Genomic DNA, 71,161 nt, shown 5'->3' on the forward strand with positions numbered 1-71,161 from the left:
TGATATATTTACAGGATGAAGAATAAACATAGTGAAGAAGATTAAAGAAGAAATGTAGAATGGAGGAAGAAGATAAAGACAAATTGAAGAAGTAGAACAAGCGGTGGCGTTTTTAATTAGATATGACAATAGGTTTGCTCAGATTTTGCATTTTATAATTCAATTAGTTTTGTTTCTAATTGTTAAATTAAACATCTTACAATATGGGCTGTTGATTTAATAAGAGTTATTATTATTTTAAATATATATATGGGTTGTTCGTTCTTTTATAAATGTGGGTTACTGAATATATATTAATTGATTAGTTCCCTCAAAAAAAGAATATTAACTAATTAGTGATACATTTTATTAATTTTAATTCTTATTTATTATAGCTAATTTTATCTACTACAGCTATATATGGTTTACAAATGATAACTGTAATGCTGATATAAAATGGCATATATTAAATAAAATTTAACAGTTTTTTGGATATACATAATTTTAAAACATATATAATTAAAATTGAAAAAAAATATAAAAAATAGTGTGATGAGGAATTAATATAGAGAACATATTATTTTGATCATGAATCATGGATGCAAATAAAATAGATAAATTGAATTTTATTATCAAAGTATATGCCCCTAATTTTAATAAACTTTATTTTTGGGAAAAGTATATTACAATACAAATCATTATTAATTTAATTATCCTGTGGGTGCACCTGTTTTGTAGAAGAGCGAAAATTTTGAAATTTGTTATGTAATTATCCATTTTGATGACTTACTTAATTACAATAATAATAAATCAACATAGAGTTACATATAAAGTTGAGCCATATACTCATCGAATCGTGAATGTAGTTGAAGGGGAATTAGTGAGGGTTGGTGGTCCGTGGATTTAATCTTGTAATTAATGTCTTTCCATTAATATAGATATAGGTAATTCTCTCACTCAATCTCTTGTATCTGGTTGGTTTTTAGAGTGAGAGAAACTCCAACTTGTCTCAAAAAATTAATCTTCCATTTTTTCCTTCAAGTGTGGACCTGGCATGTCTCATACTAGTTTATTTTCTATTTCAAATAACTTCCCCAATAATTGGCATCCTACTTAATTTTTCTCAAACTTTCTGCCAAAGTTACACCTTTGTAAATGGGGTGTTTCATATTTTCCCCCCTTAATGTTGAATTTGTTATGAATTTTTTACGTTCGAATTTGCACTCTGCCATTCCTACAAAATCAGTTGACTCCTCTGATTTTATGCCCCATTCTTACCACTTTTTCTCCCGAATTTTAACAAAGAATACACTACAATACCTAGTTTAAAAATGCCAAGTTTCATTCAATTTGGACATCATTTTCTATGGGTTTGACTTTGAGTCACCCAAAGCAGGCACCCTGAAACTGCCAGGCCAGAAAATCGAAAGCCCAAGTTTTTTTTTTTTTTTTGAGAAAGATTAACAATTAAACAAAGAAATTTAAAAATCGCATCACGGTAGACTCGTACCCAAAACGTTTGAGTTTAGACATTAACCACTCTACCTAATCGCTAAATCAACATACGCGCATAGAAAGCCCAAGTTTTGCCTTTTGAGCAGATGGGCTAAATGAGTGACTTAGTCTCTGAAATTTTAACCATAAGTACTTCCAGATACATACTCATGATCAGGAAAGTTTAATCTCAATCCAACTAGTATTTTTTTAATTAATATATATAAAAAGAAAGAAAAACCTAAAAACGGAACTTGAGAGCACAGAAGAAGTAAACTAAGGATCGGACCTCATTAAAACCACAATCCAACAAGTACAACCCCGTTTTGTAGTGGCTCAAAGTATCCAACTTGAACTCATTGAAACGAATCCAATTTCAATCAAAATTAAATCTGACACGGCGTGACATGAAATTCGAATTATGGGAAAATAACAATAATGTTTAAATTTATGTATTTTTTTATAACTTTCAAAATTCATGAAATAAACCACAATGGTTTTGAAAATTCGTATATTTAGGCCTCAATATATAACCCTTATTTTTACAGTATCATAATCATTACAATTAAATACTGTATTCGATATATATATATTATTTTGGTACAAATTTTATAATTTTTATAGAATCTGAAATTAAAGTAAATGTCAAGTATGTCATAATATATGTATTTGGATTTCTCATAATTTTCAAAAAAATAATGTACAAAATATCCACTGCGCATCGCCCTAGTGTTGCTGCATTAATTCATTTCTAAAACAGTAAAACATATGAGCCCCACCTTGAATGTTTACGAATCAAACTCATTACTAAACATAAAAAATAAAATTAGTAGTACCATAAAGAAAACCAATAAGAATGTTCTATTTGAAAAATATACACTGATGAGGATGACATTGATCAGTACAATGTAAAGTAAATATCTCATTTTGTATATTTACAAACAAAATGCTTTCTTGAGCACTTGTTTTATGTTGTAAGATCAGAAGAACTACCATCCAAATCTTACAACCAAAATGAATACTATATGCTAAATTGTTATCAATGTAAACAGGAGACTACAAATTCTAACATGGTTAAACACAACCACAATTAATACAACAAGCATTGGTTCAGTTCTTGCATGATCTAGCTAGCCTGTATATATCAAACAAAAACAAAACTCAATTTGGTGAGTTTGGGTTGGAACCACAAATGGCTGCAACTTTCTTTTGAAGATCCGGCTTGTTAGCGCCCACGAGTTTGTCCAGTTGTCGCCCGTCTTTCAGGAAAAAGAACATTGGAGTTGCTTTGACGTTCCATGCAGCACTCAATTCCTATAAGGAAGCGTTTACAATTGAGGATCAACTTATATACATAGATAAAAATATACAGACTAATCAATTGTTTACTAAAATATATCGAAACTTTGAGATATCCCAGCTTACAGCTAACTCATCCACATCGATTGTTATAAACACAACAGATGTATATTTATCAGCAAGTTCAGAGAAAGCCGGTGCTATAGTTCTACAAGGACCACACCAAGATGCACTGAAGTTCACCACCACCTGCTCCACAACACGATGTGCATCAGAGTACAACAACGTGGAGATGGTATAAGAAAATAGGCATCGCTAAACTTATAAACTCCTTATATAAGTTGTTTAGGAGTATATAAGCTCTTGAAATAAATAAGCTCTTAAATAACTTATAAGATGCAAGGATATGCTCTCAAGAACTTAAGTTCACCAACTCCAACTTATAAGCAACAATCAATACACAAAAATAACTCTACTATGATTTATTATTTACAACCTATACTTTTCCAATTTCACCTCTCTTCATTTTTCTTAGTCTAACTAAAATTTTGTCTTTGTGGCTTATAATTAGCTCAATTATTAAAATACTTTAACAACTTATAAGTTCTTGAGACATTACATCTTATAAAATCTTGAGATATTTTATAAGTTGTTCGAAATAAACATAGGGATGGAGTTTTCTTCAACGTAAACTTACAATTTTGCCTTCCTTTTTGGCTTCTGATGTCTCTTTTTCCCACTTCTCCATTGTAGTTATAAGATGGACATTGTTTCCACCCGCAAGTTGTGTCTTGGCATCATGATTAGCATTTCGTTTGCACGACTTCAGTAAACCCAGAGCCTAAAATAAGTATACCAGCTAAAAATCATAACAAGTTTTGCTTGATCATTGAAATCCATACATGGAGAAAGATAAATGGAGCATTTACTTTAAGTGATATGATAGATTTATAAAGCAGAGTATTTCAAACATATATAAAACTATTCAATTTAATCAGTTCATCAAAATAAATGCATTGGATCAACTTATTTTCTCTATTCATCCTATCACTCAAAGTAAATCCTCCTAAAGATTAAGTACCGATCTATTTACGACACAACTAAAACATGTTAAAGACAACAACTTATGAACACAAACATGAGGCATGATGTATGAATTACCTTAGCCCAACACTGTCCCATCCACTCGCATCTGAACCCTGGTGGAAGGACTGCACCAGTGACCTATAAGCACAATCCCTTTAGATTCTCCAAGGTAACAATGAAAGATAATGCTCAAAATCACCTTATACTCAACATATAAAAACGTAGCACAAAAGGGTTTAAATGAGAACCATTCTATTGTGACAACTACAATAAATTGTAGGTGTTGTGCTATAAATTAACTTTGCGTTGTATATCGCGAGTTCTCAATTTTCGGTTAGTGGTAGAAGTTAATTTTCTCAAGGTATAAGTTACTGCAATTCTCATAATTCTCACAATAAGAATGTTCTCATTTGAACCATGCATAGTTAGTGGTTTATGTTGATGATATGTTCAAAGCGACTGTCTACAACAAAATGACGCGAAGCAAGACTTTTAAGCAAGATTGAAGGCTGGTGTTTTTTAAGAAATTCTTGTGGACTACAACAAAAACGCTCATAGACAACATTTTAAAACCGATACGTATCTGGCGTTAACATAGAAATCTACTAAAAGAAAAGGAAAACGAGCAACTAATATAATATATATCACCTATAGGTAATCATAGTTAGTCAGTGAAAGCACGATTTGAGCAAAAAGTAGCCAAACTTAATTTAATTAGGTCTTGGATTTATGTAAATTCATCTTGTATTCCAAATCGCTTCAATTTTCAATTGATTGTCTTGAAGCCTAACAATTCCAACATGCTGAAATGGCATTATTAAGACACTTAATTTTGCAAAATGAACCCCAAATTAATAACTTGATCTCAAAATGTAGGTTTTGTTCAAAAATACAAGGATGCTTGCATTAGTTTTCCATGAAATATTCTTAAATGTTGGAGCGCAAAATTTCCATCTCATTTGATAAATTGTACATCCAAAATTCTGGTTGCTGCTTCTCTATCCACATCAAAATATGACTGTACAAACTATTCTCATAGACACAAAAATATTTGGAAATATACAAGGATCATGATCACTTTCCCGGAAAAATAAAAAAAAAATTAAGAATCATCAATGCATGATACTTCATTATGTCTAAACCAGGGTAAGATCGGACTATAACACTTGCATTCTTTCGTTGATATTGAGAATCATAATAGATTTCATCATAATTAATATTGTGCATTAATTTATTCATGAAATACAAACCTAATTAACAAATAACAGACAAATGGGAAGGATATATGAAATGAAAAGTTACCTTAGTATTTTGAAATTTTGGATAGAACAACATTAAAAAGGATGGTCGGTCAACGAGATGCCCAGATGAAAAGGGGAGGAGAAGAACTGTAGAAAATAGAAATCGAAGCCTGCAATGTAGGAAACACAAACAAGTTATTTAAAAACAACGTAATTTTGTTTGATTATTCTTTCAAAGATAACTCCGATTTTTGGAACACGGTTTTTTTTTTTAATGTTTGTTTTCCATTACCATAATGACATTTGAGTTTAATTTTGTAACCCTCCCTTTATGGAAGCATATTAATACTATGGTGTGTTGAGAATCCTTTGCGCAATTCCAAATATTTTTTAATATAAAATCTATTGAAAAAGAAAACGACAACAATACTATCACCATCTTAAAATGAAAATTAATTTTCGTTTTTTATGCACAGTACTCCTATAATTCTAAGAATAGCTCCCCAAAGTTCACGTAAAGACCATCAAAATCATTCAAAACTCAAGCCTTAACTCAAATTTTCCACAGAGACGGCACCAACTATTGAAGCCATAAATTGTAAACTCCATTAAAACATAATAAGGGATTAATGACCTGATGTTGAGAATAATAATAAAAGAAGATGAATTTGTTGAAGAACACTAGAGTTGCTGATGGGAATAATACTTAAAACGTCTATATATCTATATATTATATAAAACAACAGTTTAACGGTAATATTTTACCGCCAATTTTTTTTCTGCTATTAAAAAAATGTGGATGATTTCTATTAGTTGAGATAATCACAGATTTATAATCAATTATCTTCTCTTATTATCTTCAAATGACCCATTAGCTTCTCTACATTAATTTTTGTCTCTCTCTCAAACGCTGCCCCTTCTCACTTCTTTGAGCGACACACGATCCCATGTTTGGCCTCTATGCTCGTTGCCGGTACCAATCATCCACGGTTGGAACATCGTCGCTGCCGGTTCTCCATCTAATTTCACAAGCCACGTTATTGAGTCGAGACTCGCCCCCTCTTTCCCAAGCATCTTTTATTTCATTCATATTTTTATTTCAATTTTTTTATGTTAGAAGGCCACCGTCTGGTTGAATTTCTAATCAATCGGTAAAAGTCTTCAAATCTCAATATCCCAAAATCATTTCCTGCTAGCAAACTGTATCTCATATATGTAAATCTCTATGAAACGCGAATGAAGAAACGTCTAATATTTCAGTAGCAGTGTAGCCTTTCTTCTTCTTGCAGTTCAATTCGTGGTTTGTTGTTCTTATTTTCTGCTATTTTTTCATTTGATCTTTTGGAGATGTATTTGTAATTAGCACTTTTTTTCAACACAATAATACAATGTTATTCTAATTTCTGCCAAGGAAGCATCATGTTTCCATTGGCAAGGTAAATTTCGCAAACATACATGCTTCATCTACTACCTCTATGTACAATTGTCCTTCTTATAATAAAAACTGACTAACGATCAATTTTTGCAGGTTGTATCCAAAGTATAATTTTTTATTCCAAATTCACTTTAAGAGATGTGCGCAAAGCCAATAGCAGTGAGCGGATTTGAGGAGTGGTAGTGTAGTGTAGAGAAGATGAGAAAAATAGAATTATTTGGCGTTGAGGCAGAACATATCTACCTTCACCTTGAGGTATATCTCTTCCCTAATGTCTTAACCCACTTTTTCGTCAAGTTCTCAATTTCAATTTTAGAAAATTCCATCATTTTAGAGTAAGTTTCTCCATCCATTCCATCCATTCTTAGTTCTTTAATTGACACACTTTGCTATCTAAATCTATCTGTTGATGGAAATTTCTGCCATGATCCGAGTTTAGATTTTGGGAGTTTGTGTTGGAATTGTGTTAAAAATGAAAGTGGGGATTTTTGTCCCACATTGGTTGAGCTATCAAAGTAGGTGGAGACCCTTAGGCTATTTAAGGAGTTCCAAGGTCTTTGATACAATTGCACCAATCACTACCTTTAGTCTTGTGATTACTTCTAGTTTGAAATTCCTTGCTCTTTGTTTTAGAGGGGTGAGAGGTTTTCAAAGGCTTGTAAGAGTGTAGTGGTTGTGAGTCGAGAGGGTGAGAAATACTGTGTGATTGTAGAAATTTATCATATAGTAATTTTTCAGTGGGTCGTGGTTTTTTCTCCGGATTTGGAGTTTCCACGTTAAATTCTTGTGTTGTTAAATTGTGTCTATTTTTATTGTTATTTCTTGCTTCTACCAAGTTTGGATGGGGAACTGATTTCCCAACAATTGGTATCAGAGCCTGGCTGAGGTCTCTTGATATTCCAAGTATGCTCTGTGGTTGCAGCATTGTCTGATCTTCCACATCAGAAAGGATTTCTTGAGAAAGATCCGGGCGGGGTGTCTCTTGCGAGACGGCTGTTCATTTTGGTGGAGAAGCGGTACGTCAAGTCAACTTCAAGTCCAAATGAAGTTCGACGTGGAGAAATTCGATGGAATAATAAATTTTGGCTTGTGGCAAGTGCAAGTCAAGGATGTGCTGATACAATCTGGGTTACACAAGGCCCTGAAAGGAAGTCCGGGTGCAGTCAAAAAGCCCGGTGCAGATGATGACGCAAACAACAAGTCCGGTATGAGTGATGAAGATTGGGAGGATCTGGATCTGAAGGCGGCAAGCACAATTCGTCTCTGCTTGGCCAAGAATGTACTTGCAAATGTACATGGGATTTCGAGTGCGAAGGAGCTTTGGGAAAAGCTGGAAGCTCTGTACCAAGCAAAAGGCATCTCGAATCGGTTGTATTTGAAGGAACAATTTCATACCTTACGGATGGATGAAGGTGTGAAGATTTCAGATCACTTGAGTATTCTCAATGGCATTATCTCTGAACTGGAGAGTATTGGAGCGAAAATTGAAGATGAGGATAAGGCGTTGAGACTCATCTTGTCTCTTCCACGTTCCTATGAACACATGAAGCCAATATTAGTTTATGGGAAGGAAACTCTGGTCTTTGCTGAAGTCACGGGCAAACTTCTTTTGGAAGAAAGAAGGCTGATGAGTGAAGGACGTCCTTCATCGGAAAATTCAGCAATGGTGGCCTTTAGCAGAGGGAGGAAGAAAGACTCCAAGGGCGTTGTTTGTTGGAGGTGCGGAAAACCCGGCCATACGAAGCGAAACTGTCCAGGTGGAGCTTGTCAAGGTGGAGCGGATTCGGCAGAAAGCTCCGAACAAGCAGCTAACATCGTGTTTGATGATGTCCTTTGAGGACATGAATATCCTTATGGCATGTCCAATGGCCATGATAGAGGATGTGACGATGTTAGTTGGACCACATGTGCATGGTTTTTTGGCATGGATGCAGGTGTGTGGTGAAAAGTATGTCGATGGCTGATGACTTCTAGGAGGGCCAAAAGCTAGAAGGTTGCACCAAAAATTTCAGCAAGGTTTTTTCGACATGTGCCGAAGTAAAATTCTTAGAATGGTTTATTCTAAGTGTTCTACTCATTTGGTGGAGTAGGTTTATTCTCTTTTGAGGATGATGGTTCTTTGTGATAAGAATCATGATTGTCGGTGAAGACAATGATGTTTTTTCTTTCATTTTTAACAAGGTGGAGATTGTTGGAATTGTGTTAAAAATGAAAGTGGGGATTTTTGTCCCACATTGGTTGAGCTATCAAAGTAGGTGGAGACCCTTAGGCTATTTAAGGAGTTCCAAGGTCTTTGATACAATTGCACCAATCACTACCTTTAGTCTTGTGATTACTTCTAGTTTGAAATTCCTTGCTCTTTGTTTTAGAGGGGTGAGAGGTTTTCAAAGGCTTGTAAGAGTGTAGTGGTTGTGAGTCGAGAGGGTGAGAAATACTGTGTGATTGTAGAAATTTATCATATAGTAATTTTTCAGTGGGTCGTGGTTTTTTCTCCGGATTTGGAGTTTCCACGTTAAATTCTTGTGTTGTTAAATTGTGTCTATTTTTATTGTTATTTCTTGCTTCTACCAAGTTTGGATGGGGAACTGATTTCCCAACAGTTTGTATGATAATTTGTATGATTAATGCTTATCAATTTTGTATAAGGAGACCTAATGTGAGTATCTTTCATTTAAACTTTCATTAAGGATATGATCATGCAATGGAGATGAAGTGTTCTCTCTCATCATTTTTCTTGTTCTACTTTCTCTATGGTTTGCTGGTATTCTTGTAAGTTTTCTATATATGTGTGATTCTTTTTCTTGTAACTCTTTCAACATGAGATAGTGTAGCGTTGAATTCACGCTATCACCTCTCCTCAGACCAAGTAGATGACCAAAGCATCCGACTTTTAAATGCGTCCAGACAACGAACTTGTGTGAAGCATGTGTAGATCTCCATCAATACATTCATGCGGACGGTAGTGGTTAATGCGTCCAGGAAACTGTTGCATAAATGGGCGCACCCATGTGTAACGAGCCTGGCATAAAAGAAATTGACATAGAATCTTAGTTAGTGTTTGCAAAATATAAACCTAATTTAGATTTTAATCATTCTACAACAAAAGTATGACACTTTTAGGAAAAAAGAGTTAATTAATTGAGGTATATAAATTAACCAACTACATTAAATAACAAACACAGAACAATGTATCCCGTGTACAAATAATAGTGTATACATCTACCGTGTACAAATCTATCGTGTACAAGTCTACAGTATACAAGTCTACCATGTAAAAATCTATCGTCTAACTGTGCAATCGTGCTTACACAGAAAAAATCCAAAAAATTCACAAGAACGAATTCACAGTACACATGGAACTCAAAATATTTTGAAAATTAATTTAAAAGGGTACTAACCGGAGGGGGTGGCAGTTCTAAATATTGGTCAGTGGACGACGGTTCGCGTTGGCGTTTCTAACGACCTTGCGCCGACGGAGAATCTTCTGTAACCTCGTCGCGTCGGTGGCTTGCACCTCCTCATCTTCTTCTTTGAGCTCTTCATCTCATTTGCCTCGTAGTCACGGTCGAATTTTGCCATAGTCACGGTGGCACAAGTTTGGGGTTTGACGAAAAACAGCAGTAAAAATTTAAAATTTGAAGGTGAAGAAATGGGGGTGAATTATCTGAAAACGATGGGGAGGGGAAAGGGTTGGGTGAATTTGTGGGACCAAGGTTTTAAATTAAAGAAGGAAGACTTGTCAGTTTTTTAATCCTCCCAACCTCCTCCTTCCTTTAGAGATGGGACCCACTAAGGTCATCTTTGTCTTTTCATTAGAAAATGGCTGTGAAAACTCATAGTTTTATGGATGTAGATTTTAAACTTATTTAAGTTATGAAATGGGTTACATCAAAAACTCACCCAATTTTTAATTCGCTATAAGAAATAGGCTAGTTTGATATATTGACTCTTATATAATTATAGTAAAATTAAAGATTTATTTGTAATTATATTTTTTCTTTTTCTTTTTCTTTTTTTTATTTATTTCTAAAATATAAAATTTGACTGATTATAAATTATTTAATATGCATATCAAATTAAAGATCACGATAAAAAGCTTTAATTTAATATATTTTATGTAAGTATTTGATTTAAAATATAAAATTATATTTATTTAAAGATTAAAAATTAAAAAAATTCTCCCCCCACTTTCATCTTTTTTTAAATAAATCTATTTTTCAATTCTTTTTATTTTCATTTTTTAAGTTTTTTTTTTTGCTTTGTCATAATATCAATTTTTTATAGTGAACTCTTTTATATTTTTTTTTTCAATATTCAACTCAAATATATTCAGTTTAAAATTATTTTTTTTATTATATTTATAAATTGAGTTGGTATCAATTTTATAAAAATATAAAAATATTACCTGTGCATTCCACGGGATGCTAGTGTTAAAATAATGATGAGTATAACTTTTGAATATTGAATGAAAATACATTTCAAAAGAAAATCTTAACAAAAATTAAATTTTAAAAATAAAGTAAAGTTGTGAAATAATGAAAAAAAATCAACTAATTAAGAAACTTACTAGTTTTCGGATTAACTTTGTCATGTTCGAGCTATTTTTTGGTCAATTTTATTTGATTATCCGATTACAAATTGTTCAAATTAATTATAACTTTTTCGATCTTCAGCCCTCACTCTCTGGAATTGTTAAATCTCTATTCGTACTAACCCACAATTTCGATTTCACAAATACTCATGTGCAATTGATTGTCAAAATGACACTACTTTATTCGGGAACGACACTTGAACATTTCTGAATGACACTACTTCAATATACAAATGATACTTGAAAATCGTCAAATGTCATTTGTATGTTGAAGTAGTGTTATTGAGAAATCAATTGCACGGTTGCACCGGAGGGTCAAACATTTATATTTCGATTCATATTAATAACCAACATCCCGTATGAGTTATATATAATCATAGTTTGGTCAAGCAAGCCAAATTGGTGAATTGATGCATTTTTTTAATTTGATATTTTTTATTTACTTACACTTTGTCAATTTGAGTGTTTTTTTTACTTACTTACATTTTGTCTTTTCGCAGAGCGAGCTGTGGAAAATTAAAATCATGCTTACTGTTTTCAAGGGAGAACTTTATAATCATGTAAAAGCTTTTCACTCTTATATAAGAACCGAAAATGCAGCCATTTAGCATATACGTGTAGCTTCAATAAAACATATTATTGTTATTAATCTGAGCTATAAAAAAAAACAAGGCAAATGAAAGGGATGTTAAGCATCATCCCCCAATCCCTCTTTAGGAAATGAAAAATCTTCACTACATAACTACACCATGTCACATCTTATGGCCTTATACAAAACCAATTGAGAAATTAAACTCCTACCATATACCAACACCACCAATACTATTCCCATTTCACGGCGTCTGCACATTTGAATCCTTGGAGCGGTTGTCCTCGGACGACGGCCGGTTCTCGACGTCCGGATGCCGAACCCTCTCCATCATCCCCACCACCTCATCCATTGACGGGCGCGCCTCCGCCACCTTGGCCACGCAGCAGAAGGCGATCTGCAGCATCTGCACCAGCTCCTCCTCGACGCCGCCGTGCTTGATCAGCTCCACGTCGAACACCTCCGCCGTCCACTCCTCCCGGACCACGGACCTCACCCACCTCGGCAGATCAACCACCTCCTCGTACCCGGGGCACCTCACGGGGCTCTTCCCCGTCAGCATTTCAAGAAGCACTACACCAAAGCTGTACACATCCGATTTCTGCGTGGCCTTCCTCGCCGTCTCCATCACCTCCGGCGCTCTGTAGCCGGCGACGCGATACTTGACGTCGTTGTAGCCCGTTAGCAGCGGGCTCAAGCCCAGGTCGGAAATGCAGCCGTCAAGGCCTCCTCTTAGGAGTATGTTGGAGGACTTTATGTTGCCATGGATGAACTTCGCCCCGCCTTCTGAGTGAATGTGGGCCACCCCTCTTGCTGCTCCGATCGCCACGTTCAGCCTCGAATCCCAATCCAGTGCAGCTCCTCCTACATCTCGATTGCCTTTTAATATATAAGACTCATCATTAATTATTAAAACACGATTGATGAATGATGAATGATGAATTCGATAGAATATATATATACCGTGCAAGGCCGCAGACAAGCTGCCTGAAGGCATGTACTCGTAGACGAGAAGCTTCTCGTCTTTGGAGCAGTAGTATGCGAGCAACGGCACGACGTTGGGGTGGCGGCCGAGGCGGCCCACGACCTCCATGTACTGATCGAATTCCTTCTTGGCAACGGCGACGTCTTTGAGCCTTTTAACAGCCACCGTGGTGGATTCGTCGAGGATGGCCTTGTAGGTGGTGCCGTGAGTGCCCTTCCCGAGCACCTCCGCCGAGGCTCGGAGCAAGTCTTCGAGATCGAAGTTGAAGGAGCAGCCTTGGAAGACTGTGAGCTTGATCTTCTCCGCTCCTTGCACGCCGCTCCCGAAATCGTCCGACTTGAGATTCTCCGTCTTGACGCCGTCAGACGACGATGTCTTCACTTTGATCACTCTGGTGGAGGAGCCGTGCTTCTGATTCCTCTTCTTCACGCAGATCATGAGGAGATACGCCAGCGCTACAATTGCCAGACACGCGCAGGCAACGCTGATGGCCACGATGGATCCTGTATTCAGTTTCCTCGACTTGGCACTCTGAGGAGAAGAAGAAGAGGAGCCTTGTTGTGGAGGAGCAGCGAAAGACGAGGCTGACGGCGCTGAGGAGAGATCCGCGTTCCCGATGAAGGATGAAGCGGGGAATTTAGCTAGGGATTGGGGAATGGAGCCATTTAGGGAATTGTAGCTCACATTCAACATTTTTAGGGTTGGAATGTCGAGATTGGGGAGATTTCCGGTGAAGGAATTGAATTCGAGGTTGAGCACGGCCAGCCTCTTGAGCTCGGCGAGCGACGGCGGGATGGCGCCGGAGAGCGAGTTGGAGGAGAGATCGACGACGGCGAGGCGGGGCGAGAGGAAGAGGGGGATGGCGCCGGAGAAGTTGTTGCGCTGGAGGTAGAGGGCTTGGAGGGAAGGGAGGGAGAGGATGTCGGAGGGGAGGTCGCCGCTGAGGTGGTTTGATCGCAGGCTGAGGACTTTGAGGGCGTCTAATTTTCCGATAGGTGTTGGCCGGGATTTCTCCGAAGAGGCCGATGCCGGGGAGATGGACTCCGGCGACTCTGGTATTTGTCGTTGGAGCAAGTGATGCCTATCCATGAAGTGCAGATTGGATTTGCGGCGTTCCAGTTGAGATTACGCACGTGCGGGACCGCATCGGCGAATTCCAGAAGGGCGGCTGTGTCGGAGCTGAGATCGGAATTGATGTGTGTGGCGAGTGATAGGAGGAGGAGAATGCTGATGAGAACTTTCATTCTTCTTGTTTTTGCAGAAGCTTCAGCTGCCAAGACCATTCAAATGGAAGTCAAAATGTGAAGCAGCTAGTATGTACAACTAAAATGCACCATGCATTAAGAGAGAGAGAGAGAGAGAGAGAGATTCTGTTAAGGGAAGAACATCATGACTTCATGATTGTTCAAACAAGCAACAAAAACAAGTAAACCAATGCAGTGCAAGTGTAACTACCTCTTTCTTCTATTTTCTGTCTAGATGAATCATAATAGCCTCAGCAGAAGAGAGAGAGAGAGAGAGAGAGAGAGAGAGAGCACTCTGATGAATCAAATGGTTGGAAATGTTGATTTTTCACCTTTTGCAGATTCGAGTTTAATTCAGAGAATCATTGTTTTCGAGCTTTTTTTTATTCTAGTAGAAAAGCTAAACCACTATGTTTTCACTTTAATTTGATGTTTTTGACATTAATTAAACTATATTCTTCAATTTATATATTCTTGCATGAGATTAATTAAGTTGACCAAAAAAGTTACAAATGAAACTCTTGAGATTCATATGACTGATGATAGTCCTTCAATGTTTTGTGCTTCAACTGAATTGAAAAGAGTCGGCAAGATTATGAGGTTGCTTAGTGAGAAAGACATCAATTATTTGAGTTAAATTTATAGTAATTTAATTGCGAGGTCCCTTTATTTTGAAAAAAGTTAAAGTTGGGAAAAGTAAAACATTTGTAGTGGTGGAAAAGCAGAGGCCGCTTTATATAATGCAAATCAAATTTGTATTTAAATTCAACAGAGTTTGCAAAAATCGTTAAACAAGTAAGAGATTGAGAAATAGCTAAGAATCAAGAAGCCATACTAGGAAAAAAGAAGGAATTCATTCAGAAATAAAGTAAAAGCAAAAGCAAAAGTCCTATTACCACTTTGGTCGTGCTAAAGCTAAGATATGCTGTGCTAGAAAGTAGTTTCTCCAGTCTTCCTCATTTATCCATCAAATATATTACTATCACCTAAATAAATAAATAATTGAAGTGCCATTATTCTAAATAACAAAGATTGTGTTATTTGTCGCGTGCCCGGAAATTAATCAGATATGATGGAGAGATTTCAGCACTCAAGTAAGCCAAAAATAACTTGCAAAAGACTGATTTCTGCTTTCTCACACAATTAAAAATCCCAGAAAAGAATAAATATTAGCTTAAAGAAATCAAATCCTAAATCTAATATAGATTCTTACTCCTAATAAAAAAAAGCACCATTTCCTCCCCCCGAAATTCCCGGCACACACAAACAGACAAGTAGTAGTCAAGAAGTAGTGCTTAATCATTCAAAACAAGATTTGTATTTTGATCATTGTAATCTAGATTACTGATTTTACATAAAGTGAGACAGTCATAGAAAGTAACAAAGAAAAGGCCAAATTTGTATTTCTATATTTCTGAGTATAGAACTTACAAATCAATTGTTGCGGCGTAGCAATCTAACTCTCTCAAGATTCTCTGAATTTCTTTTAATTTTGGTTGTATTTTGCAAACATGCATGAGTATTTGTATATGAAGTGATAGAAGCATGCACCTCAATTTTATTAGCAGCTATATGGTGAAATTTTTGAAACGCTGTGCTCCAACGGTCCACTATTCTTGAAATAAAGTTTAGGGGTTGGTCATCGTATAATTAATGCCTTATTATAGAGCAAACATTATGCTATTTTTAAACGTTGGCAAAATTAATTTACTCTGCCATATTTAAGGGAAAAAAACCATTATGAGCCGAGTGTTATTCAACGTTAACAAAATGCATTTATTAACGTGAAAAATGTTGTAGCAAATTAACAATTGATTATTTCATTATTTGTTTCTTAGCTCGTGAAGATGGTATGGGTATTGATTTAAATAATAACAGAACAAAAAGCTGGATGGAATGAATATGATAATTGAGAATTTATACGTAGCGTAGCTAGCTGGGCACACGTGGCCATAAAACGTTCTCAATGAACAATTTAATGTGATCTATAGATAGGTACAGTATTGGGTACCTTATGGTAGATGTCATCCGATTTATTAGATTTTTCAATCTAAAAATTTCTAACAGTAATTTATATACGTGACCAAATTTTGGTTGGCCCAAAAGGTTTACTTTACTAATTATTAGGCATTACATTATTTTGGTGAGGTTATGAACGACGTTATATTCGATCCGTCCCAATATTCATGTCTCGTATTCCTTTTTGAACCGTCCCATGTAACTTGTCTCATTTCCCTTTTAAGCTATAATTAGGAATGAATTAATAACTTAATTAATTATACTATAAAAGACGAAAATTAACCCTAAATTCACCTCTCTCCTCAATTATTTTCACCTCTCTGAATCGACGCCTCCCCCTCCACCCATCTTCTTTCTGCCGCCTCGCCTCCACCACTGTTCCTCTCCACCACAAACGACCTCGCCCTCTTCTCGCCGCCTCCCCCTCCTCCACTATCTCTCTTGTCGTCGCCTCCCCCTCCTCCACAGTGGGCGGATTCGTGGCGGCGGCTGGCCAGAAAATGGAAGGGTTAGCATGGTCCGCCCCTTTTTCCCCAATCCCTAGATTCCTCAAATTGCGGCCCCTGGCGTCGATTCCGGCGAAGACAACTCCTTTTCAACCTTTTGAAACCCGTACACTATAATGTTCTTCTATCTTAAGCTTCGACCATTTTTTTAAAAAAAATTTATCGTTATTGGTATCGCACTATTTAGATCTACAAAATTTACGATTTGGTGTTTGTGAGCGGATTTAGTTGAAGGATTCAGTCGATAAGGAGATGGCAGGCCGTCACGTTCGGAACTCATTTGAGGTGAGGTGGCAATATTGGGAAAATAATAGAAATATCCTATCCTCGTTTTGATGATCCCAAAACACTTAGTTTATTCTTCAATAGACTAGAGTTTTTATGAACTCAAGTGTTAGAGTTCATTTTATTAGCTAGACTGAAGACTGAAGTTCTGAAGACTAAGAGATTCAAGACTGCTGACTCGCAGTGAAGGACGCGTAGGGAAACACTAATACATGCCACGTTGGATAAATCAAGACTGATACTTAAGTAAAGTATCAGACTGAAACCTCGGACTGATTGTCTGCCCCAAACTGATTCTCAGTTTAAGGTTGTTTCATTCTTTTCAAATGAAGCCACCAGGAAAGTCAACAAGGACAACTGCATTTAATACGCAGATCTGCAAAATCGCCCTTCAGAATATGGAGTTTCCTTTTATGTGTTACTTTACTCTGCAGCACCCTCTCCCACAAAAGAAAGGACGATACCTTATTCATTTTGGAGAGAACGGAGACTGAGGACCTTAAGCCCAAATTCAAATGTGAGTCACAATGGCAGAAATCTGAAGATTGACCTCCTCCAACGGATCTATTCTCAGGATGCTTGCCTATAAATAGAGCTCAAGGATCAACCTCATTCTTCACCGATTCAACGCAGAAACTTGAAACTCTGTCGAACTCAAGAGCCTAGCATTTTCACAGCACAAAGTATGAATCGAAGAAGAGAATCCCTACTGTTATAAACTATTAATCTTAACTGATAACAAATATTCTCTTAGCTTTTCTAGGCAAATACTATCTTTACCCTAAACCTAGAAATTTATTATTGAGATCATGTTCTCCGTAATCCTAGTTGGAAATTCGAACCCCTTTCAAAGAGAGAGAAAAGAGAGTTTGAGAAAGTGTTCGAGACAGTTGTCTAAACACTAGGGTGTTTAGCACCCACAAGCTAGACGTGTGGTTTACTTAGCACCAGTAAGCTAAGGAAGAGAAGTCCAACATGTGTTAGCATTGAAACGAGTGTTTCAGTTGTAAGATTTGGTGTGCACCCGTAAGCACGACCCTAATCGATTGTCAGTGTGATCTACTGACCGTTGACGTAGGAATCAGTATTCGAACCACATAAAAATCCTTGTGTCGCTTATTACTTTCAGTATTTCAGTTTCAATCTGTGTTTTACATTTGACTTACACTGAAAACTGATAACCTAAAGGATAAACCCTAAAACTGATAATCATTTCATTAAAAGTTACTCCCTCCGTCCCGACTTTTGGTATCCATTTGAGAATGGCACGGGTTTTAATAAAGTGATTGGTGTGTTGTGAGTGGAATAAGGGTCCCACATTTTATGTGAGAGTTAAAATAATTAAAGTGGAGTAAGGGCCCCACCTACTTTTACTAAAAATAGAAATGGATACCAAAATGTGGGACGGCCAAAAAAGGAAAGTTGGATACTAAAAGCTGGGACGGAGGGAGTATTTCTTAAATCGTTTCCGCTTCAGTGTTATCAGTCCAAGGACAGTCAGTAGGATTTCTAACACTACTCTGATTTCAAAACTGAAAAGGTTGTACCTCTAACTGAATTGCAGTTTGTCGACCAGTTCCCCACACTGAAGTTAAAGTGACTGACTCATTATCAGTCTCAGCCTTAACCGTTTCATTTACTGATCTTCAGTTTCAGTTTTAGTTTTCGCAAAATATCCAACTGGTGTGTTCTCTCCCCCCCTATACACCAGTTCAGTACCTCATCGGGACCCAACAGCCAATGTGCGGTGGTTTACAGGCGGAAACCATTTGAGGTAAGGTGGCAGGGTGCGGTGGTTTACAGGCGGTGGTGCAGTAGCGATTTACAGGCGGTGGTCTGGTCGTAGGAGTTTTATGGGAGGTAGAGATAGTACCTAGCACCCCTTAATTAAGTTAACACTAACTTAACTTAAGTATATGTGATACACAATTTAACTCTTAATTTTAGTCTCCTAAATACTCGTGCCCAAAAGAAAGGAGACATGAATATTGGGACGGATGGAGTAATAATTTTCATCACAATTTTTATAATTTAGTGATATTTCATATCTTTATACAAATATGAGACCAATGTTAAAATCAAAGTCCTCATCCCCTAACTCAAGAAAGAAAGAAAGAAATACTCCATCCGTCCCACCTATATTGAGACACTTTCTTTTTTGGGCAGTCTCATCTATCTTGACTCTTGAGACATTTTCTTATTTGAGCAAAAGTTTTACCATTTATTCACTTTTTCACTTTTTTTCAACTACACACAAAATACTGTTTTCTTAATTCTCGTGCAAAAAAAAAAAAAACTCTTTAAGTTACCCTTTTCTTCACTTTTTAATTTTAACGACGATGAAGCGCAGTCTGTTGGTGAGACGCTTCTCCTCTAATCAATAGGTCGGGGGTTCGAGTCACCCTAGGAGCTAGAGTGTGAGTGAGTTTTTTCCTTTATTTGATTGTAACAATTTTAAAAAAAATATTTATATATTTTTTTAATGTGTTCTAAAATGAATCAATATAGTTTCTTTCATCTTAATTACACTAAAAACTATTATAATTACAAAAATATGTAAATAAAATCATAAAAATTGATATAAAATTAACATAAAAAATTTAAAGAAAAATTATAGTAGTATGTTCAACATTAAGGAGAGAGAAAATAGGATAAATGAAAAATTGTATTCTAAAATCGCTTATCAAGTCGCACATGTATGTTCAACAAGTCGCATCATTCCGGCCCAGGTAAAAGTTACAAACAATAAAAACTAATCGCTTATCATCGCCATAACCATGAATTGGACAATTACACCGTTATAAATTTCTCGTCAACTTTCATGTTCATTCTCATTACTAACAACAGCACAAAATCTTCAAGAAAAAGAAGCAACTTCTCCTTCCTTTCATTTAGATAAATCCTCTTTATTTAGATAGGAAAACAATGCCGCAGCGTAAAAGAGGTTCTCCCTTTTAGAATGTCGATGATGTGAGATCTGTTACAAAGGTGATATCAGCCTTTCTGTCAGTTCAGCTGCGACAATCGAATCGAAAGGGTTGAAGAAAATCAAAACTCCAGGGGAATTCGAGAGAGGAGATGATGGAACTGAACAAACACTTACGACAGCTACCCGGATTGCTCTTTTTGGAGCTTTTCAACTTCTTCTTGATGCTTTCTTTCTGCTTCTTCAAGTTCCCTTGCATCATCCTCCTCATCCTCCTTCTCATCGCGAGCTTCAAACTCCTTAGCAGCTGCCAATGCTTTGACAACTGGATCTCGTAGTTCAGAGATTAAACCACCACCTATTCTGTACTCTTCTTCATCCCCGATCAAGAACAGGCGTTGGTCAGGTCCAGTTGCCATAGGAACATCCACTGCCAATAATTTCATATCATACTGCATAATATTTAAACATCATGTAAGTATAAGATTGAGAATACTATAAAAGTCTAATTCTCAAAATCAATGTGGACAAAATATGTTCCATCCCACAGCTGAGTCAAACTAAACGCAAAAGCCACAAAGAGGAAGCCACGCTAAACTTCTAATGGGAAGCCTCGACTCTTACCCAGAGGAACCTGTTTTTTTTCAAGGCTGCTTCTCCTTTGCAGTAAAAGTAGACAGTTAATGCAAGTCAGAAGCAAATCGTCTGTTTCATTAAAATAACTAGAAACTTGACTAGAGAAATGAAGTCAGAACTTGTTGATTATGAAGAATCGTGAACAATTTGACCTGAATGCAACGATATGTACCTAGTTCATAATTACTCAGAAAAATATTTATAAAACTTTACAGTATCTCAAGGTAAGGAAATTGGGACCAAACCAAAATCCACAACCTATATTTTGCAGCTGTATGAATAACTATAGCCAGCAGAGTTGATGTTTTCTTGAACCCATAGGATCAACCAAGTGCTAGTGCATTGATATTTGGACAAGAGAAAATAATAACTGGCAGTTATACATAAAATAATGAACAATAACTTCAAGAAGAATAACAGGCTTTGGCTGGAATTGGAAGAAACCTGGCCTTTCTTCTTCTTGACTTCAACACTGACTAATCCCTTCCTTTCCGAACCATGAATAGGGAAAATAAGAAAACATCGTTTGCTTCCCAACCTAGGTCGGAAATGTTTCAAGGTGATGCCCCCTCCTGACATCACATAGGCTCTCAAATCCGTGCCCGTGAGTGGTGCACCCATTACCTCAAGAATGCCGGCGGATGTGTTTAACCTCCTCATGGCCATTCTGTAAACTTTATCAGGGTTGACAGTAAATCTTGCACGGAAATATAAACCCTTGAGGAAAAAATTGTAGCACGATCGTCAAAAAGGGCTATTAGATTGAAAAAAAACCAAAAGAATGAATTAATGAAAAAATCAGCACATAGTTTTAATTTTTTTTTTTTTTGAGGGAAACACATAGTTTAAATTGTTTGCTTGGCAGAAAGTTTATCTTCAAGGTTGTGTTCGATAACTAGGGGGGGAAAGTTTAAAGTGAGCAGGAATCTAAAAGATGTCATATTACATCATCAAAAAGATAATCACATGTTGCACCATCGAATGATTGATTTTCCCTTATACTAGTCAAGTTATATGTATATATGTCGGGCCAATTGTTATCTCTTCATTTCACCCTTCCCTTAAACTTCTCTGTTCACCATTCCTATTGCTAAACGAAAAATGTTAACTGAATTTCAATATCAACGTTTTACTCTGGCAAGCACACCATCCATGAGTCAACTTAGAGATCAACTAAGGTCACAAGGGCTGGGAGGCAGAAAAAGTGGTACAGAGACAACCACATTGCAAGTAACAACGAAGAAAAATGCCGGCTTGGAGCAGCACCTAGCCTTCTATTGCATTTCAGTTTCCTCAATATGAGATTTAAGCAAAAATACCAAAGCATGTCCAGCGAACAAAATAAACAACTTAAAAAATGGGAATACGTAAAGAACCAGACAACTTAATTCAGACAACTATAGCTTCCACCTGGCTGAAATTCCCTTCCGTTTGATCTTCTTGCATGTTAAGATTTGGTATATAACCCTTAATCTGATCATTATGTGTTCTCGTTTTCTCTTCAGTTTTCAAGACTTCAGATAGGCAAGTGGAATGAGGATCACCACAAAGATACACTTGTTTTGAAATGCTTAACTATAGACACACATAATTTACTACACATCATTAATGTGAACCCAGAGTTTCTCATTGGTCATATTGATTGTTTACAATGTGAACCCACAAATAAGTTGTGTAGCATTAGGAAAAGACTGTTTACTTAAACTTGAGATCATAAAAGATAGTGTTTGAGATTTACACTATTATAAGAGACTCGTGAGGCCTTGAGGATGGGAGTTTGGCGAAAATTGAGAGTCATAAGGTCTTGTAACAAGGGAAATCAGCTATCAGCACTTACACTCAAGCAAGAGCAGCACATCTATAACAAAAATGCCTACCTCAAGCAAATCAGATAATGTCTCCATAACTTATAGTAGTTCCCAAAAAATACACAATCGAATTGATTGAGCAGACATATATAGATCAATAAGGTACACACTGATCAAGCCTGCAGTTACAAGGATAAGTGTGGCAAGAGTCCAAAGTCAATTAGCCGTTGATTATGTCCAGAGGTAAACTAGCCCTTGATTAGCAGTAGCATGTTAATGCTTCTGCAAGATGAAGTAAACTAATAATTAACACAGCCTACACACCAATAACTAGTTCATGTCATTCTAGATCATACCCCCTCTAATACAACAATCGATAGTTAAAGCAGACACCAACCAGCCTGAGACCCCATAATGAAATTCTTTCTCCACCATTAAATAATCAACTAAAAACCAATTACCAACAAATATACATAACTAGTTGCAAAGCTTATACAATTCTGTCATCTAGAACAAGCGAAGAGCAACTCACAGTAAAGGCAACAATAGCGGATGAAAGAGCCAGAAACCCATACTTAGCCATTCCCTCCGAGAACCCAATAAAGGTGGTCGCGATCCCAAACAGCAGCCGCCACAGCAGAATGCACACCACCAACCCGCCAGCGCCCAGCACCACCATGTAATTCCTCTTCCAGAACGCTTCAATCTGCAGCCTCGCCGCCTCCTTATACCGGTCAAACGCACCCCTGAGAGCCACAGCAGGCTTTTTCGCCATTTTTGAAGCGAAATGCTTAGAACCCATCTCACCACGATTAATCGAAAGATGCCTAAACCCTAGAGGATTTCTACGTTGCAACAATTCAGGATGCGCATATAATTTTCCAAAAACGCCAACTGGATTAGCTGAAGAAGAGAAATGGGTTCTTTGGGAATTCAACAGCCACGAAGAGAAACTAGGGTTTTCAATTACTTTAGGGCTGCTAGCAATGAAATTGGAGATGCCGGTGCTCGTCGGAGTGCCGGTTGCTGAGGGTTTTGATGCAATTAGATGAAAAGAACGGCTGATAAATCTTGACGACCAGGGTTTCGCCATTTTTATGAGTGATGAATTGTGATCAATTGGGCGTTTATCGGTGTGAAAAAATTGGGATTAGATTCAGGAAATCACAAACTCGGAGAGGAATTGATTGCCGGAAGAAAATCAATCCACCATGTCACGCCAACAAGGATACTCTTTTAAGTAACGGCGACAGTTGAACAGTGTTATTTACTTTTTTTCCCCAAACAAGGCCATTATAATCCATTTCATTAACAATAACTCATTACTATTTGATATAATTATTAAAAAAAATGATTAAATTTTCTTAAAAAGAAAAAGTGATTAAATGATAAAAGTAATACTCTTTTCATTCACCAAAAATAATTTTAAAAGGGGACGACACGAATTTTAATGAAAATAATTTAATTTATTATAACTGGAGAAATTATTCCACTTAAAATGTAATGGTGGAGAAATAGACTCATCATATAATAGAAAGTTTTTAAAAGTGAAAATGGAGTAATTTTTGTGGACCTCTCAAAATAGCAAAAATGAATTATTTTTTATGGACGAAAAAAATATAAAATAATAGAGTTCATAATTTTTTATGAGAGAATGTGATTTTTTTTTAACATATCATTATTAATGAGACAGAGAAAAAGAAATGTGAACATCACTATTAATTAGGCAAGACATATTAACAGACTTTTGTACTTTATGTTTTTTTTTTTTTTTGAAAGGTGAAACCATATATTAATTCAAGTCGGAATGGACAATGTCTAGAAGCCAATTAGGATAATCGGCCTTCCAAACAACAACATCAGAAGAAGATAAAGAAAAGCGAGCAAGCTCGTGAGCTGCTCGGTTTGCCTCACGTCTAGCGTGAAGAAAATCAAGAACAATGTAATTCCTAGTGTGAACAAAAGCATCCCAGAGATCGTCGCATAGAGACTCGGTGCCATGGTGTGAGTCTTGAAGAACATGAGTCACCAAAAGTGAATCCGTATAAACAACCACTGGTCCCGTATCATTCTCCAGACAAAAGCCCACAGCCACCAAGATAGCATGTAACTCCGCGAGAAGAACTGTGGGTGTGAGTCCAATCCTTTGGCACCCAGCTGCCATAGGTTTGCCCAGCGCATTTCGGATGATAAATCCTATACCCACACAACAGTCTTTCTCGAGATAAGCCACATCAACATCAACACGTAAAACGTTGGGAGGTGGAGCGTACCAGTGCTTCTCGCCCTCAGCCGGAAGTAGACGATGTTCAATGAGAGTCTGTTCTCGAGCTTTTTGATAGGTTTCCAACATTCGCAATCCTTCACTCAAGTGAAGAGTATCATTTGGCCCCCTCTTACCATGTTTGAGCTCATATAAATACTTCCAAACAAACCAAAGGAGGAAAAGCCATTGTTCTAAACTTTCATCCCCATCCCGATCCGCCACCACCCTGCAGAGATCCCTTAAATCAAGTTTTTTGAACGTTTTAAACAGCTGCCAAAGATTAGTCTCTTTCCAGGCTTCACGGACTTTCTTACACCAGATAAGGTTATGGCTCGTAGTACCCCAATCAATATTGCACCAGGAACATATCGCCGTTGTGGGTACGTGATGTCTAGCCAAATTAGCATTAACTTGGATCAAATCATTTAAGGCCCGCCAAGAAAAGTGCAAGACTTTCGGTGGAAGGTGCAATGCCCAAAAACGTTTCCACCATTTACTGGAATCGACTCGCAACGAAGATTCGTGAGGCTTGTAGAAGTTGATAGCACAGAGATAACCGGACTTGACTCTAAATTTTCCTTTTTCATCAGAACCCCAAAACCGAGAGTCATCCCTTGGTTCTTTCGGTAAATCTAACGAGCAGATAGCATGCACAACAAAAGAAGGGAAAAAATTCACAAGTTTTGCCCTCTACCACATCCTATCTTCCCCAATGAAATCCTTCACTTTCAAATTCTGATCAGCGGATGTTAAATGGGCTGATTGCCATCTACCCAAACTCGGAATCCAACAGTCGGAGAAAGCCGAGATTTCGTCACCTTTACCAACATGCCATCTCAGGCCATTTTTCAGTAGCTCTCTACCCCAACAAATAGAGCGCCAAACATATGAGCTGTTTGAGGAAATGCGAGTTTCCATAATGTCATCATTACAGAAATAGCGTTGTTTGAGCACTCGAGCGAGAAGAGACGTCGGATTTTTAATGATCCTCCATACCTGTTTCGCAAGCAAAGCTTGATTGAAGGGAACGAGATGTCTAGAACCCAAACCACCTTTTGATTTTTGCTGGCAAAGCACGTCCCAACGAGCCCAATGCATCTTTCGACCATGTTCTGTATCACCCCACCAAAACTGAGCGCAAACTTTTTCAATAGCCTCACACACACCAATCGGAACCCGAAAGCAGGCCATAGTGTAAGACGGAATTGATTGGATAACTGATTTAAGAAGAGTCTCCTTTCCCCCTGCCGAAAAAAATTTATGTTCCCACCCTTGTAATTTTTTCACAACACAATCCCGAAGGTAATCGAAATGGAGCTTTTTTGTCGAGGAATGAAAGTAGGCAGCCCCAAATAAACTGCATGGCCTACCGTTCAGTGATCCCGAGCGTCTGTGTAACTTTCTCAATATCCAAGTCCGTTGCATTGGGGCTAAAAGTAATCGCCGACTTCTCATAGTTAATAGTTTGCCCCGAGGCCTTCTCATACTTCCGCAGAACAAATAGGAAATTTCGAGCAACCTCCTCCGATGCTCTAAAAAAAAGAAGGCTATCGTCCGCAAAAAATAGATTCGTGATTGTAGGACAATGACGCACCATTCTTACCCCACTAAAGAGGCCTTGATTCTCGAAACTCTGAAGCAAAGATGAGAACCCCTGCGCACAAATAACAAACAGAAAAGGTGATAAGGGGCATCCTTGGCGCAGGCCGTGAGTTGGGGTGAGATGCCCATACACTTTGCTGTTAATCACGAAAAAAAATTGCACCGTGGCTATGCATTGCATCACAAGATCGATCAAATACAAAGGGAAACGGAGAACCACCATCATAGCACGCAAAAACTTCCATTCCACCCTATCATAGGCTTTACTCATATCGAGTTTAGCCGCCGCGAAACTCTCAGACCCCTATTTTTTGTTTCGAATCCAGTGCATACATTCATATCCCAGGATAATATTATCGGAAATAAGTCGTCCTGGAATAAAGGCACTCTGAGACTCATCGATCACCCAATGTAAGGCCGTGCGAAGTTTATTCGCGAGGGTTTTGGCAACTAACTTGTAAGTCGTATTGCAAAGACTTATCGGACGAAAATTCTTCATGTCTTTCGGCTTCTTAGTCTTCGGGATAAGGACAATAAGAGTCTTATTCCAAAGCCTAATGCTCTTATGCCCGTTAAGAATCTGAAAAACTTCTCTAGCAACGTAGTCACCAATTTCGCCCCAAATGTTTTGGAAAAAGAACGGAGAAAACCCATCCGGTCTGGAAGCCTTGTGAGGATTCATCTGAAAAAGTGTCTTTCGCACCTCATCTGCCGTGAAGGGTCTGGCCAGATCTGCCCTCGAACCCTCACCCAAGAAAGTGGAGAAGAATTTGTAACTTGGTCAATGGCTGACTGGTCCGGTTGAGAAGAGCAAAATATATCTTCAAAATATGTCTGCACAACTAAAGCAATCTCACCCTCCTTCTTCACTTCCACCCCATCCGCGTTCCTCAAAGAAACAATATAATTCTTTTCTTTCCACTTTCTAGCAAATGCATGAAAAAACTTTGTGTTGCGGTCTCCCAATCCCAGCCAATTAGCTCGCGATCTTTGCTTCCAGTGGATCTCTTCCGCTTCCGTAAGTTTTTCCAAATCTTTGGTTATTTTTGCCAAATCTCTCGCAAAATTCTTTGCATGGGGTCGCTTGTTCAGTAAATTCTATCATTTTTCCCTGAGTTCCTTTATTTGTTTGGGAAGCTTATCGAATTTGTCCTTCGCCCAAACTGATAGAAAGCTCTGGCAAGTGACCAACTGCTCATGCAATGAGGTCGCGAAAGAGTTGGTCCAACATGTAAGAAAATCTGCCCCGAAGGTCTTATCCAAAAGCCACTTTTGTTCAAAGAAAAACCTTTTTCTCCCATTACCCTGTTTCCACCTGTGCATTCCTCACGGCGAAATTCATCAAAATCGGCCGGTGGTCCGAGCCAAAAGGATCCAACACATGAACCGTACCAACCTCAAAAATATCATCCACGAGACGATTAATGAGAAATCTGTCAAGTCTGCCAAAGCGGACCTCTTCTCATTTTCTTTGGTTGTACCATGTGAAAAAGGCATCACAAGGTACTGATTTTAACCCACAATAATTAAGCGCCAGATTGAAATCACGCATTTGGGGCCACGGTCGTTTGCTCATTTCGCAGCATTCTGCCCTACACGTGATTTCATTGAGATCTCTCCCACAATCCACTGGGATATCCATAACTGAACTACAAGCAAGCCTTTTCAGTAGGGTCCATGAATGTTGTCTTTTACTTGTCACTGGATTGCCGTAAAAACCTATAAACCGCCAAGTCAATTCATTAGTTTGTATAATACAATCAATGTGGCCCGAGGAGAAGCTGTTGATGCTAATAGTGCAAGGCTCCTTCTAGAAGAGCATCAGTCCTCCGCTTGAACCTTTGGGATCAACCACGAAATGCCCCTGGAACTGAAGAAATGACCGCCACCATTTTGCTTTAACAGTATTAACTTTAGTCTCACAAAGAAAAAGTACACTTGGGGAGAAGCCAGCTACCAGCCGGCGAAGTTCTTGGAATGCACGAGGACTCCCCAGCCCTCGTGCATTCCAGCTTAAAACATTCATAATGATCGGCGGGGCTGCTCGGCAGCCTCCGCCGTTGATCCATCGTTTGGTACACCTGTCTCTTTCCTCTCCAGTCCCCAATCAATTTGTTTCTTCTTTCTGCGATCCTCAAAAACTTCTGGAACTCCTCGCCTTTTGCTGCCAGATTTTCCAACAGTCGCACCTTCAACTTCATCGGAAACTACTTTAGAGTCTGAGCTAGGAACACGTGCCATTCGTTTCCAGCCTTTTCCTTTGGGGTTAGATTTCAATTTTGCCGGGGACGGGACCTCAGACGCTTTTTTGTGTGGAGTGTGGCATTTTTCTGGTGATCGCTTCTCACTTTCGGGGAGTGATATAGTCATAGCTTGTACATTCGCCACCTCTATTTCCAGAACCTTTTCAGTTGTTTTCTCTGAAGAGTCTGTACCCAATTTCATAGAAGTCTCTGCCCTTTTAAAATTAACAGTGGTATTGGGTGCATATTCCACCATCATATCAGCCTCTTCACCTCCACCAGGAATCGAAAAATCTCCCATAGCCAACTCCTCTTCCTAGTCAACATCAGTATTTGCACTACAAAGTGTGTTGGCCTATTCTTCCCAAATCATTTGTGTCTGGGGTCGATCTCCTCTCGGTGGAGGAGGTGGTCCCAACCTATTTGGAATAGGAAATCTGCGAGGGCCCTGCATCTCGGTGCGTGGCTTGATCGTGGGAAAGGTGTTGCGGCGGTATTCGATCCCCCTCCTCGTTTTCAACCAGTTTCCAAAGCTCGGATTTATTTTTTTGTCTTTATTCACATCGCAAACGCGCATGTAATGACCCAACTTGCCACAAGCAAAACAAAGGTGATCTGGCAATTTCTCATAGAGAATTAAAACTATTTCCTCCGAATCTTTCCCCTCGATCATTAATGGTACACATTTAACCAACGGTTCATTGATAGAGCGTAAAACCTTGACCCTTGCGTAACGCCCAACATATGAACTGTCCTTGTTATCATCTAACTCCAGCACGCGTCCCACCTGTTCGCCAATACGACGTATAATAAGGTGGTCCATACAGGCAATTGGCAGATTATGAATTTGAATCCACATAGGTATATGTTCGAAAACTGTATTCACAGCTGAATTAGAAAGGTCCGCCCGTTGCAGTATCATTAGTTCATTAAAAAAGTGCCAAGGTCCTTCCAAAACAATACGGTCAATATTTGATTCCAGATCCATAGTGATAGCAAAGATATTTCGCCCAACCAATTCCACTTCCATAGTACCACGATGTTTGAGAAGATTTGGGAGATTTTCTCTCAAGGTCTCGCAGTTCACCACTCTCTCCGAGAAAATCTTCCCCAAAATCATCTTAGCGACCTTGTGTTGTCTGCGAGCAGAGTCAATGGCTGTGATATTTATCTCCTTTGAGTTGTCTTTGGTGGAGAGGCGTATTTCAACCACCCTTCTCGCGCTTTCGTCTGGATCCATGGGTGCACAAACCAACAAGAAAACTGTACCAAAGAGAGAAAAACCAGATCAAACAACAATCCCAAGAAAATTGGATGAGAATCACCTTCCCGAAAGGAGAACGCAACACTCCTGAAGAAACCCGCGGCGGCTAGGGTTTGGTCATAGGACAATGGGAGAAAATTTGTAATAAAATTTTTATGGAACTTAATCGAACACTTTAATTTTTTGTACTTTATGTTTTGATATGTCCTTTTACAATTTGTCCTTTTATTAGGTTCTTATGATTTAATAATCCATGTCATTAGATCCTTTTTTTAATGCATTTGCAAATCAATTAATTTTTTCGTCAATTATATTTCACCTAGTCAATTATTATAAAAATAACAATTCACATTCCCTATAATAATTAAAATAATTAAATTCCACATTTAGAATTGAAGAGGTTAAATAGGCAACAGATTCTTGCAGATGATTGAGGTATAGTCTTGTGTCCCCGTACACGAGCAGTACTCATGCATTGACGTCGCTGATGGAAACCACTACAAGAGCCTCCGCGGTAATCGGAGGCTATACAAGTTCATCTGCCAAATACTGAGCATGAACTGTATGGGTTGTTGAAGCTCCTCATTTTCCAATACGACATTGTTGGCTACTCTTAAAATTTAGACCACAACTGCCATTAAGACGATGATTATCCTTTATTGTAGAACTTCTCGAGATTTTAGGCTCGCGTTAGAAGCTATTTGTATATATATAAGAATTAACATATTCTAATTTTGTGGTTTTTTTAGAATCGTTAGAAATTTTGGATCCATCATATTGTTTGACAATGGAGTATACATTGTTTTAATGGAACATTACCTTCACTCTCCCTCACACACCACACTAGATCCTAATTCTATCTTAAAAAATGAATGAGAATAGATAGATTTTTTTTTATGTTTTTTTGGTGAATCGTAAAAGACATTGCTCATGTTGCAAAGTAAAATCAGGTGATGAAGGATCATGCACTTTTCTACCTTTTCCCCAATTTGATTATAATATAAGTAGGAATTTATTTTGATAATAATTGATGATGTGGATAATAATTGACGGAAAAGTTAACGAGCTTGACAAATTAATTAAAATTGATCCAATAATATGTGTTGGGAACTTATCGAAATATCCTAATCCTTGTTTTGATGATACCAAAATCCATAGGCCTTAATTGTAATAGATTAGAACTGTTCGAACTCAAGTGTTCGAGTTCTTCTTCTAGTATAGTTTGTTGTTCTGAAGACTGAAGACTGAAGGACGAAGGACTGAAGAATGAAGACTGAAGTTACCAATTGAAGTATCAGTTGAAGAATCAGTCCATACCTGATTACTTAATGTGTGCCACGTGAATTCAGCGGAGTGATACTAAAGTCAAGTATCAGTTAAACATTCTTCCTCGGACTGAACCTCCAACGTTCAAAGGAAGCCATGTACTCCAAAAGTACAGCCGCATTAAATGCAGAGATCTCAGGATCATCCCTCTCTGCAGAGGTCATTCCTATTTGGTGGCTACTTTATCAGAGACATCACATCTCCTGCTCTTCAACATAGCCGTTCTCACCAAACAAGGAACCTCGAAGATTGAAGCCTCAGCCCAAATTCAAAAAGCTCTCCAACGGAAGAAATCTTGAAGATGTTCTCCGCCAACGGATCTATTCAAGACCTCTCCTATAAATAGCGCTCGAGGATCACTTCAATCTTCACCGATTCAACAACATAAGCTGAAACTCTGCCAAAATTGTTTCTCAGCCAAAAGCTTAAATCTTTTCAAAGCTTGAATCGAAGAAGAGAATACCAAAGCCAAAAATCAGTCACTGCTGATTACATACATTCTATTAGACCTTAAGCAAACCTCTGTTTACCCAAAGCCTAGGTTAAAACTAACTCCAAAGAACTTGTTCTTTGAAGTTTAGTTGGCAAGATTTCAAACCTCCATTCGATAGATAGAATCGAGTGTTTGAGTTGAAAAGGAGTTCAGGAAGGTACTTTGACTCCGTGAGATCCTAGTGCAGGTTTGTGCTAGGAGTGAGAAATCCTAGCACGAGTGAAGTGTTGGTACTGAAGATTGGATCTTCAGTTGATTCGGTGGTGTGCACCATGATTTATGCTTAATTGTTCTAATTTTAGGGGTTTGCATGTGCATATTTTAAGTTAAATCTTCTGGAAATTGGTGCGTTTTATGGTGTATTTTATGCCTTGCAGGAGATTTAGGTTTTCAAGATGAAGAGTGCAAATGTTGGAGAGTTTGGGCTAAGAATCGTGTTTTTGTGCATACTCTGGCATGTAAGAGAAGCAAAGCCTTGCTTGCCAGAGCAGCGAAATGGGAAGCCAGAGGAATCAAAGCGAGCGCGGAATCGCCAGAGGAATCAGAAGCGCCAGAGAAATCGCTTCGCAGCTGGAATCATAAGTGCGGAGGAATCAAACGCCAGAGAAATCACCATTTCTCTAGAGTCAGCGAAATCAAGAAGCCAGTGTAGCGAAGTCATCACCAGAGAAGTCAAAAGCTAGTACAGCGGAATCGCAAAAGTCCATTACAGCGGAATCGATAGCCAGAGAAATCACCATTCCGCTGGCGAGAAACAGAGCGTAAGCCATTCCGCTGGCGAGAGCCGCGATTTCCGCTAGGGTGGAGATGACTTGTAGAGCGCGTCACAGCTGGAGAGTTGCCTTATTTTGCACGATCCTATTGCCTTTAGAGTTTTACTTTGCATGGCAACTTCCATGGTGATCTAGAGAAATTTGAAGTCTATAAATACGGCCATACTTTTCATTGTAAAAAATCAATCCCTTGCCCTAATTTTTGGACGCCTTTGAGATCTTCCTTTGGCAGCCGAAGTTTAGGATTTACTTGCTTTCATCATTGTTTTAAGTTAGATTTTAATTCAGTTTTTAGTTTATTCTTGGATTGTGATTGAGTGACACAATTACACGTTCAAGACGTTTACGGTATTTCGTATTTCAATTCAATTTATTTCGTTTAATCATGTTTACTATGTCGATAAACAGCTAGATACGCTAGTCTTGTCTATTTCCCTTATTAAAATATAACCTAGCTGGATACGCCAGTCTTAGATTTAATATTCTAACAGCATTAAGAGGAAGGAACCCAATTTAGACCAATTATCCTAGATACGCTAGTAATAATTAATCCACCAATTTATTCCTACTACAAACATGGTAGTTTTGTCACTAATCAACCCTATTCCAACAATTACGGATTGGAGGTGCTAATTGACTATAATCCAATTAAACTTAAGTTGATCAGGCTTAAATAAAATTAGAATTATCATTGAACCTAGGAATTAATCGGAATCAATAGGAATCAATTTTAAACCAATTAGGTCTTACAGATAATTAAATCAGAGTTTCATTATTCTCGCCGAATTAAAAGTTTAGCTACTCATGCTTAAATTAAGAACAAGCAAAGAAATAGAAGTAAACATAAAACAAGAGAATAAATTAAAACGCAATAAAATAACTACTCTGGAATGAAAAGAGAAATCGTCGGTACTGAAAGCAAAAGTATGAATGTAATCAAAGTAAACTAATAAATCTAAGTCTAAGGTTGCGGCTGCCAAGGGAAAGTTGATCTCCAGGAAGACGAAAATTAGGGCAAGGAAAATTGGGTGTCTGAAAGAAAAACTAGGCCCTATTTATAGACTTCAAATCCTTCTTGATCACTATGGAAGTTGCCATGCAAAGCCGGACTCTAAAAGGAATAGAATCGTGCGAAAGGAAGGTAAGTCCAGCTGTGACGCTCTGGAAATAATCTCCACTATGGCGGAAATCGCGGCTCTCGCCAGCGGAACGACTTCTGCTGTGGCTCTCGCCAGCGGAATGGTGATTTCTCTGGCTTTCCCGATTCCGCTGTAATGGACTTCGGTTCCGTTGCACTGGACTTTGATCCCGCTGGCGCTTTCGCGGATTTCTCTGACTTTTCAGCGCGGGCTTCGCTTCTCTAACTTCTCTGGTCTGGTCTGGAGCGCGGGCTTTGGCGATAGAGCTATGCTGCTCTGCTCTGGCTACAGAGTTATGCTAAAAACACCTCTTTAGCCTCGAAATCTCTAAAATTGTATTCTTCCATCTAAAAACCTAAATCTCCTGCAAAGCATCAAACAAGCCATAAAACGCGCAAATTTCCAGAAGATTCTCTTAAAATAAAGCTCATATAAACCCCAAAATTTAGCACAATTAAGCATAAATCAACCCCCCACACTTAGCCTTTTGCTTGTCCTCAAGCAAAATCCAGATGAATCCTAGGAAGAGATTGATTTCAACAATGCCAATTTCCAATCCAAACATTCACAAGTCAATTCAAGATTTTACAATCAACACACATCTTCTCGATCATGCAAGTAACTCAAAGTTTAAGAAGCAACAAAAGAGTAATGCAAGTAATTCGATCAGACTCAATTCTCCGCTAGAAGTGAATTCCCTAATGTGATCGCCATTATAATCAATATCACCATTTTTCACACTTTTTGTGCTTAAGATTTTCGACAGTTGAGCCATAATTCATGAAATAAAACCATTTGGATGTAATCCAAAGTCTTTTCACGTGGTTTCCCATGCTCATAGTTAGACTAGAGGAGCAGAGACTCAGAGCTATCACATTTCAGAACAGGCCAGATGTTTCAGAGCTGGCAATTTTGAAGTTGGCAATTCGTCCAACATTTTCACAGATAAGATACGATCGTAGGTAATCACAATGACAACACTCCTTCTAGCATCTACCGGACAAATCACGTTTTACTTACTTACAATCATGTTGCAACAAAACTCAAATTCTTTGCACAAACAAGAAACATATATCAAGAGTAAAACAAGAATAACCACCATTCATTCACAAACCCGAAATTCGCATCGAAAACCATCTACTCTTCCACAAATTCATAAAAATTAGCAAGATTCGAGACCAAAAACTAAGCATAGAAAGACTAATCTCGCCCAATTGAAAACATAAGCACAATAAAACACACCAGGCTAAGCACACAGTTTCGATTTGCAGTGCACCCGGCTAAGCACTTGCAGAGTAAAGTTGTTGGTCTGATCAACCGACCGTGGATGTAGGAAGTATTTTCCGAACCACGTAAAAATCTCTGTGTTATTTACAGCTTTCAGTTTTACATTCTTACTTGTGCTCTTTCAATTGATAAACTGAATACTGATTAAATACAAAGAGAAATCTAAGACTAACAACGTGCTCAACAAAAGCTATTTCGAAACAAAGTTATTTCTGTTGCGTATGTTATCAGTCTGACTGATCTATCCTCTGATAGTCAGGAAGACTTGTAACATCTCTATTTTAGCAAACTCGACTGAAGCCTTAACGTGCATCAGTTAAATTCCAGTGACTTAACTGATAACTCATTACTGAAGAGTATTTTAGTATCAGTCGTCAACCCTGTTTGGTCAAAATTCCTTTCAGTTAACAGGTGTCTAAGTTTGCGTGTAAAGTTTCGTTTTGATCTCTATCTTGCGATCCCACTGATTTTGAGTAAAAATAGCCTATAGGTGTATTCTCCTCTCCCCCCCCATACACCTATTCGAGACCCTCCGGGCCTAACAATATGGATTAAGAAGTAGAAGGACCTAATAAAATGTAATCAATTATAAAAACGCTTATCAAAATACAATGATCTCTGAATGTGTTTCGCCTACTAATTACTCCCTCCGTCCACCAATGATATGCCACAATTTCCTTTTTCGTCCGTCCACAAAAAATATGCCACATCCATTTTTAGTAGTAGGGTCCACACCATTCCACTCACATTTAAAGTGGGACCTTTACTCCACTACCAACTTCACTCACATTTTATTAAAACCCGTGCCGAAAGTAAAGTGGCATATCTTTGGTGGACGGAGGGAGTACTTAGTATTCTAGATATGTATTCACAAAGGCTAAGAAATTGTACAACCGATCTAAAATTATTGTACCTCTTTAGATCGTTATCATGACAACATTCTCTGTAAAATCCCTTCCAACTAACCTTGTTTTGTATCTTACTTCTTTTCCATTCTTTGTAACTTTAACTTTCTTCTTGAAAATTCATTTACAGCTCACAAGTTTATGATGAGATGATTTATCAACCAGAATCTAGGTTCTATTGTTTTTAAGGGAATCTAGCTCTTCTCTCATAGCTAAGATCCACTTATCAGCTTCAAGACTTCTTATAGTTGCACCTAATTACTAGGTTCATACTCAATCTCATCTATAGTACACATAGCTTAATGTATCATATCAGCTTCAACATATCTTGATGGCAAGTTTATATTTCTTCTTGGTCTATCTCAAGCTAATGATAATTTCTCAATTCAAATCTTATTTCTTACTTCTAAGTCTTCTTCCATTTGAATTGAATCTTGATTTTAATGAGAATTTTCAACTCTAATCTCATTAGCTAACTTTATCTTAACTATTATACCATCATCAGTTGTAGTACTTTGTGATAATATGAACTTATTATTGGTTGATAGAAATGACATATCCTTCTCATTAAATATAACATTCCCGCTAATAATGTCTTATTATTGTCAGGTTCTATACACTACAAACTATATCCTTTAATTCATTGGGATACCCTAACATAACACACTTGAGAGCCCTTGGATCAAACTAACATAACACACTTGAGAGCCCTTGGATCAAACTAATCCTGTTTCACATGAGCATTATGCATTGCAACCGATTACATTCATGTTAGATAATTGTTTGTTAAATCATACCGCCTATCATTTGGAGTTTTGAACTGCATTATTGATGAAGGCCATCTATTGATGAGATACAATGATGTAGTAGTTGCTAGTGTTAAGGTTTTGTATACTGCAAAATATGCTTTAGATGCTTATATACTTTGATACTTGTATAAACATTATTTCCTTATTTATGAACAAATAGTTTTGTCACATAGTTGCATTATATTTATTTGTTAGTTATATTGAATAATGTCTAGATTCTATATAAATATCATATGGTGATCATGATCATAAAAAATCGCATGAATAATCTATTATAGAATAAAGTAAATTCATATATATTATAAATAGATTTGGATAATCTACTGGTAACGACTGAAGTTATATAAGTTGTGAAATTAACTTATCTTGGCTAATCATAGATACTTGTGTGATATAACACTGAAACTGGATTCACGGTGAGATAAGTTCTAAATGGCTGACAGAAATGAGATCTTGAAAAATTGTTATTTCTTAATTTATATTAATAATATTGTGCATACAAGATCTTATTATACACTGCTTTGATTTATCACGGTGAGAGTTATTAACAATCCAATATCTAGATATCTTGGACAATAGTAATGTAATCTTGAGAAGTGTTGTTATATTATTATATAAAAGCGTGTTTCAATGCATCGAGTTGATGATATCCCCTTGAGGTGATCATAACTAGAAACCCGATCGGTTAGAACTAATTTCAGGTACAATAATAATGTTAGAGCAATTGAAACTCTTGGAAAACATATTAATTAATTGTAATTGTCACCAAGTTTAAATTAAATAATGGATGGGCATTATCTTAAACACGGAAAATAACTAAAAGTAAAGTAGTCATATTCATAATATGACGATGCAATGTTAATTCTTTAATGTAATGAATTAATATTGATAAATTTAAATTTAAGTTAAGATTAGCTTAAGATAATTCAAGTCTATGAGGAGGTCATATCCCAATCTTCCTAGGAATCTCTAGCTTAGCCCATCAACACCAATGAACAAGGGAGAATGAGAACACAAATAAAAAATAAGAAAATCGAGCAAATTTTTGCCCCCTACATCCTAGTGGTTGAAAATTTCAACTGCTCCAATCCTGTGATTTTGTGCTCGTCTCCCGACTATCATGCGTTAGTTCGTTGTCCATCCAATATTCGAGTTGTAGGAGAGAATAACCTAGAAGATTCTCAGGTCGAAACCATAGTTGCTAAAGTATTCAAAGGTCATAAACTACAACAATATAAATTATCAATCTCCAGGAGCATGCTAGGATTTGATGTATTCCACTTTACTGTAGTTGTAATATTTATTATGTGGTAGCTATAAGAATTAAAATATGCATGATTATTTGAAATATTATCTATGAGATCCTTGGGAAGGAACTCCTCACTCAGGTTCCATCAACTTATCCCTATAACTTCTTGGGTAACCCAAATTTTAACAATATATATCTTATTCTCTCATATATGCATGATATTTTGCTAGAAGAAGAAAGAATGGAGATTGAAAAGAAAAAATGATATGTGAAATTGAAGTGGAAATAAAGTGGTATTTATAAATAATAAAATGGGAAACAATGGGGGGAGAGAGCCGTTCACACGATAAGTAAAAATAAATAAGTAAAAAATCGCAGCAACGGTCAATTTTTTAATTTTTTTTTTCATTTTTTCTAAAAACCACGCATGTACTGCAAGCAATTCCATTTCATCGTCAAACGTGCCAGCACGATCCAAGGCGTTGGGCACGCAGTGGCGGCTACACCATGGAACAAGGGGGTGCGGTGCAGTTGCATCAAAAAAAATACTCCATTTTTTTACTAGTATTAATATTTATATATAATTTTTTGTAAATTTAAAATTTGCACCCCCATTTCAAAGTATAATAAGCCAACCCAAATTAATATATCTATTGCTAGGGATGGCAATTTACCCGCAAGTAATGGATACCCGCGAAAACCCGAACCTATTAGGGTGGGTTTGAGAGACATTTGATATCCACAGATAGTTTCGTGGTTACAATTCACTATCCATTTAGTTCGTGGGTATGGGTTTGAATACTTACCATCCATACCCGCGAAACCCATTTACCCGCGAAAATACCCGTCAATTACCCGTGAAATACCCGTCAATTACTCGTTAAATTTGTTATAAATTTATAATTAAATTTTATTTCGTGGGTATCCAATGGATAGTGGGTAGCGGGTATCCAGCGATTAGTGGGTGGAGGGTATCCGACGGATAGTGGGTGGCGGGTATTCGACGGATAGCGGGTGGCGGATACCCGACGGGTAGCGGGTTCGCGGATATCCGCGGGTGACAGGTTTGGATATCATTTGATATCCATGGATAGTTTCGTGGTTAAAAACCACTATCCATTTAGTTCGTGGGTATAAGTATATGGATAGTCACTATCCGTACCCATCGTACCCGATTGCCATCCCTATCTATTGCCACTATTGGCCCACACTTTGAAAAGCCCATAAATCTCTTATGAAATTATTCTTTGCACCCCTAATTTTAAAATCTTGGATCCGCCACTATGGGCACGCACCGAGGGGACGCGCCAGCGCGCACACCAACGTGACATGCCAGCTCGAGGCAGCACGCTCCCCATGTGTTGGAGATGCTCTTATAAGCTCAACCAAACTCTAAATAACATCCACCAAAAAAATAATACTCCCTCCGTCCCATTACAAATGTCGCACTTTTCATAATGGGATGTCCTATTACAAATGTTTCATTCCTTTTTTGGCAATATATTTTCTCTCTATATTTAATATTTAAATAATTTTAACCAATTATCTATTTTCTATATATATTTTTAATCTTCTTACCTTAAAGTAATGAAATATTTGTAATGCAACGGAGGGAATACTGGTTGTACCTATTTTTTTGTCCACAAATATGTGATAACACCTCCAGTGCGGGAGTGATAAGGTCGAATCGACGCGGATGAGATGTCGCACATCGCGCTGGCGACCCGCGGCGGTGCGACACCGAGTTGAAATTGCGTCTTGGGGTGAAGAAGGCGTTGTGTGGGGCGAGTTCCCCACACGCGCATATTTAAAAAAAATCCGATTTTTCTTCAAATTTTTTGACCGTTTGCTCCATTTTTTTTTATAATTGTTGTTATCGTTTGATAAAAAACGGCTAGTGGGAGTGATTTTTTTTGTTTAATTTTCCTTCCCCATTCTATAAATACCCCTATTTATCTCCACCAATTTTCATATCAAAGCTTTCTTCCCATTCTTCAATTTCTTCACATGTTATATATTTTTCTTCAATTTTTTGGCAATGGATCGTGAATTCGACGATTACCTAGAGCAATGCGGTGGAAGTTCGAGTGTGCCTACTACTCAACCAATGATGGGGCTTGCTCCATTTTCTCAAGCTTCAAACGTCTTTGCTTTGGGTGTGCCTACTACTCAACCAATGTGACGATTACCAACCGTTAAAGAAGAAGTGCCGGAGGCGAAGCCTAAAGCCAAGGGGCCGCGCACCACCTACACGAGCGACGAGACAGAGCTCATATGCATATTGTGGGCGGAGGCTACCCACAATCCAATTTTGGGAACTTCCCAAAAGTTGCTTCGATATTGGGGCTCAATCGGCGAGAAATACAACGCCCTCACACCGTCGGGTGCTCTTACGTGTAAGTCGGATCATATCAAATCCCACTTCGGATGAGTCTCAAAGGAGGTGCGACTTTGGATGGACTACTACAAGGCATGCCACGATAATTGGGGTAGCGGGATGAGCGATGATCAAATCATCAAAGCCGCCCATACGATGCACGAGGCTCACCACAAGAAGAGATTTGGCTATATCAAAGCTTGGAAAGTCCTCCGCGAGAAAAAAATATATACAAAAGAAACCTAGAATCTATGGGAGATTGTTGCGTTGCTTGATTTTTTCCACCTTGGCCAAGTGAAACGCCAACTCGCCAGGATTCATTTGAGAGGTGTCCCTACTCATCAAAATGCTATCGGCGATGTCGCGTTGAGTTTGGGAGAATTGGCCCATGACCTTGATCATCTCCGCCATGTACCCGAGAGCTCAAGCATTGTCTTCGGATGTCTCGGCCTTCTTCTTACCTTTTCCTTTGTCTCTCTTCGTCGCCTTTTAGCCTTGGGGCCTTGTGGAGATACTTTGATCCCTTCGAGCGTTTATCGGAATGGACATCCTCGCCAATGCTCGCGAATCTTCTAGATTCGCGCAGCACCTTCCATGCATATGGATACTTAAACGCCGAACGATACTCGACAATCCACATTTTTTCTGCTTGCTCAATTATTTGCTCATCACTCATGCCGGATGCCCAATTTTCTCGGCATTTTTTGTATATGCCTTCCCACAACTTCACTTTCTTTGCCATGCGTTGAAAGTGCGACTTGAGTTGCTTGATATCGCGTGGAATGGTATCTTGGGGTCGTTGAGCATTGTATTTCTTCATAATGGCACCCCAATACTGAGCTCCTTTCTGGTTAGTATCCACCACGGAGTCGTTTGTGTGCTCGAGATATAAACGACACACGAGTATCGTTTCCGTCGGAGTATAGTGACCTCGTTGTTTGGGAGGCATAAATGCTATCTCCTCCACCTCAGGGTCGGACGTTGCCGCAAATTGGGCATTCAAATTGATTCCTTCAATGCCTTGTGTTTGAAAGGCATTTGATTCTCGAGTGAATGGCGAGAATTCTTGGGCGGATGCATTTGATTCGCTGGGAGATGAATTTTGGGGGTGTTGGGTCCAATATTTTCTCCAATCTCCTTCCATGGTTATGTGAGAAAATTAAGAGAAGAATATGAAGAAAAGTGGGAGTAGAAGATGAAGAAAGAAGATGTTTGAAAGAATGAAAGTGGAATCAATTTATAGAAGAAAGAAAGTAAAAAAATAAAATAAAATAAATACTCCCTCCGTCCATGAATCATCTTCTTGTTTGGGGTTGGGCACAGGTTTTAAGAAAGCTGAAAAAGGTGGTGTAAAGGTGGTGTAAAAGACTAAAAGGGTAGTGATAATGTATTGTGATTACTTTTAGTAATCTTTCACTAACTATTTAGCATTATTTTATTAGATGAATACTAAACAAAAGTGTCGATTCAATTATGAATACTAAACATTATTTTATTAGATGAATACTAACTATTTAGCATTATTAAATGAAAGCATTTAAATGAGAAAATACTAAACAAAAGTGCCGATTCAATTATGAAAATGTAAGCACATATTCCATTTTGAAAATTCTTTAAGCATTTAAGGACAGATTCTTGAAAATTTAAGAACCGATTCTTGAAATGAAAGCATTTAATGATAAACACCTAATCTCCCAGTTCAATTGAAATTGATTTCTGCACTATTTTTTCATGAAATGATAAACATTAAATAAAATGAAAATTTAAATACAGATTCTTGAAATTGATTTATGCACTATTTTTTCATTGAAATGATAAACATTAAATAAAATGAAAATTTAAATACAGAGTCTTGAAATTGATTTATGCACTATTTTTTCATTGAAATGATAAACACTAATCTGTCAATTCAACAAAAATGGCGCCATTACATCCCAAAACACCTCTCAAACATTTGGAGGGAAATTCCAATGCCACCTACCTACTAAATCAGCCAATAAATACATGGGAGAGGTGGTTGAGCTCATTTAATTTCTCCAACTACACCAAATGGCAGAAAATCAGGAAAGCACTAAACTATCAAATGAAAAAAGGAACCAGATTGCACACTGGTTGTTGCAACGTAGTTCGAACGGCAAATGCAACTACGGGGCGAAGAAGGAGGCCGCCAACATCTTCAAAACAAGTGAAAGGACCGTTTACACAATCTGGAAAGAAGCAGCCGCGCAGCAAGCCGTAGGTATACCTATAGCATTAAAGAACATGAAAAAAGGATCAACTCACAAAGACAAGTGGAAACTCGATGCAGAAAAGGTAAAAAATCTAAGTGTTCTACAAAGATCATCAATTAGAGTGATGGCATGTTCATTAGGTGTTAGTAAGTCACTTCTTCACAATTGGGTGAAAAGCAAGGAACTTAGACCACATACCAATTCCATCAAGCCGTTCTTAACTCCTCAAAACAAAAAAGCAAGGCTGCAATGGAGCCTATCACAGCTTAGTGATGTGAGTGAGATGGGAATGAGGAAATTCCAAACGATGTTCAACACTATACACATAGACGAGAAGTGGTTTTACCTAACCAAAACTAAGGATAGGTATTACCTTTTGCCGAATGAGAAGGAACCTTATAGAACTTGCAAAAGTAAGAGATTTATTCACAAAATCATGTTTCTATCTGCAATTGCACGCCCAATCATAGATGAACAGGGGAATGTGCTTTTTGATGAAAAATTGGGCATCTTTCCATTCACAAATGTAGAGGAAGCAAAAAGAAACTCAAAGAATAGAGCAAAAGGCACTATGGAGGTTAAACCAATACCAAACATCACAAAGAACATCATGAGGGACTGCATGATCGCTAAGGTATGAATTTACTACGTTATGCTATTAGAATTTAGTGTTTAGAATTCATCATTTAGCTTTTTTAATGTCCTCGACAGATACTCAAAGCTAAAGGGGATAACAACTACACAATCCCTCATATGAATAAAGAAAGATTGGAAAGAGCAGGCATTCTACCAGAAACTCTACAAGTTGAAGAACTCTTAGTGCAGGAGTGTGTGGAGTACCTACAGGGTCTACAAGATTATGGCAGCAATGAGGAGGCAGCACAACAAACCATGGAGGAAGAAGAGATGCAACAAATCATGGAGGGGTTCATGCATGTGCAAATCAATTAGAGTAGTGTAGGGGTTCATTTTGTATGTTTAACTACTAAGAAACCTCCAAACTAAGTCAGAAACTTAGTGGTGGCTTTCTTAGAAGGTAAACAATTTCCCTCAGATTAAACATCATCATTGGGACTGTCTAAGACCAAGTTATAGTATCTGTAATCATCAATTTAAATCTGAAATGCAGGCATCACCGGAGCACATATACAGGAAGCATATACAGAGCACCATAACACCAGTAATCATCAATTTAAGTCTGAAATGATAGGCATCACCGGAGCACATATACAGGCATCATGTTCAGAGCACATATTCAGGCAAGAACAGCAAACAACAAACACCATAGGCATCACCAGCCACCCAAAAACACCATAGGCATCACCAGCCAACCAACAGACCCCATAGGCATCACCAGCCACCAACAAAACAAAAGAGACGATAGAATGATAAAGATGTCACCTTAATCAAGCAGATCTAGCAAACAAGGAAAAAAGATTTCTAGGGTTTGAGTGCGGCGACGACGCGCACAGGGTTCTGAAGGCGGCGGCGGCGAGTGGGGTAGCGGGTGTACATCAGAGACGAGGCCACCGGCAGCAAGTCATGCTTGGTACTCAGTATCATCGTCGATGGACTCCGAAATACCAACGTATTTCGTGTATTTCTCGGCTTCAAACTGAGCAAAATTGTAAAAGATGACTTCTTCGACAAATCCGGGTACCGGCGCCGTTAAAGGTGGAGTAGGGGTCGGCGGCGACCACAGGTCAACAGATCCAGGTGCCGGAGTCGAATCTACAAAAGATTCAGTCTCCGGCACCATGGATTCTGTCTCCACCACGAATGAATCAGTCTCCGGCACGAATGAATCGGTCTCCGGCACGACCTCGTCAAAAGAAGCAACATACTTCTCGACGACTTCTTCCATGGAGGGGTGCACGGAAAAAGACTCGATTTCCTCCGATTGAACAACCCACTCCCTTGAATAGGTGGGAGGAGACATCGGAAGAGAAGTCATTGAACGGTGGGAGGAAGAAGAAGATCGGAGAAGTAGGGAGTAGAGGGAATCGGCGCCGCTCAAGAAATTAGGGTTTCAACCAATCAAGTATGAATTCCCATTTTAGGGAATAAAATAGGTAGGCAACCCTAGGATAGGTGGGCCGAAAAAGGTAACTAAATTTATTTAGGCTGTTAGCCCAATTTAATTAGATGTTGTTAATTAGTGAGATTAATTAATAATGTGAAGGTAATATGGTGGGCCCAAGTGGTAAAAGGTGGTAATTTAAAAAGTAAGGGAGGGTATGTATGTCCAAAAAGCAGAGTAGGAAGTTAATTGGTGGACAAAATTTTAGAGGCAAACAAGAAGTTGATTCGTGGACGGAGGGAGTAACAAAATGGCCAACGACCGAAAAACCAACAGCAAAAAAATACGGCTACAAAGCAACAGCTTTTTTCAAATTTTTGTTTTTGTTTTTTTTTTTTTTAATTTAAAAAATGGCTGAAAATGGGGGTGGATTACACGCGCCTTCTCCTTCTCCAAATTGAGCCCGAATCGGAGAGGAGAGGCAGGCTCGCGAGCCGGCGAAGCGGCAATGGGGGCAGATGCGGAGTTGGGGGCTCGATGCGATTTCCGAGCTCCCATTGCTGATGCTCTAAGACCCAATGCATTGGAGATGCTCTGAGACAGTAAAGACGGATAAGTAATAAACAAATTACGTCCTAACAAGTTGGGCATCTAGTATAGGGCCTGGGCCCAGTCAAAAGCCCAGAAGCTGCACATGCTGCAACTCAAAACGCCTTCTTTCTCTGTAGTTTCTTACTTTCGTTTTCACCATTTTTTCCTTGCTCACGAAGTACGCGCTGGTTTGGGCGGCACGCGTCCAACCCTATATATATCTTCTCTTCTGCTAAAACGAATCAAATAATCCTAAATCTTTCCATTAATTCATTTCACCACTTCCAAAGACCAATCTCGCATCGGAACAAAAAAAAAAAAAAACACATTCAACCGGATTGGGGTTTCCATTTCTCTGTTGTCTCTTCAGGTGAGTTATGATTTCCCCTTAATTGATGTTTTTGTGCATTTATCCGTTTCTCAATTGGGCTTTTCTTTGATGAATTGGTGTTTACAACCAAAAAATTCGATGCCTATGGTTTGCGATTGATATTGATTATTTCTTGTTGTGGCAATTTTTTGTCTTGGATTTATTTCTGATTGTTTTTATGCGATTTTGCGGGTGTAGTTATCCGAGCTTGGGTGGACAATAGTCTGGCATCTTTTGATCAGAACATGAGCTCGGAGCAAAATAGACGGAGGGAGAACATTAATTTTCGGCCTAGAAACAACAATTCTTCGCGGAACAACCGTCGCGAGTGGGTCCCTCGGGGCACTGCGCCTGTTGTTGCCGTCGTGCAAGTTCCACCAACTAGTGCTGATAGTGCTGACCAGAATGAGATTGGAAATGGTGGGGCCTTGGTCGATAGGCCCGTTCATCCGGTTGTTCCGAACCGGAATAGGACCCATGGTGCATCAAGAGGAAACCCTGGCCACCGGCATGTTGTGCAAAGGGAGAAAGAGAAGGTGGAGAAGAAGCATTTTCGTGACGACAATGTCAGGATGATGAAGGGGGTTAACATACCCCAACTTGTGCAGGAAATTCAGGATAAGCTTACCAAGGGATCTGTTGAGTGCATGATCTGTTATGACATGGTTCGAAGGTCTGCACCCGTTTGGTCGTGCTCCAGCTGCTATTCGATTTTTCACCTGAATTGCATAAAGAAATGGGCAAGAGCTCCAACTTCTGTTGATTTGATGGCTGAGAAGAATCAGGGTACTAATTGGCGTTGCCCTGGATGCCAATCGGTGCAGCTTATGTCAGCTAAGGAGATTCGGTACATCTGCTTTTGTGGGAAGAGACCAGACCCGCCTTCGGATTTATATTTGACTCCGCACTCTTGTGGAGAGCCCTGCGGGAAACCACTGGAAAGAGAGCTTCCTGGTAGTGGCATGAGTGATGAGGATATATGTCCTCATGTTTGTGTACTGCAGTGCCATCCAGGGCCTTGCCCTCCTTGTAAGGCCTTTGCTCCTCCTCGTAGGTGCCCTTGTGGGAAGAAAGTTATTACCACGAGATGCTCCGATCGGAAGTCTGTTCTCACTTGTGGGAAGAGGTGTGATAAGCTTCTTGACTGTGGTCGGCATTCCTGTGAAAGAGTCTGTCATATCGGGCCATGTGATCCTTGCCAGGTCCTTGTCAATGCTTCTTGTTTCTGTAGGAAAAAGGTTGAGGTTCTTCTTTGTGGAGATATGGCTGTCAAGGGAGAAATCAAGGACCAAGATGGTTTATTCTCATGCAACTTGGCTTGTGAGAATAAATTGAATTGTGGAAACCATATCTGCCCAGAAGTTTGTCATCCAGGCCCATGCGGGGAATGTGAGCTGCTGCCAGGAAAGATTAAGGCATGCTGCTGTGGTAAGACTAGCTTGAATGAGGAAAGACAAAATTGTTTGGATCCAATTCCAACTTGCACGCAGAATTGTGGCAAGACCCTGCCTTGCAAGTTGCATAACTGTCAGAGTGTGTGCCATTCAGGGCCGTGTCCACCCTGTAATGTGCTTGTTACCCAAAAGTGTCGGTGTGGGTCAACCTCTCGAACTGTAGAGTGCTACAGAACTGCTTTAGACGGTGAAAAATTTACTTGTGATAGACCTTGTGGCCGGAAGAAAAGCTGTGGCAGGCATCGGTGCAGTGAGCGTTGCTGTCCTCTTTCTAATTCCTCGAGTTCTTCCATGGCTGATGGAGATCCACATTTGTGCACAATGCCATGTGAGAAGAAGCTGCGGTGTGGTCAGCATTCTTGCATATCACTGTGTCACAGTGGTCATTGTCCTCCTTGCCTGGAGACAATTTTCACCGACTTGACTTGTGCTTGTGGTCGAACTTCTATTCCTCCTCCTTTGCCCTGTGGTACACCTCCACCTTCATGTCAGTACCCTTGCTCAGTTCCTCAGCCTTGTGGTCATCCATCTTCACACAGCTGCCACTTTGGGGACTGTCCACCTTGCACAGTTCCTATCCCCAAGGAGTGTGTGGGTGGACATGTAGTTCTTCGAAGTATCCCTTGTGGATCAAAAGATATTAGATGCAATAAACTATGTGGAAAGACGAGGCAGTGTGGTCTACATGCATGCTCCAGAACTTGTCACCCACCCCCATGTGATTCTTCTGCTGCACCAAGTACGAGTTTGAGAACATCTTGTAGGCAGACATGCGGTGCTCCAAGGAGAGATTGTAGGCATACTTGCACAGCTATTTGTCACCCAGCCACTCCCTGTCCTGATGTAAGGTGCGAATTTCCCGTCACAATCACTTGCTCCTGTGGCCGAGTAAATGCAACAGTTCCTTGTGATGCTGGTGGCAGCAGTGGAGGATATACTGCTGATACAGTTCTTGAAGCTTCTATAATACAAAAGTTGCCGCTGCCTCTACAACCTGTTGAAGAAAATGGCGAGAAAACTCCACTTGGTTCGAGGAAGCTAATGTGTGATGATGAATGCGCAAAAGTGGAGCGCAAAAAGGTTCTTGCTGATGCTTTTGGTGTCACTCCCCCGACCTTGGACACACTTCACTTTGGTGATACTGCATCTGTGTCTGAAGTGCTTTCTGACCTCCTGAGGCGTGACCCTAAGTGGGTCTTGTCCGTGGAAGAGAGATGCAGGTATCTGGTCCTTGGTAGGGGCAGGGGCGGGATAAACGCCCTTAAAGTCCATGTGTTCTGTGTGATGACAAAGGAAAAAAGAGATGCAGTGAGGCTGGTAGCAGAAAGGTGGAAACTTTCAGTGAATGCAGCTGGATGGGAGCCGAAGAGATTTATCATTGTTCATGTCACGCCCAAGTCAAAAGCCCCAGCTCGTATGCTTGGTGTTAAGTCCTGCAATCCTGGTAACATGTTGCAACCACCGATTTTTGATCCCGTGGTAGACATGGATCCCCGGCTTGTTGTGGCCTTATTTGATTTACCTAGGGAAGCTGACGTGAGTGCGCTGGTGTTGAGGTTCGGTGGGGAATGCGAGCTGGTTTGGTTGAACGATAAGAATGCATTAGCTGTGTTCAGTGATCCAGGGAGGGCAGCAACTGCTATGAGGAGATTGGATCAGGGGTCTGTGTATTACGGCGCCGTTGCAGTTCCTCAGAATGGCGGGGCCTCGGTAGCAACTTCGGGCGCTAGTGCATGGGGATCTTCTGCAGCATCCAAAGATCCTGCATCGGGAGCAGCACTGAAAGGGAATCCTTGGAAGAAGGTTGTACTGCAGGAGTCTGAGTATAAGGAGAGTTCGTGGGGTGCTGAGGAGTGGTCTGTTAACGCTGCTGATCCCAAATTGCATCACTGGAAAGATAAAGAAGCTCCAACTGCTTCTTCAAGCAACCGCTGGAGTGTCCTGCAATCAGGTAGCACTTCAAAATCATCCGATGCTTCTGCGAAGATCGAGAAACAGGCAGAAACTCCTAACGTGTCTGCTTCGAAGGGAGAGGAGTCTAGCTTGAATGCTGCACCATTGCAGCCGGAAGGCATGAGCAACAGCATGTCTGGTGATGTGGTGGACGATTGGGAAAAGGCCTATGATTGAACATTTTGCCATCTCGAATAATGCAGGTTCTTGTGTGGTCAGCCCCTCAAATTCATCCTTATTGTAGCTTGTCTTGTTCATTAGTTTCCGTTACCAATCGTCTATATTGCACGCCTCTATAGACATTGGCAGGGAATTTTGGTGCTGCCTTGTGTTTTTCTTGAAAATATATCATACGGGAAAGGGTTCATTTCTTTTGACTATTCTCCCCTTGGATCCTGCTTTGCTTTATGTGATTTTTGGGACAATCTTGCTTGGTGTGTAGTCTTGTTTCACGAGGAATCACGTATTTATGTTTCTGTTCTGTGTTATTCTTATCATAGTTTTTAAAGATTGTTGCTCAACTGTAAATGGCATTGTGATAAGAGTGGAAATTAAAAATGTCCACGTTGCCAATGTTAAAACTAAAAATACCCGCTCTTACAAAATCTGTGGTCTTTATACTTAAATTATCTAAATTAACTTTGATGTCTATATCAAATTTGTAACGAGAAAACAAATATTTTATACCATCTTGCACATTTGGATCTTTTGAGCACTGAGAAAGCAAATATTTTATACCATCTTGCACATTTGGATCTTTTGAGCAAAATTTTACTTCCCGTAAAAATAGTCCTAATAGGGAATGACACGAATTTTAATAAAAATGTTAAGTTTATTATGATTGAGTAAGGATCCCACCATAAAGGCAGTGTTAATAAGAATAATTAATTATATTGTGAGTGGAGATAGGATTCCACCATATGGTAGAATAAATATATAAATTAATATATAAAAGGTAATATATTGTGGGATAGTTTACAGAAATGGATTAAGACTATTTTTTGTAGACACCCAAAAAAAAAATTAGAACTATATTTACAGGAGGTAGGGACTCCCTCGGGGGAGTAAAACGTATGACCGAAAATAATTGTGTTTTATAATTTAATGCACGGCTACCCAAATTTCACATGCCAACAATATGTTATTGAGGTGCTATTATGTGCTCCATGGAGCACCATGCTCTCGGGTGCAAAATGACACTAACACTTACACTAAATGACATTAATACTAACACTATCTTGAAATGACACTAACACTATTCTGTTTTAAAAATGACATTATCATGTCATATAAATAACACTGTCGCGAAATGACACTAACACTATATTGAAATGACACTAACATTAAATGACACTATCATATTATCGAAATGACACTGTACACCGGGAGCATGGTGCTCCATGGAGCACAGAAGAATTTGTGTATTTTATTTTGAGATTGCTCGTCCCTATATTTGAGGTAGTCGTGCGATTACCTTGATTTAAGGGGCGACTATTATTTTTTTTTAATGAAATCAATGCAATATCACGGCTACCTCAATTTAAAGAATCAAAAATCACGACCACCTATAACATAAAAGAATCTTTGACAACATTATTAGTAGGGTTAATTGTATATATATTATTAAATTTTCAATAAATTTTTATTTTGCATACAAATTTTAAAATCTTTATTAAAAATATTTAACTAGTATTTTTTTTTTCATTTACATATTCGCTCAATTTTCATTGTGATAAAAAATATATTATTAAAATGTGACTATATATAAATAGAAAAAGAAAAAATCTAAACCCTTGAAAGCACAGAAAAAGTTGACTAAGGGTCTAGCCTCATTAAAACCTCTTTAAGGAAAACTCAATGGAAAAAACCTCAAAGGGGAAAAAGAGTAAGCCTCACTAGAGCCTCCTTTTTCGTCGTGATGGCATGACATAAATATACTAATTTGGAATAAATATACTCGTATGACATAAATATGACCGTGTAAAAAAATAGAATCGACGTTTTATTGTATAGTTGGATGAAAACGACGTCGTTCCAAGACCAAAGTTTCATTGAGAAATGAACGAGTATGGAAAAAAAAATTAATAGTTGAGTAATTTTAATACCCCATCCGTCCCTGAAATAAGTTCTTCTTTTTCCTTTTTGGGACGTCCCCCAAATAAGTTATCTTTCTTTCTTTCCATTTTTGGACAACTACCCCACCACTGATAATACTTTATTTATTCTTACTTTTCATTTTTTCACCACTCCCAATACTAATTATAACATATTTTTCTCCACTATCAATACACTTTACTACTTTTCCTTAAAACTCGTGCCGTCCCCAAAGAGGAACTTATTTTGGAGACGGAGGGAGTAGTAAATATTTTAAAGTTCGTGTACAAAATGAGAATTTATTGAAAGTAAGAACGAGGGTTATTCTTATCAGTCATGGCACGCAGCATCTTGACACGCCATTCAAATCAATACTTGGCACGAACGGTACGTATTAACTCATTCGTACCATTCGTTTCAAGTGTTAGCGTAGTAGATCTTGGAACGAACGGTACGAATGGGCCATTCGTTCCAAGATCTATCATGTCAACACTTGGCACGAATGATTTGAATGAACTTAATTGTGTTATTCATTGCAATTTTGATCTAACAAATTTAACGATAATTCATGAACAAATTTCAAATAAAAAAAAGCAAAAATACATGCAATCTCACAGATCTCAATCAGATTTAACTGAATATCTAAACTAAATACTCCTTCCGTCCCGCGAGTCTTGACACGTTTGGGTTCGACACGAGAATTAAGGAGTTGTAGATTAGTGTTTTAAGTGTGTAATTAATAAAGTATAAAATTGATAAAATATGAGAGAGAAGGTAATAAAAGTGATAAAGTAGGAGAGATAATATAATAAAGGTGATAAAGTAGGAGAGAGAAGGTAATAATTATTACCAAAAAAGGAAACGTGTCAAGATTCGTGGGACGGCCCAAAAAGGAAAACGTGTCAAGATTCGTGGGACGGAGGGAGTACTCATTTTTTATTTTTATTTTGTAGATTTCGAACTAGATCTCATAGATTTGGCCAGATATGCAAATTACGATAAAAATAATGGAGGCGACGGTGCGATGGTGACAAGGTGTTTTCATCGGATTAGATGGAGGCGTCGGTCGTCAATAGTAGTGAATCGGAGAAGAGGGTGGCTTGGCAGGTGATGGCGGTAATGTCGCCCGATTTTGAGAAGACGTGGACAACATTCGAGTGAGAAGAAAGAGGTGATGACAGAGTAAATGAGAGAAAGAGAGTAATGGAGAAAGAAAGAGAGAAATTGAAATGAGATACAACTTAGATATTTAAATTTGGTCGAGGGGTAATTTTGTACAAAATCCTAAAATAGTTAAAAGTTTCACAAATTAAGCTGATGACAAAGTATTGATTTCCACTGTTTATGATATCTACCCCAACTTTAACCTCCTACCTTTATTTGCCCAAATAGATCCCATTCATGTTTCACCATTGGGTTAGTTCATTTCTCATTCGCAATTACATATTCTTTTTATGCGTATCAACCACTTGAATCTTGATCTTCAAAATAACATTTTGAAGGGGACTATTCCTATTACTCGACTCGATTACCTAAGTTATACGTTTACTTTATTGTGAACATTATAATTTCTCTTTCTCTTAAAAAGTTATGGATTCAAAAGTAATATTGTGTGAGTATATTTTTATTTATTTAAATTAATATATATATATATATATATATATATATATATATATATATGTATATATAGGGTGCAGTTATAGTGAGAACCACAATTATCGTGAGAACATAAGAACCAATAGAATTACTGTACATGCTATACAAATTAATGCATCCGCTAATAAATTTAATGCATCCGAAAAAAATAATTTTTTTGCTCCCTTCAGGATTCGAACCCAGCACCTGCATCCATCCACCAAGATGATGCATCCACCGTAGATCTTGATGATTGAATGGCTTAAAATGGTTCTCCTTTCTTATTTTATTAGTGGTTCTTATTTGAACCTCTCCCTATATATATATATATATATATATATATATATATATATATATATATATATATATTGTTTCTTAAAAGTAATTGTGAACACAATGAATTCATCTTTTAATGAGAACGGTCGGAGAGAGTCAGGGATAGAGCTACGTACCGGACTCGACTCGACTCGACTATCACCCGGATAATTTTTTTAATTATTATATTTTGTATTTTATTTAAATTTATTTCTAAATATAAAACTATGATTTCACCAACCCATTTTTAAATTTTCATCAGACTGTAAATCATTTCCTCAAAAAAGAAAAGTCAGATTATAAATCATGATTAAGCCTTTTTCTATAACGGTGTATTCACCCAGTACGCAGCCAATTGAGCCAAACCCAAACTCTCGTCTACGCACTGAAACAATTACTTTATTTATTACTCCATGTACCATAACTTCAACTCCATTTAATTTCGCCCAAGGATACTCTCATTTAATTTTTGTAAGCTCAATGAAAAACTCCATTTAATTCTTGCGTATTAACAAAATGACAAAATCGCTACTAACACGACCTCCCATACACTTTTCCAGTTACACGTTATCTCTTTCTTTGACAAAAAAATAAAAAGGCAAATGGAAAAGCAGTTTCTTTATTAATTTTTTCAATAAATAAATATCTTATGATCAGCCATTTTTAGACCTCTTCTCCCCCGGATAATTCTTCCTTCGTCTCTCACTCCATCTTCGCCAATATTTTTAATTCCTTCATATATTTATATTCTCCTTATTACTACATATTGCATATAGTATGGTTTATATATTCGTATCTTTGTTTGTTTCCATTACTGATTTTCTCTAATTATTGCAGCCAGTTCTCACTCTTCTGACTTTTCCTCATCTCTCAATTTATTCCTCTTCTTCTCCAAGAATCGATTTTTCTCTTTTTCTTTAAATTCAGATTTGTGCGTTTCTGTTTTTCTCTTTTCTAAATTTTTTAGCATGGAGATATCAAATTCTGAAGCTACGAGTATGGATTCCTCGGCGCCAAGCAATGGAGGGGGCGCCGCTCGAATCCTGCAGTTCCCGTCAATCCGGTTCCTGCAGTCCCCGATTTCATCCCTAATTGAATACTCCGGGTTGCTCCGGGTCCGACCCGAATACCGCTACCCCCAAGCCCTCCCGCTCATACCGGAGAGAAATACTGGCGGCGGAAATACTCAAAACCCGGGCTATTCGGACTCCGTTGACGGCGGCGATGAAGCTAGTGGCAATAGCAGTAACAGTGGGGAGGTTTCGATTCGGATTATCGGGGAGCAGGATAGAGCTGCGAATAATGGGGAGAATGTGCTAGGATTGGGTGCGGAGGAGTCCACGGTTGGGGTTGATGATGTTCATCGGAGCGGGGCGGGTAACGGCGGTGATGATAATAGTAATAGGGAAGGATCGTCGTACCAGAGATACGATATACAGCAGGCGGCGAGGTGGATTGAGCAGATTCTTCCGTTTTCTTTGCTCTTGTTGGTTGTTTTCATCCGGCAGCACTTGCAAGGTATATTGTGATGTTTTTTCGTGAATATAGAGTTTTGATCACATCTCATAAGCTATGAATATATATATGTTCTTTTTTGTGATGCTTAGTGATGAAGGTTTTTATGTTTAGAATATATTTAATTCTGAAGGCCTGAATGTTTGTTGTATTGTTAGTGGTTGCGAAGGAACACTAAAAGCTATATAGAAGTATCTGTTATCGGTATTATATTGAATGGGGTGTGATGTTTTGTATTGAATGGGGATTGTTTGGTAGAGACATAGGTTGATTAGCTTAGTTCATGAACCTTAGAAAGATATTCTTGGTGGGCTATGTTCAGCTATTTGTGAGGCTGATACTTTTGTTCTAGTAATAGGCTCTATAGAGTTGTTTGAGGAGGGGAATGTGTAAATTCATAAGTATAGGACTATACTTTGTTGATATAATCTACTTGGTTTTTCTGATAATTGAAAATAGGTTTTACATGTTTTGTTAGTCTCTACGGTTGCTTAAGAGCTATCGTTTCCTGCTTATATGTGAGTTCTTTGTGCAACTCCTTTATTTGCTGCTCAATAAACATGGGTGTCATATGCAGAGGAGGTTTTATGTGATTAACAAACTTGTAAACCTTTTTTTGTACATAGATATGTAACTTCTTTTCCTTTCACAAATCATAAGATGAGTTTCAAAGTGTACCTTCAATTCTGTCAAAATAAATGGCAAAAATATGAGGTAGTTGATACTGTACGATGCAAATTTTTATTTATTTATTTTTCTATCCGGAGTTATAATCTATAATCTACTCTGTCACGAATAAAACAAAATTGATATCCATATGAAATATAGTATTGGTGTCTGGTTTTGGCTTATTAGTGCTGTCTTGTTGTTGTCATCCAAAACTTCCTGTTGGGTCCAATCCTTGACTTTTCAATGAATGGTCTCAGGATTTGTTGTTACTATTTATTCCACTGCCATCTTATTGAAGTCCAATGACATTCTTCGGAAGCAAACTGCTCTAAAGGTGGGATTCATGTTACATAAGCTGAATAACAGTAATAGATGAGTTATTTTGGTAAAACCCCCCTTTTTCTGTAAAAGTGTATTGGAAATTAAAGCAAAGACTTTAAACTTGCTTTTGCAGGGAGAAAGGAGGATCAGTGTCCTAGTTGGTTATTTGTTCTTTTTCATGCTTCATATATTTGGAATCTATTGGTGGCATCGTAAGGATGACCTCTTTTATCCATTACTCATGATTCCTCCAAAGGCAATCCCACCTTTCTGGCATGCTATATTTGTCATCGTGGTTAACGGTATGATTTTTCCCCTGGTTATTGAACTCTCTGTCTCTCTCTCTTGCATGCACGCATGCTCATTGATTGATTCATTTGACTACTATTATAGAGGTATAGAAGCTTAATTTTGTTGAAATTTTCTTGTTCTTGAAGTCATAATTTTCTTTTGTTTAAGATTACTTAGTTGTTCATTCACTTAAGAACAGGCTGAACAGCTGTTTGTATAACCTACAATGACTTTAGGCGTTTCAAGAATTAGCTGTAAAAATTGATTGATGGTTCTATAACTTTCATTTGCTGTCTAACTGGTGCATGTATGCTATTGAGAATATATTGGAATATTTAAAAACTGCATTATTGACTCAAATAATTCTTTTCTGTTTTTCCAATATTCCTGTTCTTATTTTGGATTTTTTCTACTCTTAGACATAATGGCACGGCAGGCAGCAATGGCTGTGAAGTTGGTTCTGCTAATGTATTATAAGAATGGTAGAGGACACAATTTTCGTAGACAGGTAAAAATAGTTTTGAAGCATATAATTTCTATTTTATCTACTAATGTCATGTAAATATTTTTATGCCTAGCAATGGATATCTATATTTGCTTAGCGGTCTAATACTAATATTCATGTTTCAGGGGCAAATGTTGACTCTGGTCGAATATGCACTGCTTCTGTATCGTGCTTTGTTACCAACCCCTGTATGGTATAGATTCTTCTTGAACAAAACATACGGGAGTCTCTTTTCATCATTAACAACCGGACTTTATTTAACTTTCAAGCTAACATCAATTGTTGAGAAAGTAAGTTAGTTGTAATTCTTTTCTCAGTTATTTAATACATGAGTCTGTAGTTTGGACTTATGGATTTTTCCTCTCTTCCCTCTCTCTTAGGTTCAATCTTTCTTTGCTGCCCTAAAGGCATTATCCAGAAAGGAAATCCATTATGGCTCTGTTGCAACGTCAGAACAGGTAAAAGTTACTGTTGGCATTTCTGCTGGATATAAATATACTATAATTGCTGATTATAGAGAAAACAGAATCTAGTAAATTTGGCAGAAAATATCACATTTGCATACTGCCTTTTTTCTTTCTAAGACTAAAAAAGATTGTAATCCCAATAGTTTGTGCGAGATCCCTTCCCATTTCATTATCCTATTGAGTAAATGTTGGAGAAACCTTACCCCATTTCTCTAGTAGCAAGTGCTCCATTTCGTTTCTTTGCAGTTATATTATCTTCTGACATGCTTTTTTGCTGAACTTTGGGACGAATGTCATCCTGTTCTTGACGTGTTTGAGGAATCTAAGGATACCCGAAAATGCATTTTGAACTTGCAAAACCTTATGATTTATTTTACTTTAGGTAAATGCGGCTGGAGACCTATGCGCCATATGCCAGGAGAAGATGCATGCACCCATTCTGTTGCGCTGCAAGCATATTTTCTGTGAAGATTGTGTTTCAGAATGGTATGTTGTCTTTTCCCTTTCAACTTGGGCACCAGATTAAAATTAACCCTTTTTAGAGTTTGTCATTTTTCTTGGTTGGTTGTGAGTTGTAAATTTGTTGAGTATTTTTTATTATCTTCTTGTTAATAGAATGCAGTTTTCTCTCTCAGATTATTAGCTGCCCCCATATTCTTGATTTCACCTCAGCTGCTGACTGAAGTTGCAAATAATTTGCCTTGATTTTTAAATTTCTTTTAAACATCTCCACCTTCCAGTAAAACAATACTCATTTAAAATGTTACTCTGAATTGCCCCGGCATGCCTAATTTGTTGACAACACGTGTGCAAGTTGTTCCTCTCGTTTGCATTGCTTGATTCTTTCAATATTCTCCCTCTCCCTCCATATTATTGTTTGAGTGAACTCACAAGGTCACAATAACTGCTTTCAGGTTCGAACGAGAGAGAACTTGCCCTTTGTGCAGAGCACTGGTTCGACCTGCTGATCTTCAATCGTATGGGGATGGATCGACTAATCTATTCTTCCAGCTGTTTTAACGGCGTGTCTCTTCCAAAACTCTCAATTCAACAGCAAGAAAACTGCACAGGCATTAGCTGTGGTGCATCGAGACGACCAAATCTGGGCAAGCAACCCCCCAACATATGGTGTTATATACAAGGTATAAATATAAATAGGTTTGACGAAACGTGTGAAAAATGTAGTATGGTGAGGGGTATCAACGTGCCATATTCACATGATGTTTTTATTTTTTTAATTTTTGACATTAATCAATGGAAATATATTTGGTATGTTGTATACTTCGGTGCCAAGTTTGCTTCAAAATTTAAATATACAAATGCTGTTGTCGACGCCCAAAGAGTGAAACCAGTTCCAATTGACATGAGAAATGACGCATCACTTTTTCCTTGTTCTATTATTCTTAAGACCCTTAATTTATTCTTCCGTCAAAGTCAAATTAGTTCCTTGCGTACTTAGCTATCATTACTAAGAGCATCTGCAACGCTCCTACTCGAGCGCTTACTCGAAACGCTCCTACTCGAGCGCTTACTCGAGTAGAGCGTTGCACTCGAGTAGGGCGTTGCGGGGGGCTTTACTCGAGGCCTACTCGAGCCTTCGGGTATACACGAGCGATCTAATTTTTTTTAATTATCTTCTCCTCTTTAAAAATCTCTCTCTCCTCTTTAAAAACTAAAAAAATCAAGTAGGCTATCAAGTAACTCCAATGCAGCACTACTTACTTAATGTGGTCCCCCACTATCAAATAGGCTATCAAGTAAGCCTATTGCGGATGCTCTAATCTTCTACTCCCTAGCTTTTAGTATCCAATTTTTCTTTTTTGAATGTCCCACATTTTAGTATCCATTTCTATTTTTAGTAAAAGTAGATAAAACTCTTACTCCATTTTTATTATTTTAACACTCACATAAAAGGTGAGACATTTATTCCACTCATAAAACACCTAATCACTTATTAAAACTCGTATCATTCTCAAATGGATACTAAAAGTTGGGACAGGGGGAGTATTTATTTAATAATTTGGTGTTTTAAGGGGGTTGTTGGGGGTGAGAATAGGGTTGTTTGGATTTTGGCTAGATAAAAGCTTGTGTGAAGTCGTATAACGAACCTTATTAGCTAAAGGGATCAAGTTTGAGCTTGACAATATTAGGCTTATTAGCTTGTGAGCAAGTTTATTAAGCAATTTTGTTCAAGGATTATTAATTAAATATAACTTATATCTCTAAACTATTATTGGTAAATATGTTTATAGTCTATTAACTAATTTTATTTGTTGTAGAAAAATAATGAATACATTATATTATTAAGAATAAAAATAGTCATTTTTAGAAGAAAATAATTATTAATACTCTCTTTATTTCACTTCACTTGGCATAGTTTTTCTTTTTAAGCCGTCTCACTCGACTTGGCTTGTTTCATTTTTGAATAATAAATTTGCATTACAATAGATACAAGCTCACATACTTTATACTATAATCTTAATAATTGTGTCGAAAAAATTAGGATAATTGAGGTGGATTGGATGAAATATTTTAAACATAAAGTCTAATTTAAAAAGTTCTCTTGGATTAATTTAAATTCAAATAAGATCATGAGCTTGAAATATTTGAAAATTATAACTTGAGATTATATTCAGCAATAAATTAAATAAGCTTAAACACGAAAATATTTGATTACAACCTTTGGTGAGGGGTTTTTTTGGTTTTGGTTAAGGGTGAGGGGTTGAGTTTTGGTAGGCTGATTTCACCTTTTCCATTTTTCTGTAGCATGTCATTGTATATACTGTATTGGATCAAATAAGAATTTCTCTTGATGTATAAATTAAAAAATATTTGTATTTAATTTATAAATTAACTGTACTTAACTTTAAAGTATTTGCACTTTGTGATCCTTTAACATCCAAAAGAAAGTGGTGCAATTACATAACAAAAGACATTTACTTTATATGTTAAGAGCATGTTAATTTTGTAGCCTACTAGAAATAAGCTAAGATAAATAAGACTCGAGATAAAATCTATAGATAGCGTTTCAGATGTGATTGGTAGACAAGTTTAAAACCTAGATTAAGAATGATTTACAATACAGCCTTAAAGAATTTTTAAAAAATAGAATTATATCCCTACAAAATATAACCACTATTTAGATAAATAGAAAATAACTTTTATTTATAATATATATATATATATATATATATATACCTATACCGGTGGGCTGAAACAAAAAACATTTTTTTAAAATAAAAAATAGGAACTATTTTCCACCCTTAAATAATCAAGATTTACGGTTGATTTATCACTTTGTTAAATGAATTTATGGACCTGAGTTCAAATCTCATAGGTAGCGAAAATTTTAATTTTCAAAATTCAGATATTTACATAGCGAATTTATATGTGTTCTGCATAGAATTTGTACATTTTAGCTAGTTCGTATTTTTAATTTTAAGAGCTTATATATAGGGAAAAGTTCTACTGAGAAAGACAAATATTAAAGAAGTGAGAAACAATCTTATCCATTGATCATGATCTATCAAATGGTCCAGAATTAAGAATAAATCTCTTCTCCAGATTTTAATGAACATATCAATAATTATGATAAACATGTCAGTAATTTTTTTATGAACGAACGTATTTGTTGAAAAGATGTATTTGCTTAAAATTTCGCAATCCAGGATTCGATCCCCAAACGTCCTCAAACGTTCAATAAAATTATTGTTATATTCATAAAAAACTATTGACATGTTTAACGTTCCTAACTTTCAGAAAAAAAAAAAAATTAATTTCTCCATAGAACCTAATCCTCTATATATATATATATATATATATATATATATATATATATATATGGTATGGTTAATATAAAAACCTTCTTTAAAATAAGAACCAATCTATACCATACATATAATGAAGATCAATGGTGTGGATTCATGTTAAAGGATCACGTAGATCATCAAATTTAACCGCATTATCTATGTTTTTAATTGATATGGGTAAAAAGGTAATAACTAGTATTACATTTATAATTATTAAATCCGACCGAACTTTATGCAAATCAAATTTAATTTCAATCAAAGAATAGCATCTCTCAATCCTTTGGTCATGTTTGTTTTATTTAATTTTACTTTAATTAATAAAAGTTAATATATTAATAAATAACTGATGTCAAATTAAATGTAAATTATTAATGATCAAGTAAAAAAGTGAATTGCATTTAATTAATAAAATTATTATTATTATTATTATTATTATTATTATTATTATTATTATTATTATTATTATTATTATTATTAATTGTAGGAGTTGCACACAACATGTACACGAGTTGCACACAGCGTATATTTGAATTGCACACGATGTATATTGAAGTTGCACACATTGTATATTGGATACTGCATATATTGGAGTTACATATAACGTATATTGGAGTTGCACACGATGTGTACATGAGTTGCAAACGATGTATATTTGAATTGCACACAACATATATTGGAGTTGCACACGACGTATACACGAGTTGCGCACGACGTATATTTGAATTGCACACGACGTATATTGAAGTTGGATACAAGGTATATTAGATACTACATATATTGAAGTTGCACATAATGTATATTGCTTATGTAGTACAAACGTAAATGCATATAATCTATTGTCATAGGCCATACAAAATTTCAAAAATATAATAACAATAAGTAATTATAGATTATTATTAGAACTTGATGAGAGGTAAGATCCTCATCGGCGCAGGACATTACACTTGACGTCCATTGATACATGATATTTATTATTATGTGTGTGGAAAAACTGACAGCGCAAGTGGACGATGAACTCCTAAGTAATAAAGGCCGACCGTACCTGAGCAGCGCAGGTCGAAAGACTATTCAAGATCTGCGCAGCACTTTGAAGACGCACCTGCACAACACCTCAGGAGAACTTAAATAGACCCTTGAAGAAGATCGTTAAGAAAAAGGAAAATCAAAGGTGACAATGACACCGGGAAGACGTCCGTGCATGAGGAGCGCGTGAGAAGGCTAAAAAGACCCTTGTACCCCTTTTCTCTTGTAATGTCTATAAATACCCCATAGTCTCTTGTAATAAGATTATTCTTTCTTGAGGTTACAGAAATATAGAAAACGTTCTTACACATCGGTGAATATTGTGCTCCAAGAAATGATTTCGTCTCTGTGGATTCACACCATTCAGGTCCTTTTTCATCTCATTATATTACGATTATTGAGCTGACGAAAGTGGACTTTATCATTTGGCGCCGTCTGTGGGAAAATCTGTGCTAAGGTGTGAGTTTAGATAGAGTTCTGTGTTTCGTCCTTCTTGTTCTTGACTGGGAATTTGTGATGTTCAAACATGTTTTTGGGGTAGATTTCTTGATATATGTCTGGATTCATGCTTTTTTGGGTTTTTTACGTTTGAGTTCACACATGTTGTGCTGGGATCTTTCTACCTGCTCTGTTCATAAGATGATGGGTTCATGGGATATGGGATGCTTAACATGTTTTTGGGGTGGATTTTGTGACATTCATCTTTTTCATGTTTTCTGGGTTCTACGCTTGAGTTTTGCGCATGTTTTGTTAAGACTTTCTTACATGCTCTGTTCGTGAAATGATGTGTTCATGGGATGTGCTGAAAGTGAAAGTAACATTCGTGCCTAATGCTTCTTTCTCGTGAAAATATAAGAGTAATAATGCGATTTGTGGTGTATATTCAGTTGAAAGTGTTGATGCGCAGTTAAGCAATTTTTTTTTGATGATTTGTTTACTAATGTTTGTTCTTTTTGGAGGATGATTTGTTCATGTATAATATGTAATTGTGGTTATGATCTATTGATCGGATTGAGGAAAATGGTTAATCTTCATTAGTAGTGTTGGTATTTTCGGAGATTACGGGTGATTATAGTTTGGAATCGTAGGATTTTTCTGGGTTTATTTCCCAGAAAGATCCATGGTTTCTCATGAACATTCATAAGAAGAGATTCCTACGCATCTTTTCTTATTGGCAAATCCGTACTGTTGATCCGAAATCTTATTATGAGACGAAGTTTATGGGTTTCTATGGGCTTTATTATCTCAATTAATGAGTATGATACAAAAAAGGGTGTCAAACGGCACAGCCAATCTGCGCAGGAATCTCTGCGCAGTAATAATTTTATATACTTCTCTATCTTATTGTTCTTGAATATTCAGGTATTGATTATGATCCCCATCGGGATCTCACCAAGGAATTTGACAGCGTAGCAGACAACGTCGGGAACAAGAAACCAGGGACTTCTTCGGCACAAGGGGTCGACCTCTTTGAGCTTATGCCACCTGGGTTCACTACTGTTAATAACATTCTTTCTCTAGGGCTGAATATGACTACGCCAGGGATAAGATAGTCAACGGTCGAGTCGTCTGCGCAGGCTAACGCAGTTTCTATTCCGGCACCGGGATTAATTAACATCACAGTAACAGAGCAAATGATGGCTATGCTTAATTATGCTACCATGCGTCAAATGATGGGGATGCCACTCACTCTGATAATCCCGGTAACACCTCGAAAAGAGGAGCAATCAACTCATAAAAAACAGGGAACTACTACCTCACCTGCGCGGGGAAGGGGATTCGAAGGTAACGCTACTTCAAAACAAGTTACCCAGAGAGGAGGGGAAAAATTTGATGAGGGAAAAAAAAAGAACAAATGCAAATTTATCACATCAAGTGTGGAAATTGAGGACGTAGGCGATTCAACTAGTGGAACTACTCCACGACAAAGCTTGGGTAATCAAAGGAAAAACACTAAGTTGAAAGAAAAAGTGTCATTCCTCAAAAGCCAATTGAAGAGTTTGGAAAGATCAACTCGAGCTTAACCTCCACATGCATTGAATCGAAGAAGAGAGCAATCAGAGATAACACAATCAGTGCATCTGATTACATGAACTCTCTTAGAGCATCTAGGCAGTTAAACAAGATATATCCTTAGCCTAGTTTCTGATTACTTGAGAGTCTGTTCTCAGTAATCCTAGTTGGTTTATTACATAACCTTTTCTTCAGAGTGAGAAGAGCGATTGTAATGGAGTTCGAGACTGAGACCGAACTCAGTGGTTGTTTAGTACAGTTAGGTTCCTAGACACCCGTAAGCTAAGGGAGTTTGGACCAGTGTTCTGACTCAGAAATCTTAGCCAAGCGCTACAAAGGCATTTGTGTGTCTTAGCGTGCTAAGAGCGAGTGAGAAATCCAACCCAGTGCGTTGGTACTGAAAATCTGATTTTCAGTTGTATGGTTTGCTGTACACCCATAAGCACTAACCCAGAGTGATTGTCAGATTGATCATCTGACCGTGGACGTAGGAATTTATTTTCCGAACCACGTAAAAATCTTTGTGTTCTTTATCTACTTTTAGTTATTCCTTATCTGCGCTAAATTTATTTTACAACTGAGCTGGCTCAACTGAAAAGTGTAACTAAGGATTTTATTAAGTAACAATCTTTCTAAAGGTTATTTGAATTAAGTTTAAATTTCCGCTACTGAGTTATTAGTCTAACTGATCAATCAATTGATAGTCAGTAAGATTTGTAACTCTACTCTGTTTTACAAACTCTAGACTGAAGCCTTACGTGGATATCAGTTATAGCTTTGTGCTTGATTGAAATCAAAATACTGAAGTCTCTTCAGTATCAATCTACAACTGTTTTCCAACTGAAGATTGGTTTGTTTGTTTTCGATCAAAAATAGCCTACAGGTGTATTCCTCCCCCCATACACCTATTCAGTTAACCCTCTGGGACCCAACACAAGGCTTTGTGTGTGCCAAATTGAAGGTAAAAGGCTGAGGGCTGTGATAATGACATCATGGATGGACAAAAATTTCGGTAGGAGATTTTATGGATGTCGAAATTGGAAGGTATGTTTGCGAGTGTCATTATTTGTGTTTGTGTTGAAGTTTTTGGCTTTAAATCCCTGTTCTTTCTTGTTTTAGACGAAGAATTGTGGTTTTTTTGATTGGCTTGACAAACCAATTACTGAAAGAGCTAAGGAAGTTATCAATGAGTTGAAGCTCTTGAAGATTAAGGAGAACTCAAGCTCGGTACCCATGGATGTGGAGACTTATATTGCTAAGCTTTGGGATGTTATTCAAGCGTTGAAAGAAGATTCAAACAAAAATAGGAAGAAAGCTAGATTAGTTACTGTCATCTTGCATGCTTCTTGGTTGTTTTTAGCATATTTTGCACTAGCATAGTCTCCCTTTGTAAATTTCAATCAACTCTGTTTTGGGAATGAAATGGAAGCTCATTTTGGATTATATACCATTGGTTGTTTGTTGCCGTAAAAAAATCATTCCATTTTAAAGTTCTGCCATCCATAAATCCATCATTTTGGGTTAAATATAAAAAAATGAATCTATCATAAGAAAGATACAAGAAGTAAGTAAAGAAGAATGAAGAAATGATGCAATCCATATGTTTAATGCTGTAAAAAATCATCCATCTGTTACAACCATTATATGTGCCATCAAAAAACAAGTATTTCAATTTCTTCCATCCATAAACATAAGTATAATCCACTGCAAATTCTAACAAACTATGGCATCCAAAAAGAATTTCTTCATGTTCATCAAAGAAACAGGTAAGGAACAAAAGTTGTAATCCAAAATGCTTGCTTCAACTATTAGTAGTAGAACCCACAGTTGAAGCAACATTTTTTCCTCCTGAGGAAAACTTGTTCATTTTTCTGTTTGCCTTTGCCTCGTGGAGCCTTGAATGGCTTGGAGGCCACCTTCCTAAGCTTGGTGATCACTAAATTATTAGCGCAAAATACCGCAACTAACACGGTGTAATTGTAGCACAGAAATAGTAACCAGATATCATATCCACAGGGATTGACACAACGAAACGACTTTTTCTATCTCCTAAACAGACTTAAGTAGTAGACAGGCAACAGAACGTAGAGATTGGATTGATTAACTAAAGCGCTAATAAAAATAAATAAACACACGTAGAAAAATCAAATATGAAAAACAACTGATTCTAGGGTAGTAAATTCATTAACTAAATCTACGTAATTAATCTATTAATCCTATGTACCAATTTAATCCAGTTATGATGAGAGATCGCTTAATTAACCAATTACTCTCGCTAGAGCAACAATGATCGTAGATTAATAAATTCTCTATCTCCGTTAGGTCTCAAGAAAATCTACTAACTCCCAATAGCTCCTAAGAATAGCTCCCTATGATCCACCTATCTCCGCTAGGTCTCAAGGTTAAAATCATATCATACATTCCTGAATCCGCTAAACAGTTATCTCCGCTAGGTCTCAAACCGAATAGCTAAACATGTAAACTATTGGCCAAATAATTCACAAGAAAATAAGCACCAGGAATTATGAATCATAAACTGGAAGGCACAAAGGTATTAACAAATAAATCACATAAATTCAATCAACTATTTACAAACCCTAGAATCAGCTAAAAGAAACTAGCCAGACATAGCAAAATAAAACAAAAGCATAATTAAATTGAACGCAATTGTAAAAACTGAATTGTATAAAAACCGAATAAAAACTGAAGTAGCGGCTTGAATCTTCAATCTTGATCCAAGCCTTAAAACTGAAAAGCAATAAAATTCTAAAGCTAAAAACTAAAGTATGAATGCTAGAGTTCGGGGGGTTGGTGTTCTCAATAGGTCAAAAGAGGACCTATTTATAAGCTTCAGATTTCCTTCTGATCACCATGGAAGTTGCCATGCAAAGTAGAATTCTAAAGGTAATAGAATCGTGTGAAATAAGGCAACTCTCCAGCTGGATGTGCGCTCCGGAAAATACTCCTACTCTTGCCAACTTCGCAGCTCTCGCCAGAGGAATGGATGATTTCCCTGTTATCGCCAGAGGAATGGTATCGCCAGCGGAATGGGTCGCCAGCGGAGTGGACCTCCGCTCTGGCATTTCTCCGCTCTGGCATTCCTCCGCTCTGGCAGCGGGAAAGCGAATCCTCTGGCATCGACTCCTCTGACCTCGACTCCTCTGGAATGGCAACTCCTCTGACCTCGACTCCTCTGGAATGGCGACTCCTCTGACCTCGACTCCTCTAAAATGGCGACTCCTCTGGCGCCTTATGAGTCCTCTGGCGTTTCCGCGCTCGCTTCGATTCCTCTGGCGTTCGTGGATTTCGCTGCACTGAACTTTGATTTCTCTGACTCCAGAGGAATGGTGATTTCTCTGCTCTGAAAATGTCGGTTCCTCTGCTCTGGAAACCAGAACACCTGGAGAACGCCAAATTCTTCCAAATTCATTCAAAACTGCATTCTTCCATCTCGAAAGCCTAAATCTCCTGCAAAGCATAAAATACACCATAAACGCACCAATTTCTAGAAGATTATCTTAAAACATGCACAAACAAACCCTTAAAAATAGAGTAAATTAAGCATAAATCAACTCCCCCACACTTAGTCTTTTGCTTGTCCTCAAGCAAAATCTATATGAATCCTAGGAAAAGATTGATTTCAACAATGTTCATTCCCATTCAATCATTCACAAAGTCAATTCAAAACTTTACGATCAACATACATCTCTCGGTCATGCAAGTAACTCAAAGTTTAAGAAGCAACAAAAGAGTAATGCAAGTAATTCGATCAAACCCAATTCTCCGCTAGAAGTGAATTCCCTAATGTGACCGCCTTTATAATCAATATCACCAATTTTCACACTTTGTGTGCTTGAGATTTCGACAGTTGAGCCATAATTCATGAAATAAAACCATTTAGATGTAATCCAAAGCCTTTTCACGTGGTTTCCCATGCTCATAGTTAGACTAGAGGAGCAGAGACTCAGAGCTATCACATTTCAGAACAGGCCAGATGTTTCAGAGCTGGCAATTTTGAAGTTGGCAATTCGTCCAACATTTTTTACAGATAAGATACGATCGTAGGCAATCACAATGACAACACTCCTTCTAGCATCTACCGGACAAATCACGTTTTACTAACTTACAAAAGTGTTGCAACAAAACTCATAATTCTTTGCACAAACAAGAAACATATATCAAAAGTGAAACAAGAATATCCTCCAAACAAACACAAACCCGAAATGCACATCGAAAACCATCTTCTCTTCCACAAAATCATAAAAATTAGCAAGATTCGAGTCCAGAAACTAAGCATAGAAAAATCAATTTCGCCCAATTTTGAAAAATATAAGCAACAAAACACCCCCCCCACACTTAAAACATGCCATGTCCTCAGGGCACAAAAGAAACAAGGAGAATTGAGAAAACGTCCCTGATTATCGGTATTGAAAAACTGAAGCGTCGTGAGAGGCGGTGAAAAGGTGGGTTTGCGGTCTTTTTCAGAGGGGAGAATGGCTGCGCTGGACATGTGCAGCGTGGACAGTGGTCGCGCTGGAACATGAAGACCTCCAGAAATCTGGCAGAGAAAAACCCGCCCCAAACAAAACAACAAAACAAAGAGAAACAAAACGAAACAAAACAAAACGAAAAGAAAGGAAAACAAAACAAAGAAAAACAATTGGGTTACCTCCCAACAAGTGCTTAATTTAACGTCTAGAGCTCGACGTTACCTCAAACTCATGGGTCATTGAATTTGATAACTTCAAGACCACGATCCACGTTTGACTTGAAGTATGGTTTGAGACGATGACCATTGACAGTGAAGGTAGTGCCATCAGCGGCAAACAACTCATACGTCCCATTCCAATTGCTCTTATGCACCACATATGGCCCTGTCCATCTTGATTGCAGCTTGCCAGGAAACAAACGTAATTTCGAGTTGTATAGGAGTACCTCATCTCCTGGCTTGATTTCCTTGGTGCGGATGCTTAAATCATGGAATTTCTTGGCCCTCTCTTTGTAGATGCGGGAACTCTCATAGGCCTCATTCCTCCATTCATCTAACTCCGTCAATAGATCTCGCCTTGTATGACCAGCCTCCTTGAACTCCAAGTTGATTATCCTCGTCGCCCAATATGCCTTATGCTCAATCTCAACAGGTAAATGACATGACTTGCTGAAGACCAGTTGATAGGGAGACATACCAATTGGAGTTTTGTAAGCAGTGCGATATGCCCAAAGAGCATCATCTAGGTGCTTCGCCCAATCCTTCTTATTGGCGACACTCTTCTCCAAAATCTGCTTGATCTCTCGATTCGCTAACTCTGCCTGCCCATTAGCTTGAGGATGATATGGAGTCGTCACCTTGTGCTTTACTCCATACTTTGCCAACACGCTTGCTAGTAACTTGTTGTTGAAGTGCGACCCCCCATCACTAAGCAACGCTCTCGGTGCTCCGAACCGAGTCAAAATATTCTTTTGCAAGAATTTAATGACTACCTTGGAATCATTGGTGGTAGTTGGGATCGCCTCCACCCATCGAGACACATACTCCACAGCAAGCAATATATAGGAAAAACCGCAAGAAGCAGGGAAAGGACCCATGAAGTCAATTCCCCAAACATCAAACAGCTCCACCTCAACAATGATATTCTGCGGCATCTCATCCCGCTTGGTAATGTTGCCCATGCGCTGGCATCGATCGCAAGACTTTACAAAAGCATGGCAATCTGCGAAAATTGAAGGCCAATAAAAACCGCTATGATTTATCTTTATGGCAGTGCGGTTGGCAGCAAAGTGGCCTCCACTAGGTGAGCTATGGCATTCTTCAATGATCTTGGGCCATTCATGCTCTCTAACACATCGCCGAATAAAACCATCGGCGCATCTCCGGTATAGGTAAGGATCCTCCCAATAATAGAACTTGACATCATGGAGGAACTTCTTCTTTTGATAGTGCGACAATCCCTCGGGAAGAGCTCCAATAACCAAGTAATTGCTATACTTAGCATACCAAGGATCCTTAAATAACAGAGCCCATATTTGCTCATCGGGGAAGGATTCATTGATGGCCATCTTTGGATCATCCCCTTCGATCGGATTCTCCAAGCGAGATAAGTGGTCGGCTACCACATTCTCACATCCCTTTCGATCTCGGATCTCCATATCAAACTCTTGCAACAATAAAATCCAACGAATCAATCGAGGTTTGGAGTCCTTCTTCGTGAACAAGTAGCGGATGGCGGCATGATCAGTGTAGACAATTGAATGAGTTCCAATCAAATAAGAACGAAACTTATCAAAGGCATACACCACAGCTAGCAGCTCCTTCTCCGTGGTTGTGTAATTCCTCTTAGCAGAATCCAAAGTTTTACTAGTGTAGTAAATTACCTTGAATAACTTATCCCTCTTTTGCCCCAACACAGCTCCCACGGCCCAGTCGCTAGCATCGCACATCAACTCAAACGGAGCACTCCAATCCGGTGTGATCAACACTGGCGTAGAGATCAGCGCGGCTTTCAACTTCTCAAAGGATACGCGGCATTCGTCGGTGAAGACAAACTTCACATCCTTCTCTAGTAAAGCACAAAGTGGCTTGGACAGTTTGGAGAAGTCTTTGATGAAGCGCCTGTAAAATCCTGCATGCCCAAGAAAGCTCCGCACTGATTTCACAGAAGTAGGAGGCGGCAACTTTTCAATGGCCACGATCTTTGCACGATCCACCTCCAATCCTTGGGCAGAGACTCTATGCCCCAAAACAATGCCCTCACGGACCATGAAGTGGCACTTTTCCCAATTGAGTACGAGTGCCGTCTCCTCACATCGCTGCAATACTTGAGCAAGATTGTCCAGACAATTATCAAAGGAAGATCCAAAGACAGAGAAATCGTCCATGAATACCTCCATGATATTTTCAATCAACCCATGGAAAATCGCCATCATGCAGCGCTGGAACGTGGCAGGAGCATTGCAAAGACCAAAAGAAATTCTCCTAAAAGCAAAGATGCCATAGGGACAAGTAAACGCGGTCTTATGCTGATCCTCCGGGGCTATCATAATCTGATTGTAACCCAAGTACCCATCCAAGAAACAGTAGTACTCATATCCTGCCAATCGGTCAAGCATCTGATCAATAAACGGCAAAGGAAAGTGATCCTTACGTGTGGCTGCATTCAACGCTCGGTAATCAATGCACACGCGCCATCCTGTGACCAGCCTCGTAGCTATGAGCTCATCTTTCTCATCCTTAACCACAGTCATGCCTCCCTTCTTAGAGACAACTTGCGTCGGGCTCACCCACTCACTATCAGAGATGGCATAAATGATTCCTGCATCCAACCACTTGAGCACCTCCTTTCTCACAACTTCTTGCATTGCCGGATTCAAACGTCATTGCGGCTGCACCTTAGGCTTGTATTCCTGTTCCATTAAGATACGATGCATGCAAATAGAAGGACTAATTCCTTTGATGTCGGAAATAGACCATTCTATAGCAGACTTGTATTTTCTCAAAACTCGCATCAACTTCTCCAACTCCAACGGAGATAGATAGGCAGAAACAATAACAGGAAAAGTTTCATTGTCACCCAAAAATTGGTACTTCAAGTGCTTTGGAAGTTGTTTCAGCTCAATTTTGGGTGTGGCGGCAGCTCTGGATGACTCTGTTGGCCTGGTTGAATCCTCTGGCCTGGCTGACTCCGCTGGCGTAGCTGACTCCTCTGGCCTGGCTGACTCCGCTGGCGTAGCTGACTCCTCTGGCCTGGTTGAATCCTCTGGCTTGTTTGAATCCGCTGGCGTGGTTGAATCCGGTGGCCCAGGGATTTCTTTTTCCACCGATTTCCTTCTCCCATCAATAGGTTTGCGAATATCCATGTAAGGCACATGATCGATGGGATGTTTCTCTACGGCCTCCAGCTCTGCAATATAATCTAAAATCTCATCACACGCCTCGTCTAGATTGGAATAAGGGTATAAGGACTGTGTGATGCACTTCTCCAAAGGATCCTTCACGGTTGCAGTGGAATCCACTACAGACTCGATTAAGTTG

At 38.1% G+C, this 71,161-nt stretch overlaps 7 protein-coding genes across 9 annotated transcripts; 4 read left to right on the top strand and 3 right to left on the bottom strand.

The window, feature by feature from the left end:
- Positions 1-2,315: 2,315 nt before the first annotated feature.
- On the bottom strand, positions 2,316-5,527 carry LOC130997228 (thioredoxin H-type). Of its 2 annotated transcripts, none has more exons than XM_057922488.1 (6): positions 5,392-5,527; positions 5,161-5,269; positions 3,934-3,996; positions 3,470-3,595; positions 2,899-3,021; positions 2,316-2,787 (listed from the first exon to the last, which is right to left on the bottom strand). In XM_057922488.1, the coding sequence occupies exons 1-6, from the start codon at positions 5,400-5,402 to the stop codon at positions 2,635-2,637; spliced, it is 585 nt and encodes a 194-aa protein (XP_057778471.1). In that variant the 5' UTR covers positions 5,403-5,527; the 3' UTR covers positions 2,316-2,634. The 2 variants fall into 2 exon arrangements, with proteins under 2 accessions (XP_057778471.1, XP_057778470.1); XM_057922487.1 differs by having other exon boundaries at positions 3,470-3,613; positions 5,392-5,520.
- Positions 5,528-11,802: 6,275 nt separating this feature from the next.
- Positions 11,803-14,143, bottom strand: LOC130997229 (probable inactive receptor kinase At5g58300). The gene is given in 4 exon segments (XM_057922489.1): positions 11,803-12,593; positions 12,678-13,686; positions 13,688-13,759; positions 13,761-14,143. Coding segments are annotated over 4 exon segments (1,938 nt in total). The 5' UTR covers positions 13,983-14,143; the 3' UTR covers positions 11,803-11,958.
- A 5,500-nt stretch (positions 14,144-19,643) lies between these two features.
- On the bottom strand, positions 19,644-23,426 carry LOC130997230 (uncharacterized). 2 transcript variants are annotated; one of them, XM_057922491.1, is made up of 4 exons: positions 22,656-23,426; positions 20,760-21,032; positions 19,857-20,131; positions 19,644-19,730 (listed from the first exon to the last, which is right to left on the bottom strand). In XM_057922491.1, exons 1-3 carry the CDS (start codon positions 23,214-23,216, stop codon positions 19,862-19,864), a joined length of 1,104 nt encoding a protein of 367 aa, XP_057778474.1. In that variant the 5' UTR covers positions 23,217-23,426; the 3' UTR covers positions 19,644-19,730; positions 19,857-19,861. The 2 variants fall into 2 exon arrangements, with proteins under 2 accessions (XP_057778474.1, XP_057778473.1); XM_057922490.1 differs by having other exon boundaries at positions 19,644-20,131.
- An 18,479-nt stretch (positions 23,427-41,905) lies between these two features.
- Positions 41,906-43,038, top strand: LOC130998237 (uncharacterized). The gene is made up of 2 exons (XM_057923669.1): positions 41,906-42,721; positions 42,799-43,038. Exons 1-2 carry the CDS (start codon positions 41,906-41,908, stop codon positions 43,036-43,038), a joined length of 1,056 nt encoding a protein of 351 aa, XP_057779652.1.
- A 1,804-nt stretch (positions 43,039-44,842) lies between these two features.
- LOC130997232 (NF-X1-type zinc finger protein NFXL1) lies at positions 44,843-48,956 on the top strand. The gene is made up of 2 exons (XM_057922492.1): positions 44,843-45,068; positions 45,267-48,956. The coding sequence occupies exon 2, from the start codon at positions 45,314-45,316 to the stop codon at positions 48,650-48,652; it is 3,339 nt and encodes a 1,112-aa protein (XP_057778475.1). The 5' UTR covers positions 44,843-45,068; positions 45,267-45,313; the 3' UTR covers positions 48,653-48,956.
- Positions 48,957-53,145: 4,189 nt separating this feature from the next.
- LOC130997233 (uncharacterized) lies at positions 53,146-57,568 on the top strand. The gene is made up of 8 exons (XM_057922493.1): positions 53,146-54,037; positions 54,961-55,037; positions 55,158-55,326; positions 55,735-55,823; positions 55,946-56,110; positions 56,201-56,278; positions 56,670-56,773; positions 57,202-57,568. The coding sequence occupies exons 1-8, from the start codon at positions 53,488-53,490 to the stop codon at positions 57,305-57,307; spliced, it is 1,338 nt and encodes a 445-aa protein (XP_057778476.1). The 5' UTR covers positions 53,146-53,487; the 3' UTR covers positions 57,308-57,568.
- A 6,548-nt stretch (positions 57,569-64,116) lies between these two features.
- On the top strand, positions 64,117-64,512 carry LOC130998238 (uncharacterized). Its single transcript, XM_057923670.1, has 2 exons — positions 64,117-64,176; positions 64,252-64,512. Exons 1-2 carry the CDS (start codon positions 64,117-64,119, stop codon positions 64,510-64,512), a joined length of 321 nt encoding a protein of 106 aa, XP_057779653.1.
- The last annotated feature ends 6,649 nt before the right edge of the window (positions 64,513-71,161 follow it).

This window comes from Salvia miltiorrhiza, chromosome 8, assembly GCF_028751815.1.
Source record: "Salvia miltiorrhiza cultivar Shanhuang (shh) chromosome 8, IMPLAD_Smil_shh, whole genome shotgun sequence".
In the NCBI taxonomy this organism is placed as follows: Eukaryota; Viridiplantae; Streptophyta; class Magnoliopsida; order Lamiales; family Lamiaceae; genus Salvia; species Salvia miltiorrhiza.

What these genes read in the sequence shown, in the direction of transcription:
- LOC130998237 (XM_057923669.1), top strand. Translation starts at nt 41,906, where the DNA reads ATGGCAGAAAATCAGGAAAGCACTAAACTATCAAATGAAAAAAGGAAC. An exon ending in GGGACTGCATGATCGCTAAG is followed by an intron (nt 42,722 to 42,798) that starts GTATGAATTTAC and finishes TGTCCTCGACAG; the next exon opens with ATACTCAAAGCTAAAGGGGA.
- LOC130997232 (XM_057922492.1), top strand. Translation starts at nt 45,314, where the DNA reads ATGAGCTCGGAGCAAAATAGACGGAGGGAGAACATTAATTTTCGGCCT.
- LOC130997233 (XM_057922493.1), top strand. Translation starts at nt 53,488, where the DNA reads ATGGAGATATCAAATTCTGAAGCTACGAGTATGGATTCCTCGGCGCCA. An exon ending in CATCCGGCAGCACTTGCAAG is followed by an intron (nt 54,038 to 54,960) that starts GTATATTGTGAT and finishes GAATGGTCTCAG; the next exon opens with GATTTGTTGTTACTATTTAT. An exon ending in GAAGATTGTGTTTCAGAATG is followed by an intron (nt 56,774 to 57,201) that starts GTATGTTGTCTT and finishes AACTGCTTTCAG; the next exon opens with GTTCGAACGAGAGAGAACTT.
- LOC130998238 (XM_057923670.1), top strand. Translation starts at nt 64,117, where the DNA reads ATGACATCATGGATGGACAAAAATTTCGGTAGGAGATTTTATGGATGT. An exon ending in ATGGATGTCGAAATTGGAAG is followed by an intron (nt 64,177 to 64,251) that starts GTATGTTTGCGA and finishes TTCTTGTTTTAG; the next exon opens with ACGAAGAATTGTGGTTTTTT.
- LOC130997228 (XM_057922487.1), bottom strand. An exon ending in CAAAATTTCAAAATACTAAG is followed by an intron (nt 3,997 to 5,160) that starts GTAACTTTTCAT and finishes TTGTGCTTATAG; the next exon opens with GTCACTGGTGCAGTCCTTCC. An exon ending in TGGGACAGTGTTGGGCTAAG is followed by an intron (nt 3,614 to 3,933) that starts GTAATTCATACA and finishes TACTTATTTTAG; the next exon opens with GCTCTGGGTTTACTGAAGTC.
- LOC130997230 (XM_057922491.1), bottom strand. Translation starts at nt 23,216, where the DNA reads ATGGCGAAACCCTGGTCGTCAAGATTTATCAGCCGTTCTTTTCATCTA. An exon ending in CCGCTATTGTTGCCTTTACT is followed by an intron (nt 21,033 to 22,655) that starts GTGAGTTGCTCT and finishes TTTTTCCTCAAG; the next exon opens with GGTTTATATTTCCGTGCAAG. An exon ending in TCAAGAAGAAGAAAGGCCAG is followed by an intron (nt 20,132 to 20,759) that starts GTTTCTTCCAAT and finishes AATATTATGCAG; the next exon opens with TATGATATGAAATTATTGGC.